General features: G+C 31.9%; 3 protein-coding genes across 4 annotated transcripts; 2 read left to right on the top strand and 1 right to left on the bottom strand.

Annotated features, from left to right (window-relative positions):
* The first annotated feature begins 16,985 nt into the window (after positions 1-16,985).
* LOC120768448 (zinc finger protein chinmo) lies at positions 16,986-34,595 on the top strand. The gene is given in 6 exon segments (XM_040095145.1): positions 16,986-17,166; positions 31,061-31,278; positions 31,341-32,089; positions 32,213-32,372; positions 32,444-32,684; positions 32,892-34,595. Coding segments are annotated over 6 exon segments (2,913 nt in total). The 5' UTR covers positions 16,986-17,048; the 3' UTR covers positions 34,319-34,595.
* Positions 34,596-53,419: 18,824 nt separating this feature from the next.
* Positions 53,420-56,226, top strand: LOC120769094 (uncharacterized protein DDB_G0285291). 2 transcript variants are annotated; one of them, XM_040095952.1, is made up of 4 exons: positions 53,420-53,529; positions 53,862-53,953; positions 54,457-54,555; positions 54,679-56,226. In XM_040095952.1, exons 1-4 carry the CDS (start codon positions 53,512-53,514, stop codon positions 55,553-55,555), a joined length of 1,086 nt encoding a protein of 361 aa, XP_039951886.1. In that variant the 5' UTR covers positions 53,420-53,511; the 3' UTR covers positions 55,556-56,226. The 2 variants fall into 2 exon arrangements, with proteins under 2 accessions (XP_039951886.1, XP_039951887.1); XM_040095953.1 differs by lacking the exon at positions 54,457-54,555.
* A 2,896-nt stretch (positions 56,227-59,122) lies between these two features.
* LOC120767261 lies at positions 59,123-60,064 on the bottom strand. The gene is made up of 2 exons (XM_040093129.1): positions 59,307-60,064; positions 59,123-59,231 (listed from the first exon to the last, which is right to left on the bottom strand). The coding sequence occupies exons 1-2, from the start codon at positions 60,062-60,064 to the stop codon at positions 59,123-59,125; spliced, it is 867 nt and encodes a 288-aa protein (XP_039949063.1).
* Between the last annotated feature and the right edge of the window lie 12,025 nt (positions 60,065-72,089).

The following is a 72,089-nucleotide window of genomic DNA, read 5'->3' as shown; positions in this document are numbered from 1 at the left end:
ACTTGTATCGCTTCAGTATTCATTGTCGCTAACAACGTCACTGTCAGCCAGCTGTTGTATACCGTTATTATATGTACTATTATTATTTTTTCTACCTATGTGAGGATGCTTTGTGTGCCCAGGTCCTCCAACAACCAGCAGAGCCAGCGCAATAACGCAACGTTCCAACGACTAAACAGCCATTCAACCGCTGCCATCAACGTTGGTTTCCGTATGTGTATGTCTCTGTGTTTGTTGGTAGCATTTGAATTTGTTTGATTTTTGCGTTTTCTAATTTATTTTTCTGCCATTTTTTTCTGCACTCGCTTGCAGTGTTATTGTTATAAATTTGTGTTTGTATGTATGCGTGTGTGTGCATATCTGCTTTTTAATTTTCGCTGACAACGCATAGCACGCTTTCATAGCTTCAGTAAAGTGAGTCTGGAGGGAAGGTTCAAATGCTGCATGGTCGTCCTGCCAGTTTATGGGTGGGGCGGCGCACAATTGCTGGCTAGCCTTAGCTGCACAAGCTGACATCCTGGCGGCACAGGTTGACATGTTTCTCGCCACATTGCTGCCTGTCGTACTGATAAGCACAAGTCAGAAGCAACACTACACAATGGTGTGACCGCGGTGTTTAACGGCAAAAGTGTGGTATAAATACCTGGAAAAATTCATCCGTCATAGTTGAACAATTCGCGTTTTTTATTTACATACATACATATGTATATGTACATATGTATGTGGATGCGTGTATGTGTGTATGCGGGTATGCGATTTTGTGCATAGATATGTGTGTAAGGGAACACAGGATACATAGTTTCTTGTTAAATAATTTTGAATAGCAGAATTTAATTTTTTATTTTCAATAATTTTCTTAAATTATTTTTTTTTTATTTTCAATTATTTTTAAAAAAAATTTTTTTTTTTATTTTCAAAATTTTTTTATTTTTTTTTTTAATTTTTTTTTAAAATAATTTTTTAAATTTAATTTTTTAAATTTTATTTTATTTTTAATTTTATTTTTTTTTTAATTTTTTTTTTTATAATTTTTAAATTTTTTTTTGTAATAATTTTTCAGTATTTTTTTATTGTTTGAAATATTTTTTTCGCAATATTTGATATAAAATTTTTAGTACGGTAAAAAAGCGCCGAAATATTACATTTGATTCCTGCGGCGTCTGAGGATGCCGATATCTATTTTATTTTACCGAAATTTCTTATTCTAGTCATATGTGTGTTGAATGATATTTCCTCCACATATTTTGTAATACTTTCAAATCATTTTCAAACTAGTCTATTGAGTTCATATTGACCGTTGTCTGGATCTCAACTTTCACCTTGGTTCATATGCAGCTCCTCTCGAGAGAAATTTCGTCTGTTTAGGCCTTGATTTGGAATTAATTTTATAAATATTCCAAAAAAAAGTATTTTTCTGTAAAAAAGTTATCACTTCAGAGGGTCTTCAAAAATTACACTAGTTTACAGTCATTTTGCCACTGGTTTTTGCTAATTTTTGGTTCTAAACCAATTTTCCAAACCCGTAGGATTTTTGTGTTGTAGTTCAGAAGTGTAAAGATCAAACTACCACCATTTACCACAATGAGAAAACGAGCTGTATGTGATGACAAATTTTTGATTTTAAATTCGTTATCCGTACACCTCAAATTCTTCACTGATTTCTTAGCACATCAAGTGTCAAATTTTTCTTTATCAATAATCTTATTTCTTCGAGTTTCATAAAAAAGTCGTGTGAAAATTTTAAGTCGAGCACTACAGCCATCGCGGAGCTTTCCTTGTCGTTGGTGAAAACAATCAGCCTGATATCCAATTGTCCGATTTTTCGGAATATATGTATGTACATACATATGTACATGAACACATTATGTGTATATAAAATGTTAAACAAACTTTTGAGAATAAAAAAAAAATAACATCTTACGCTACTTTAACCCTGATCGATTTATTTTTTTCTTTTTTTCCGATATCATAACCACAATTTGCAGCAAAACATCTGTGAAAATATTAATAACTTGTCACAACACACAACATAAACAAAGCAAAAGCTTTTTTTCAAACATTCAAGAGCAGCATAAATTCTTATTGACAATACTGCTTAAGTTATATAAGCCACCTGCCTTCTTGAAGTCGGCACCAGCCTCCTGATATCACATAATAAATACTACGGCATATTATATGCAAGCACAACACGCCCACACGCCATATGCATTGGCATACTACCATACATGTAGTATAGCACTAGCAGAGAGAGAGTGGGAATGTGGGAGCGCATTGCATCATTTGACAAATGTGCAAAACAACTGTTAGAAAGATTATAAATATATTTTGTGCATAACAAATGGTAACAAATGTGCTATTACAATAATAATAATCACAGATGTGCTGCAATAGCAGGCAACATTGATGGCACCCACATGCAACACATCAATTGCAGTCAGCTGCATGTATATGTGTGTGTGTCTGTGTATGCAAAAACAACTCATTTTGACAGCGCCTTGCGAAATTTGCGGTCATAATCACAGTGGGACATAACTAGTGAAGCGAAAAATGCTTGGTTTGAAAAACCCTGCGGCGCACAGCACCGTTGTGCGATGATACAACATCAAAGTGACATTACACAGAAAAATGACAGAGATTAGAAAGGAAAACAATGTGAAACCAAATAAAAATGTAAAAATAGCATTGCCAATTTTCAAAAAGTATTGGCAGAAGTGGAGAATGAGTGAAAGAATACGGCTGATTAGATGTGCAATTGCAACAACAATAATAATGCAAGGATATTACTTCAACAAAAATATTATTGTAGTAGCTTGAGTATGAGCAATCGCTGAACATTTGGACATTATGTGAATTATGAAAATTATGTGTGTGCTTGTGTATATACATATAGTTTAGTACATATGCATGTTGTTATGCGTTTGAGGAAAGTAGATGTATGTATGTATGTGTGTTTGCAAAAATGCAAGTGATATAAGCTTTGTGTGTTTTAGAAGGTATTATAGCGCGAAGCATAAGAAAAATGCGAATGTTAACGATTGCTCTGCCGAGAGTACGTTTGATGTGCGCTGTCATTGGCAGGAGGCTGCAGTTATTCTTTTTGTAGTCGTGGTACGAGTATTGTGTGCAGGTGGTGGGTGTGTCTTTGCAAGCATATGGCTTTGTGCATAATCAAGCCTTGCGGAAATGTCAGTTGGCATGCTTACAGTAACATATGTATGTTACAACAGATATTATTGCTGTTAAGTGGCGAAGTTGTGTGATAAACTTATAAATGTTGTTATTTAATCGTTATGCGGTTATTATGATAATGTTGCAACTATTACTGGAAGCAAGTTGCAGTAATATTTTTTTATGCTGACAGCAGAAACTCAATTATGCATATTGTATATATTTGACGGTAGCATCAGAAACTAAATTATACATATGTGTGTTGTATATGTGTATGTATATACATTTGTGTGGGTTTGAAAAGGTACTTAGAAGGCAAAACTTGCTCAAAAGCAGAGTTGCAAATAATGCATTAAAAAATAACTTAAAATTTGTGTTTACTTCCACAATCTCAAATACGAGATAAAAGATGCTTTTTCTAGATTAATAATAATATTTTTAGCATTTCGTAAACTATGAGCGATAGGCACAAATGATTTATGGGACGTAGTATGAAATATGCCAGGAAAGTTTTAGTTAATTGTTTTTTTTCGTAATGGCAAAAACTAACAAGATGCTCTCTGATCCTTTCTAAAACTTAAGCCAAGAATTTCGAGGTATAAATTTGATCTATCGCTAGTATGAGGTTTAGGACAAAAGCTCTAACCTAACCTAAAAAAAATTGACATGTTCAGATAGTAAAGCAAAAAAAAATTATGTTTCAAATTCCTAACATTTGAGACTATATTTCAACAAAAAAATTGTTTGTCAAGAAAGTATGCACCCCTTTATGTTACCACAGCCGAATACGTGATATAACCAACAAAAGTCTCTAAGAACTAACTAGAAAAATGTTCAACTGTGAAGAAAGAGCCACACAAATAAAACTTTGAAGCGATTAGACCATACCACGCATATAATTGCGGGTAATTATAAATGTTATTGTGAACAGAAGAGTCATGCTTCCAAACTATGCACAGAATACTCGTATACATACATATGTATATATGTATATGTATGTATGTATGTATGTATGTATTTACATACATACCTACTTATCTGCTACAAAATGCGTCGCTGTACGCGTGTGAAAAACAAATGCATAATCGTGTCTTTTTCTACCACCTCTTCGACTCTGCACTTCTCACCGCTAATTAAACTATAGAAACAACCAATTTTATTACATGCATACTTGCATACATACAGATAATGCGAGTAACTAATTTTCGGCCTAAATTTCTGAGACAACCTCAGTCAGTAGTCAGTCATCCGGTTGAGAATTCGTGTGTCAAAATGCATGTCATCTAAGACGTGCATTTGCTCGCTTCTATGGGTGTGTGTATTTTTTGTTGTTGCCATCTACATAGTTTGTGCATTGTTTTACCGTTGTTTCTCATGTGTACTTGTATATACATACATACATACATATATATACATATGTAGATAGTTCTTGTCACTGTAGTCAAGCATTGTTGGCTTCGCACTTCGCTGCACACGAGTTAAGGAATATTAAGCAGTTAAGCGCGTCGTTTTTGTTGTAAATAGTTGTATGTTTTCAGATTTTATTAATGATATCTATGTATATGCAATTTACAAGTCATTTTGGTTATAGTTGTGGTTTAAGTGAGGAGAGTGTAAAAGGTAGTGCAGTTGACGGCTTTGTAAGTATGTATGGTGTTCATATGCTTGAGTGTACCTTATATGGTACTTAGTTCTTGACTTGGTGGTGGCTAGTAATGTCTGTGCACTGAATTTACTTGCAAATGAAAATATACATACATATATGTACATACATATGTATATATTTAAATAATAAAATAATTTGGTGTCGCTGCATTTAAGACCGCATTCAAGAAGAGTTGGTTGAACTCTTGTCAGCAACATTTACATAGTATTATATGTATCTAAAAATCATCAAAAATAAAGAATTTGTATAAGATAAGTATTGAGTTAACCACCTTAAAGTATTATTCCCAATCAAAAAGAACAAAACTTCGGTGACTCTATAGATTTAATGATCAGCATGATGCGCTGAACCGATTTAGCCGTCTAGGTTTACGCGACCTAGTCCATGATTTTTTGAGATATCGATCTGAAATTTTGCATACGTTCTTTCCTCCTCAAGAAGCTATTTTCTTGTCGGAAGCGCGATTATCGGACAACTATAGCATATAGCTGCCATATGACCGATCAAAATCAAATTCTTGTATGGGAAACTTTTCCATTTGGCGAGATATCTTCACGAAACATTGACATTGGAAATTATTATCCAAGTTATCACTACAATCTTCAATGTAATTGTTGAGATCGCACCACAAGAGCACATAGCTGCCATATAAATTGGCCGAGCAATATCAAGTCTTTGTGCGGAAAACTTTTCCATTTGACGAGATATCTTCACGAAACTTGCACAGATTATTGCAAACAAATTGTTCCGATCGAATCACTATATCGCATAGCTGCCAACAAACTGAGCGCTTAATATCAAGCATGTATGGTAAACTTTTTCGTTTGACGAGATATCTTCACGAAATATGTCACAGATTATTGCCCAAGGCAACGCTACAATCTTCGAACAAATTGTGCCAATTGAACCGTTTAGAGTATATAGCTGGCATACAAGCTGATCAATTAAAACGAAGATACATACATATATTTTATACCCTTTTGTACTGTAAGAAACGCAGCTCTGAAGCGTGTTATTGCTTTGGTGCAGCCGAAAATAACATTTTTTCTTTTTTTATTATTTTTATTCTAGTTAGACTATCCCGCCGTGTCAGCTACTAAAAAATTGTTTATACAATTCTATAACTGAAAGACCATTCTATATCAACATATTTCTGTCCATAATGCAATTATCAAATCTAAAACGCCTAAAAGTGCGCTAAATTATTATAAAAAAACACATACAACATTGCAAACTTTTTAAGCTGTTTGAACAAACACTTGAGAATATGCACTGCAGGCTGTGTGCCATTAAAATTACTTTTTCAATAATCGAAAATTCAACAAAAGCCAACTAAATACTTAAGGAAGCCATAAAGATTTGCGCGCAGCCCAAAATGTTTGTGTTTGAGTTTGTATGTGTGTGTGTGTATGCGTTGCCTATTCGACTGGAAAACTTTTGCCAAACAAGACCAGCAACTACTTTTTGTATTTTCACTTTCTATATATAATATACATATATATACATATATACATATATACATATATACAATATATATGCCTATGTACATATACTTATATACAAATATATAAATGAGTTGACAGCATTTTCCAACAACGTGCAGGCGTAACAAATACGAGTATAAGCCGCCAGCGAAGCGGCCAGCAAACTGTTTAGAACTAAATTCTGCTCAAAATAAGTTTAACAACAACAACAACTCTAAGAAAACACAAGTACAAATTCGTTCTTAAAAGTTCACTTCCAACTGAAAACTTTGCGTTCACTTTCATTTATCTACAAGAAATTTAATGCAGCAGCAGCAGCAGCAAAAGCAAAGCAGCCGTAAAAGTTTGTATAGAAAAAAAGTTTGTAAATTTAACATCATGCCACAGCACTTTTCCGCGGACGCTACCTGCAGCTCCAACACTCACGCACACACATACACAATGCACGCATACAAACACACACCGAGTACGGCGTGGAGTATGAGGGGCCACGAGCATCCGGCAGGATATACAGCATCACTGCGTTAGCTAGGAAAAAAAACAGAAACAAACACAAAAACCCCTCGGCAGCGCTTTCGACTAGATGTCGCTACGTTTGCGCCACTTGTGCATTGTGGCTGAAAATTCTGTATCCCTGAATTGCAGTTGAAGGCATGTAAAGATTTTCGCTGGAAAGTGTATCTACTAACAACTTAGTAGTGTATAAGTGTATGTAGAGATGTGTGTGTGCGCGTGTTGCTGCTACCGCAACTCCCTAGACGCTGCATGCACGCGCTTGTCTTTTGTGGCGCTTAGTTGTGGTGACCACCCACTCCCCTACTCCCCCTCTCCCTCACCCGCTCTTTTGCGCTCTCCCCGCTACACTAGATGTCTCCCCAATCTCCTGACAGCCTGTCACTGTCACAGCGAAATTTTCGCTGCTGTCAATTTGCTGTTTCGCTGGCCACCGCCGCCGCCGCTGCGTGCAACGTGTAGTGAAAGTTAAACAGCAGCTGCAAGTGAAAATAGAAATAAAATATGTACGGCAAAATGTTTCTAAGAAATGTGTACGCTGTCAAGCAGTTGAAAAGTGTTTCGTTGAAGTTTTTCGCCCCCCATTTACTACCCGCTGCCACACCACACCCTCTGACGTGCCTCTCTGACGTGCCGCTGATGTGGAGAGGAGCGGCAAAACATACTTTTCATATATTCATACATAAAAATACATATTTACATACATCTGTATATATAATACTTTCTTAGAAATTTTGTTTGCCGCCGAAAGTGAAAGTTATTTCCTTTTCAAGGCTCTCGGTGGGTGGCGACACACTTGCGTTGCTATGCTTTTGCGGTTTTTGAGAAACCTTCTGCGTTTACATTCTTTTCTGTTCAGTTCGCCAGTCAATCCCTCCGCTCCGAACCGTTTGCAAGATGTTGCATAGCAACTTTCACACATACATATCTCTATAATATATATTTTTACTAACCTAGTCTTTCATATTTCTCTGGTAAGGGCACACATACACGCTCATATATATTTCGACATTTATACATACATACATATTTCCTAAGTGGCACAATTGTCGTGACAATGCATTCCCTGATGTGTTGTGCGCATAAAAATGCTCAAAAATGTGTGATAAGCGAAAAAAGCGAATGTCAGGAGAGGTGAGAATAAGAAATTGTGACAATTTCGTCGCCAATGCTGCGGCTGTAAGTGGCGCGTTGAAAGCGATAATGAACAGTTCTCAGTTTGAATTTATGATGCTTTAAAATATGCGCACCAATACACATAAGTACATATAAAAAAATTGTCAATTTAACACAAAATATTAGCACTTTTCACTTTTTTTGGCAAGTTTTAAGTGCACAAGCGAGAAAATACAAAACTTTAGAAACATATTATAACCTTCATAAAAAATATACTTAAATATATAAAAATATAGTTTAAAGGAATATAATATTGGCTTAATTTTTTTAATGAAAATATTTTAAACTACAATTTTTCTATAATTAAAAAAATTTAATTGAAATTTGTTCTTCAAAATAATAAAAATTTTTAAATAAATTAATTTAATTTAATTTTAACATTTAAATTATCAATTAATTTTTAGTTGTTTTAATTTTATAATTAAACTTTTTTATTTGTAAATTAAAGAGAATTTCACACAAAATTTCAATAAACATTTAATTTTTCTATAATTAAAAAAAATTTACTAATTGAAACCAAAAAATGTTTTTATAAAAATGGAATTTTTTTATTTATAAATTAAAGAAAATCTCACATAAAATGTTTGTAAAAATTTATAAAACTTTTTAATTAAAAAAAAATTATAATAAAATAAAAAATAAAAAAATTTATAATAAAAAAATAATTAAAATAATTTTATAATAAAAAACAATAAAAAAATTTCTGATTAAAAGATTTATTTTGAATTAAATTTTTTATTTAATTTTATAATTTTTTTATAATTGAAATTTTATAAAAATTAAAATTTTTGTATTTAAAAAAATTTATAAAACTTGGTAAAAATCTTGATTTTGACCATTTAGTGCCAAAAGCATTGCCTACATTTCGGATGATGTGGCATAACCGTTCTAAATATACGGATAAACCAATCAAAATAAAATGTTTAAAATGCATTGTTATGCCTTTTAATGATTAATTAATTTTTTAGCCAACAAATATTGCCTACATTTAGGATGACAGTTGTTAAAATAAACAAAAATGCATTTAGTTGATAAGAAATCAGCTTTGGCCAACCTTACAATAAAATTTTGCCTAATTTTAGGCGAAAATTCAATTAAAGAGCATAATTTTAAAAGAATCAGGCAAATATAATATAGATAAGAAATGTACACAGTGCAAATAATGTCACAAGGCATGTCCAAACCTTGCCTTTGCGGATCACAACAACATGATTCACATGCAACACAATTCTGTTCTTAATTAAATTACACACAGTATTCAGAGGGTTTCAACTTATTTTAGGCTGTCAGTTTATGATTTTATACTAAATTAATGATTTTATATGAAATTTATGATTTTATATTAAATTTAGAGTCGACTTACCGGTTAATTATTAATTATGCGAATTTTGCTGTCCTAATGTTTACGTCGCACTGAAAAAATTAAAATAAAATAAAGATTAAAATATTGCGATTATTAAATAAAGCAAGAAAAAATGCTAGTTAGTATAAAATACTTTTCAGAAATAAAAAAGTTTTCATACAAGAACTTGATTTTGATCGTTCGCTTTGTATGGCAGCTATATGTTATAGTCGTCCGATTTGAAAAATTTATTGGGAGATTGTACCGTTGCCTTGTACAATATTCTATGCCAAATTTTGTTAAAGTATTTTGTCGAATACAAAAGTTTTCCTTGTAAGAGCTTGATTTTGAGCGTTCGATTTGTATGGTCTCGTTAAATAAACAGCTTCTGGAGGGGGAAAAGAACGTGTTCTTAACTGGGTTATGTATATTATTTGTTTTAACAAAAAACAAAAAATAATGGTTTCACGTTACAGTCCCGAATAAACAAAAAATACAAGAGAAGTTATAATAATCATAAAGCTAAACTCTGAAGAAATTTATATTTACAAAAGCAAAAAATTAAAGAGGAATGCAAACAACAATTGTCATTGTAAGTCATGAAAAGCTTGCTGCGCACATCTCAGGAATTCAGGTGTGTTTGCTGTTCTTTCATATCCTTTATTTAGAATATAGAATGGTAATAGACTGAAAGCACCCTGTTGCAACTGGAAATTCCACGGCGTAGTTGTTGCTTTGCTGCTAGACAATAACAAAGAAAAGACAGTACAGGAATTACACAAAGAAGGAATAGAACTAAGTGATCTATATTACTATCCAAAGGTGCAAATACTTATATATAAGTATCTAGATATATGTATAGATATGTATAGGTATGTACATATGTGTGCCTGAAATAAAATAATAACAATAGTACAGCGTTGCAAAAATGAGGTTAAGCCTTTGAATTGGGGTGAGAAAATAGCAGATTTGACTCTTTTCGGGAAGTTTATGTGCAAATCAAAAGCAACAAAAAAAATATACGTATATAGATAAAATTACATAACAGCAGTAAAGATGCCTCGTTTATACGAGCAAAACTCGTTACATTTTTATTATATATTTAACCATATAAATATATGAGGAAGTGCATACAATTATTTGTGGCTGTGTGTATGCTTACGCACCCTATTTTAAAAGTCAAGACTTTATTTGACGTCATGAATATATTTTTAAATACGCAATAGGACTTTATTTTGTATTTAAATAGCATAGTTAAAAACTATTAAATTTACGGTAGAATTTTTTAAATTTGCTATTAAAACAAAGAAATATGGTAACTACGGTTGCAACCGAAGCTATAATACTCTTCACAGCTGCATTTCTTATAGCAAAAAGGGTATAAAAAGATCTTTATCTCGATTTTGGATAATCGGTTTGTATGGCAGCTATATGCTATAGTGGTCCGATCTGCACAATTTCTTCGGAGGTTGCAGGGTTGCCTTGGATAATATCATTATCCAAATTTCATGAAGATATCTTGTAAAATAAAATAATTTTCCATACATGGACTCGATTCAGATCGTTCGGTTTATATGGCAGCTATATGCTATAGTGGCCCGATCTAAACAATTTTTTCGGAGAATGTAGCGTTGCCTTGGATAATAATTTGTCCCAAATTTCATGAAGATATCTTGTAAAATAAAATAGTTTTCCATACAAAGATTTCAGTTGGATCGGTCAATTTGTATGACAGCTATACGCTATAGTGGACCGATCTGCACAATTTTTTCTGAGGTTGCAAGGTTGCCTTTGCTAATAATTTGACCGAAATTTCGTGAATATATCTTGTAAAATAAAATAGCTTTCCATACAAAGATTCAATTTTGATCGGTCAATTTGTATGGCAGCTATATGCTATAATGGTCCTATATCGGTAGTTCCGACAAATAAGCAAGTTCGGTGGAAGCAAAAGAAGTGTGTAAGATTTCAGATCAATATCTCAGAAACTAAGAAGCAAACACATTGATCATTTACAAATATATATTTTATAAGGTAACCGAGGTTTGTTTCCTCCTGAGCGTTCAAACTTCGTAAAAATTTCAGACCATAAATATACACTATTCTCTTAACTTAGGAATTTTTAGACTTATCCGGCTGATTTCTGTTCATTTTTTATGCATCCCATCCATTGTATGCACCCCCCTTGACCAATTAGACAACGCTTGCAAACAGTTGTAATTCTATCTTTGGCCGTTTTAAAATTTATTGCTGACAAATTGCACACAGCAAGCTAAGCAGCAATATATGCTTTACTCAACATAGAGACAGACGGATGCGCGCTTTTAATGCAGCCCCCAAAACATGGTGGGGGGCAACAAATACATACATATACTGAGAAATATGTATGTATTTGGCATTTCCGTGTGTAAAATTTATTAGCAACTAATCGAGCGCATTCGCTAGCAGCAACTATGCGTGAACGCAGCGGCAACATATTGAAACTGAAAACCCAAATAAAAGCGCTTCGACTGCCAAGCAGTAGAGATATTCGATTTAATTCCTGGAAACGCCTCGAGTTGAGCGCATAAAATAAGAAGAATGGAGCAACGCTGAGAAGCGCAGCGTGAGGATCTAAACAAAAAGCCGCCGCAACAAGCAAAACCCACCAGCAAAAGAAGACTCGAAGCAAATCAAAAATAAATAAGCGCAACATACATATGTATGTAGTATACAAACAAAAAATAGTTTCCGAAAAAGTGTGTCCGAACAGCAGTTGCATTCACAGCAGCAGCAGCAGCAGCAACACTGACGTTGGCACCGTAAGCCAACAACAACAACGCGTTGACTTTTAGGGCGAAAGAGAAACTGTTGTTGTTGTTTGTTGTATTAGCGCTATTGCCTAATGCTTTTGCTTTCATTTAGATTGCTTGCGATGCGCTTTAACCTTGACAATTTTTTGCAGCATCTCCAGTTTTTGTTTTTGTTTGTTGTTTGCTTTTGGTCCAATTCTTTTTGGGGCACGCACGCATCTTAGAGCGGCTTATGTTGCGATGCTCTATGCTCCATCGCGCCGCAATTCCAGGAAATTGCAGGTGACTCCATTCAAATGCTTTTTACTGTTGCTTTTATTGCCAGCATTGTTGCTTGTTGTTGTTGTTATTATGCCATGTTGCATACCTGTGCAAGCGAGCGGTTTCGTTGACGCTTGCGCTCTGTTGCGGCTGAAACTGAAGTTGAATTCAACCGTTTCGCCTTGAGGGGCGTGCGCAGGGGCGAGTGGCATGTTGCGGATGCGTTTCCGCGAATTTGTTCAATCATTAGAAAGCAAATTCTCAAATTCGTAATTCATCGCTTGCTGTGTGCCAAGTGAAGTCAGTCGAATGCGGTGTAGCGAATTGGAAGTTGTTGCAGTTTTTATGTTCAGTGTGCAAATGATAGGAATAAAGCAGAGAATTTCTACTTCAGTACAGGGTGATTTAGGGAAGATGCAATTTTTTTTATTTTTTTTATAAATAATTATAGTGACATTTCAAGAACATTACTGATATCATTTTTGATTTTTTTTATAATAAATTATTGCATTAAGAAATTGATGCATTAAGAATATGTTACTCGAGTGCATTTAAATAAAATTATCGAGTAATTTCTGTATAAATATAACAAATATATACATATGTATGTAAATACAATTCTTTCAAAAAAAATCGAGAAAAACGAAATTTTTTGAATTAATTTTTTTTAATTCATTTTTTTTAAATAATTTTTTTCTTAAGTTTTTTAAATCATTTTTTTAATTAATTTTTTTTAATTATTTTTTTTTAATTTTTGAATTATTTTTAATTATTATTTTTAGTTATTTTTAAATTAATTTTTTTAATTGCTTTTTTTATTAATTTTTTTCAAATTAATATTGTTTAAAAAAATTTTTAAACTAATTTTTTATTAATTATTTTTTTACTTAATTTTTTTCTTTAATTTATTTTATTTTTAATCATTTTCTGTGCTTTTCGTTTATAACTAGTTTAACCCCATAACCAGTTGAGCTGCTGTATTGATTAATAAATCTATTTCTTTACTCTTTTATTTATAATAATAATTTTGCCAATATTAGCATCAAGCTAGATGTCATCGCAACCATTTTAAACGTAAAATAAATTCAAAACCAAACAACGCGCAAACATAAATAATATTAGTCAAATGAAAAAAGCGCTAACAGAACTGCGCTCATGGTATCATTGCAATGCAAAGCGTAGCTAAAAGCTAAGCGAGAGTGCGCGCGAGTGAAGCATAAATTTATGAATTCACTTTAATTGTTTGCCAACGCCATTCCGCGTATAAATCATATAGAATAATTCAAATTTGCCGCCATTCATTGTTGTTTAACGAGTTTAAGTCAAATGCGCGGCGTTGAAATAAAATCTCGAATTTTATTATTTCAACACTTTGTCACGCCAGCCAATACAAATAACGCAATAGCTACAAGTGCATATGTGTGTGTAAACAAATATTTATGCATTTTCAGAATTTATTAAATAAACATGCAAATTGCGGTTATAGACGATATAGACAGACATACATACATATACATATGTATATGTGTATGTGTGTATGTACATATCTATGTCATATATGTACTCATGTGCATTAGCTCTTTCATTTTTCCCGGAATCCCAAGTCATCCGCACTGACCTCAGATTGCATTCACTCATAATAACATTAAGATGTTGATTTTGTTATTGTTTTTGTATTCGTAATTGTCAAATTCTGCATAAAATACAAATATCAAGCAATAAAACTATGCAGGGTCAGATTGAGAGCGAGAGAGAGTACAATTTATATGCGGCAAATGTTGTCTTTAATATTACTGGTTTGGTGACTCTAGTATTAAAATCTGGCAACTCACAAGTTTAAAGTAATTTTTGACATACGAGGGGTTTTCTGTTGTTTACAGTAACTTAAAATATTCATCCCATGACACTATGACAGAACAGACCTCTTTCCATAAGAGCGATTGCGATCTTAAGCCAATCCAAAATTATAGGTTATAGAAATCTCCAAAATAGACTTTAAATCATTATAGAAGAGATTTATTGGGTCTCAAATTCATAGAGCAAGTTTCATTCAAAACTTTTACAGAACCTTGAAGATGAAGTGACTCAGGTCACCAGTTGGAGATTATAGTTTTGTAAATACATACATATGTATGTATATACTTTCGGGGTGGTGTGTATTTAGTCCGACAGCAGCGAGGCAGTACTAGCGAACTGAGCTGAGTATCTATGCCCTTAAAGCTAGTCAAGGAAGGTCTATCTTCCCAGAAATAGCACCAAGTCACTTCGTCATCATACTCGTATTGGTGACGTTTCCTGTTGTAGCATTGGACCAATGGACCTCGCATGCACTTATCAGGAGCTTGTCAACGACTAGCTCCGGTGCGACTGCGAGACTTTTATAGCCTAGAGTAGAGCACAGATCTACTGAACTACTTGTCCTGAGCAAAGACACTTTATTCTCCATTGTCAAGCTTTTGTAAGGCTGAGGCTTGTTGTTGTTGTTATAGCGGCAAAAATCGCCAGAGTTGACAGTCCTTGGCCGGCTAAAAATCCAGGTCCGTTCCGGTTACGTAAATCCGACTATCATGGAAACGGAGTAAGGCTGAAGCTAAAACATCTCGGCATTGTATTCGGCGAGCCAAAAGACATAGCCGAAACTGGAATTAGTCGTCTCAACAAATCTGTGACAGGCTTTAAGCGCTATCCCTATGTTCCCTATCGAACTTTCAACCTAACCCTAACATAACCTATGTTCATATGTACAAATATACTGAAATAACTCGAAACTTTAGCTAATGTTTCTAATCATAGCATAATGCAGTCTCTAGTCTCAGTCTCTACAACTCCCATAGCAACCGGTTTCACCCGAATTTTAACCGACCAAGTACTGTCCTTTCGATGAAAAAATTGTCTTTAGAATATCGAAAAATATTGTATCAAAATTCATCACCTGCTACGTAGACCTAACTTCCCAAAAATAAATTTCAAAGTAAAACACTTTGGCGTCTGCGCATTCGATTTTTTGGAAAATGCACTTTTCTAATTGAATTACGCCTGCTAGGCAACTACACTAAGCACACTAAGCAGTCTATGCGTTTCACACAATGCTCATATGAAATGAATTTTATGCCTTCAATTTGCATTAATGATTTTCTACGTTTCATTTTCATTGCAGCTTTTCGCCGTGTGCGTTTGGAAAAAATACCCGAAGATAAATTGACGCGCCATTAAAACCACGTGTACGTGTGTGTGAGTGTGTGCGCAATAAAAACGCACGCCAAGCACAAAGAAAAAGGAAGGAAGTCAGCAAAGCGAGGAGGAGCATAGCGACTCAACCTTTGCTATTGCGCAGGCGCACAGCACACGTGTCGACGAATAAATTGCGTAGTACGTTCGCGTTTGTAGTTGAGGAGGAGCAGGAGCAGCAGCAGCGGCGCATTTTGGTGTAGCGCGCACGCCAGCCAGCACTACAAGCCAGTTAAATGCGAAGAACGCCCAAAAGCAGAAAATCAACAAAATTGGAAAATTCCCTTTGGCATTATCAGAAATTCTTCAGAGAACTTAAACAACGACGCATAGACTTTATGCAGCAAAAAAATTATCGAAATTTTCATTTTGGCAACATTTATTCGGATTGCTTTGTGGCAGTAAAACAACTACAACAACAACAAGAACGACAACAAAGCGCACGAAACGTAGCAACACGAAGGCAAGCTCAGGCGCAAACGCAGACGCAAAAGTATAATTTGAAGCAAAAGCAAGGGCAAGTGCAAGTGGCAGTGACAGTTGGCGGAGTTCACTTCTCGTACGAGCAACAAGCGCGCAGCTTACGCAATACGAGCCACGGTAGCGTAACGGCAACAACGACGAGTACGATAAGCGACGAAAGCGCTAGAATAGCATTAGCGAAGGGGAAAGGCTGCAGCAATTCAACGACGTTGAACAGTAGCTCAGTGACGGCAACGACGCCCGCGCCGACGACGACGCCGGGTGCGAGTAAAACGGATACGAATACAGTTACGTGGACAAACGCGACACGCAGGCGCGGAAATACGCCGTTAAAGCCTATGCCGTTACTGACTCACCTATTGCGCATGTCATTGAGTTTAGCCAACGCAGCGCAGCTGTTAAGGCAGGTCTGAAAGAGACGCAGTAAATTAAGCAAAGCAAAGAAGAAGAAGACGCATTTTTGCAAGCAACAACAAACACTGCGGAAAAGTGTTGAAAGAAATTATTTTTGGCAAGAAGCAAGAAAAAAGAAACAAACGGAGAAAAGCAAAGTCCTCAAAGTCAACAAAAACAACAAGCTCCGCATGCGCATGGCTTGAACCAACGCAGCGGCACACTTAACATTTTGGAAATAGTGTCGAAATTTGTGTGGCAATTAATTGCCGCTTTGGCTGCTGGACAACAATTAGCTCCTCATTTTCGGGCTAACAACACAAACATTTGGCTGTTTTTACAAATACACATATACATATACGTAGCTACGTTCTTAGCGTTAATTCACTTAGTTTTATTGTTTCGTACCGGTAACTTGCAACAACAACAACATTCGTGTTTCATTTTCAAGCGTTGTTAGTGCTTTACAAAGATTCTTCGACAAATTAAGCGTTTAATTTTTAATTAATTATATTAATCACTACTACTTAAATTAATACAAAATGGATCCACAACAACAATTTTGTTTAAAATGGAACAGTTACTCGTCCAATTTGGCCATAACATTCTCAAATTTATTCAAATCGGACGTATTGGCGGATGTGACGTTATCGTGTGATGGTGAGTGTGAAAAAAATGCTTTCAAATATATTTACATTTTTTAGGTTAGAATATTTTTCTAGTCACATTTATTTTTTTGGAGTTGAATATTTGAATTTATTAAAAAAAAAAATTATGTAAATATTTTTTTTATTTGAAATTAATTTTTAAAAAATGTCGCAAAATTTTTCGAAGGAAAATGTTATCGTTCAGGAAAATCTGTTTTTTTTTTTTTAAGATGACGCATTATTTTTAATCCGTAAAAAGTTTTACTAAAAGCTTTATTAGAAACTCTATACATGCTTAGGTTTTGACATTTTTCTGTAACCTTCTCAAAAAGTTTGGTTCTCATTTTTTTTGGCATAATCTCTTTATGTTTTCCTTGTAACTATAACTATTTTCGTTTCGCCAAATTTTGGGGCGAGGCGTATCGAACAAATAATTGGTATAAAGTTAAGAGAGTGGCTTAATCAAATGGAGATTTGAAAACAAGGAATTATATCATTTTAACATTGATAAACCGTAACTATTTCCATTTCGCCAAATTTTGGAGCGAGGCGAATCGAACACATAACTGGTATAAAGTAAATAGAGTGGCATAATCAAATGATAATAAGAAAGTAGGTGCTTATACGATTTTAACATTGATAAAACGTAACTTTTTTCGTTTCGCCAAAATGTTGGAGCGAGGCAAATCGAACACATAATAAGTAAAGAGAGTGGCATAATGAAATGGAGATATAAAAGCAAAATGTATAACTTTAAGAGTTAGAAATAACTAGTATATAGTAAGGAGATTGGCATAATTTAGTATAGAAATATTTTTACAAGTGAACACAGCTCAAAAATGGCGTGCTGACAAGGAAAGAATCGAAAACCCAGCTAAAAAATTTTAAGTCTTTTAAATTTCAAATTTATTTAAAAAATTATATATCTGCTTTTGATTATGCCGCTCTCTTTACTTTATATATGTATATTTTATCAGAAGGTTTTTAAAATAAATTTGCTGGTCCATTTTATATCCATTACTTATCCATTCTTATTCATTAAAAATATTGAATAAAATAGATACAAATGTACATAAGCATATAGTAAATACATATATGTATGTAAATATATCATTTCATTCATCACCAGTGTGACTCATTTTTCGTGGAGTTTATTATTCATTCACTTAAAAGCAAAATACAACTGAAAAAAACGCGAAGCAAGCAAACAAAACAAAACGCCGCCAAACATGCGAAAAAGAATCGCGAATAAGTGAACAAACCAAACAATCAAACAAGTGTACATAATTAAATATGTATCTGCAATAGTATATACATATGTACATACTGACGTTCTATATGTACATACATAAAATTCCCATTTTAAAATTTCAAAACAATCGGCATACACAATTCATGCTATCTACTATCTTCTCCTTGTTTCTGAAGCGACCATTAAAAGCAGTACACAACTAATAAATAAGCTTCAAAAGTACCACATTCCTTTACTTGTTCGGAGGAACAGTGACGGCACACACTCATACATAAATACGTACACATCCAATAAAAAAAGAAATCAAAGAAAAAATGTTGTAGATTTTGATTTGAGAAAATTGAGAATTAAAAAACAGGCGCTTCACAAGAAGCTTTATTAGAAGTATGTTACGATTTTTGTTGTATGGCTTTTGTATGGTTAAATATATATGAATGTATATCTAAATATGTATACTATTCGTTTTGTGTAGAGTTTTTTTAACATATAATCATTAATTCTACCTCTATGGTCATAGAAGTTGTCTCTAAAAATATTCAAATAATCAATAATCATATATTTTAATCTCAAAAAGTGTAAACATTTGCTTTAGTTGATTTTTATACTCTGAACAACGTCAGAGATTCTATAAAAACAGACATACTTGGGCTTATGTATTCCTCTCCGTCTGTATATACGGGTACTAGTCTGAAATTTCGCACATGTTCTTTTCTTTTTGAGAAACTGCTCATTTGTCGGAACCGCCAATATCGAACAATTATAATATATATGTAGCTGCCATACAAACTGATTGATCAAGTTCAAATCCTTGTATGGAACACTATTATATGTTACAAGATAACTTCACGAAATTTGTGTCAAGTTATTAACCAAGACGACGCAATAATCTCAGAAACAATTGTTGAGACAAGGCAAACCCATCTATCAAAATCAAGAAAATTATCTTTTTAGACTATAAGAAATGGAGCTGAAAAATTAAGGTTACCGTTTTTTCTTGTTTTCTTTACATAAATATTTAATTTTTATAATTAATAGTTTTTGATTTTTCTAATGTTTTTAATTACATATTTATTTTTATAATTAGATAGTTTTTGATTTTTCTAATGTTTTTAATTACATATTTAACGTATTAATTTTTTTAATTATTCAATTTTTTTTTTTAATTTTTTATTTTTGTTAATTTTTATCGTTGTGTCTTTAATTGTATTTTTTTTTTCAATAAAATTTTTTTTAATTATTTATCGTTGTTCTTGTTTTTTCCTTAACTTTTTTTTAAATAATTTTCTATTTTTTTAATATTTTAATTCTATAATTAAGTAATTTAACGCGTATTTTTCCATTAAACAAATTTTAGTTGCTAAATTAATTCTTTTAAAATATTTTCTTTTTTTTAAGTATTTTTTTCAATAAAAGTTGTTTTTTATTTACATATGTATGTAAAATTTTTTTTAACTTTTTAATTATTTTTTGTTAATTATTGAATTATTATTTGTTAATTATTTAACGTTGTTTCTTGTTTTTTTACAACAATCTTTTTTTTAATAACTTATTATTTTTTTTTAATTTTTTAATTTGCTAATTAAGCAATTTAACGTGTATTTTTTTCAATAAAAGAATTATAGTTATCAAATTAATACCTTTAAAATATTTTATTTTCTAAATTAAGTATTATTTCAATAACAAATATTTTTTTTTAATTATCTAAAAATTTGTTTAATTATGTAATATTTGTTTAATAATTTATTTTTATTTTTTAAATTATTTAATTAATTTTTTAATTTATTTTTTTATTTATTAATTACATGTTTTCGTAATATTTTGTTTAATTCGAGCAAAAAATTCAAAATTTAATGATTAAATTTACGAAAAATATTTTTGGAGAAAATTTAATCTATTTAAATTGTTTAAAAGTTGTTGTTTTAAATTTTGTGGTATATTTTTATTTTCAATGTTTTAAGAAATCAAAAGAAAATTATAAATATTAAATTAAATTTATTTCAAAAATATTTGAATAATTTTTGTCTTCGAATCAGCTACAAAAATTATATATTATAAACGCCCCAACTGCTCAATATTCAGTAAATGCCCGAACTCTCCATAAATTATTTTTCAAGCTACTATATCTCTCTATTTACTTCTTATTTAAGACCACATGTCTTTCACAACTTAAAGCTGCTTTATAAGAAAATCGTCACTTATACAAGTAAATACGCACAGACAGTGTTCCAATAAATTATTCCTACAGCACCTACATATGTATGTACTTACAGTACATATTTTATTTTTACTTCCTTCATCGATTTTCACATCACACATTGAAGATGTTACACGCTAGACGCTGTAACATTAACATACATAAGTTTGTACGATTATATTTACTTTTTAAATCCCGAGTCTTATGATACTTACTTAAGCGCCTGCTTATATGCTACGTTTATATTCGCTGCATACCGTTGTCTAACTAATAACTGAGTGAGGGCATACACATACACATAGTATAAGTATGGAAAGATTTTATATACAAAATAAAATATGTATGTGTATGTGTATGTATCACGTGCATAAGCGTTTATTTCATTTGTCGGGCTTACAATTTTATGAAGGTTATTAAATATACTCACACATACTACTTGATATTTGTGAGTTCGTGTGCGTGTGCATGTGCGCGACTGCTACACGAGCTGGCATACGAATAATAGAGATTGACGACACCAAGAAGTAACGTTGTCAAACATAAACAAACAATTTCGCAAATGTATGAGTATGTATGTATATGAATGAGTGTGTTTGTGTGTATGAAACACGTAGCTACTTAGCAGTAGATTTTTATGTATTTTTGTGTGTTTTTTTTTGTACTTTTTTTGTGTGATAGCAGATGATACAAATACAACACAGCAACATTGTAGGAATGTCGATGGCGTTGAAGCGAGCACCGGTGTACGCAAACGGTATAAATAAAATAAGCAATAACTAAATATTGTCTGAGGGAAGTTGTCTGAGGTCAGGTTAGCCCAACATTATTATTTGGATTTTTTTTATTGTTATTATTATTACTTTTTCGTTGTCTTTCTTTCATTATTGTTATGTTTGTATGTTTAGATGAGTGTGTGTGTAAATTTAACTTCGTTGGACGAATATTCATTGTGATATTTGTACTTATGTCTGCCGGTAGTATTTCCTTAAAAACATGTCTTATACTATATACATATGTATTTGTGGCTATAGTTTTTAGTATGTTATTGTAGTATGTTTTCGTACAAACATATCCTTAAGGTCTTTCAGCTCTTAAGCACTTAAATCGCTACATCAGTAAACACTTGTTAGTCAAATGAGGGGGAAAAGCTTAAAAAATGAACAAATGAATGATGAGTACTCACGTAAACATATATTTGTATGTAGCTAAGAGAGGTTACACTTAAAATAATATAGTAAATAATTCTAGTTTTTAACTCGCTAAAGCGGATTATTTCAAAAATGCATGGTGCCTAAGTGGATTTAATTTCTAGAATCTAGTCTAAAATGAATGTATTTTTAGTTGAAAAAAGTATATTTCTTGGTCACTCAAAGAAATTTTATTGAATTTAATAATAAGATTAAAGCAACAAATTGGAGCAAATATTAAAAATTATGAATAATAAATAGTAAACACATAAATAAATACTTCCAACAGCACTTTCTTCCTCATTAAAGCCGTTTACATTGTATTTCGCCTTCAGCAGCTGAAGGATAGCTTTAGTAAAATCGAAAAGAAATCCAAAAAACAACTCGAAAAATTTTCATACGTAAAATCGAAAAAAAAAATCAAAAAATAATTGTAATATGGCTTAGACTTAGAATATTTGAATTTTTAAATCAACCACAATGGACGAATAATACAAAAATAGCACCCATGACATTGCAGAAAGAAAAAAATTAAATATTGTAAAATCAGCTTGAGGGTATAAAGGGGTTGCGTCCATAATATTAATATATGTACACAGTATGTATGTATATATAATATGTATGTGTGTTTTAATATACAGTAAGCTTGCATGGATTATATATGTACTTAATCATGTGACACGAAATTGTGAACGAAATTGAAATGCCCCCCAAAGTAAATAAAGAGTAAAGTCAAAAATAAAAATCAAAATAAAGTTTCAGAACAAAGCTGTGTTATGGCAATATATGCGAGTTAAAGATATTCGTTATAAATTTTAAAATATTTTAGAAACTAAAAAAAAACTTCCCAAAGTGTAATATTCCTTTATAATTTTTAAGCACCAAACATTGAAATTATTTGAAATAACGAATTTAATTTTTATTTTAGTTTATTTATTTTTTTAATTGTTACTTATTTGAATTATGTAGTTTTATTTTTATTTAATTTTTTAACTATTGAATTTTTTTACTCGAATTCGAACTCGAATCACCATAATCCACAAACAAACTTCGAGTTTGAGAGATTTTGAGTTATGAAGGAAATTTGTATGAAATTTGACTTCTATTGCCAATTCGAGTTATGAAAGCTCTGTATTTTGTTTTCTTTTAATTTTTAATTTTCTTTTAATTATTAATTTTTTAATCATTTATTTTTGTTTATTTATTATTTAATTTTTAATATTTTATTTTTTATTTATTTAGTTTTCTTTTAATTATAATTTTTTTTAAATTATTTTGTTTGAGATCGGAAGATTTAATTTTTTTAATTTTATTTTTTTTTTTATTTATTTAATTTTCTTTTCATTATTAATCTTTTTAATTACATATTTATTTTTTTTAGTTATTAATTTTTCAATTATTATAAAATTTTAATATTACTTTTTTTAATTATTAAAGTTTGTTTTAATTATTTTTTTTTTAATTATTTGTTGTTATTTTTAGTTATTTTATTTTGTTTTATTATTTTAAAGTTTTTTATTAATTGAAATTTAAATCTTAATATTTAATGTATTTTTTATTATATAATAGCTTTTATTTTTTTAGATAAATAATTAGTTTTAATTATTGTATTTTATTATAGACAATTTTTTATAATTTTTAATAATATTATTATTATTATTATTATAATTTGTATTATTTAGTATTATTTATTTTTCCGATTGAAACTCAGTATAAAAGTCTTCTCTGAATAAGGTTACATACAAATACATATGTACATACTAACAATATACATACATATATAGAATGCATGTCCATTTAAATATCTTAATTGTAAAGGAAAAGCTTTTAATTTCCAAAATGTGAACATTTGTTGCGCCTAAGGCAACAGAAAGTTTGGTGGACACTTCATTAGGTTACATGCATTCATAAAGGAAAATATATAAATACAAGAGTAACATGTATATTTATATGTGACATATGCATACATGTGTATGTGTTTACGTGTATATTTTATATGAAGATTAAAAAGCTCAATGACTCACTGCTGGACATATAATGAATATTTTCAGAACTTAAAAGTGAAAATATTTACTTATAATTGCAATAACTAATTATAGGAGCATAGAAAACATATAAGAAGTTCGAATAAGTAAATTATTTCTAAACTAATAATCAAATTATCGAAATTTTAGAAACAATTTTAAAAATATATTTTTTTTTTACTATATTTTGGTAACGAACGGAACGAGTTCATGTACTCATATACATACATCCATCTAAATTAATTTGTATGTATATTTTCACAATAACTGTCTACACTGTTTTTAAGGCATTTACCATATTAGACTAAAATTAGCCAAAATAATCTAATCAGCATTTGGCGCCAGAATAATATGATAATATATCGGGAAGAGAATATATGCTACACACATATGTATATAAATATATATGTATGTAGATATACAAATCTAACCATATGGCATTTAGAAGCAGTCCCATACATACAACATATGTACATACATATGTACGTTTCAATGTGGGTATGTATGTATGTATATACACAGCGCAACAATAACATCATAAAAGTTATTTACGCTGATGGCGTTCCATTGGAGCGAAAAACTGTGTCAAACGATTAATTCTGCAAAAAACGAAAAAAAGGATTTCAGTACCGTTTTTTGCCAAAGACGGTAATAAAAACTGTAGTGAGATATGTATGCATGCAAGAAAACGCTTATGCATTCTTACGTACTTAATGACAATGCAATACAAAAATTAATTTAAAAACTTCTCTTGAAATATTGTGGTAGTATTTTTTAAATCAAAAATTTATAAAATCATTTTTTTTTTAATTTAAGGATTTTTTCTTTAATAAAATTTTTGGAAATTCGTTACAAAATATTAAATATTTTTTTGTTATGCAAATATTTATATTTAAAATTTTAAATAAAAAATCATTTTAGATTTTTAAATTAATTAAATTTTAAATAAAAAAATATTTTACGCAAAAAGTCATAAAGTGAGGTTAAAAATGTTGAAAATACGTAGTAAAGTAATAACATTTCTAAGGATTTTTTAATTAAAAAAAATTAAATATTACCTTTACATTTTTTTTAATTATTTTTATTTTTTATAAAAATGTTTTTTTATTGTTATTTTTTTCATTTAAATTAAACCATTAGCAGTTCGGTAATGCGAATTTTATTTTTTTTTAATATTGCGGTAGTATTTTTTAAATCGACAATTTATAAAAACATTTTTTTTTCAATTTTAAAGACTTTTTCTTTAATACACCTTTTGGAATTTTTTTTCATAAAATTTAAAAAATTTTTTTGTTATAAAAATATTTAAGAATTTTAAATTTAAAAAATCGCTTTAATCGATTTATATATTTCAAATTATTTTTCAAGTACTACTAGTTTAGAAATGTTTTGTAAATTATTTTTATAAAGTTATTTAAAAATTAATATTACAATTTTTGAAAATTATTTTTATAAAAATTTGCAAAACAATTTAAAACTAATAACACTTAAATAAATAAAAAATTAAAATTTTTTATAAAATTGTATTTATATTTTTTATATGAATTGTTTTTAAATAACAAATATTTTTTCATTAAGGGAACAAAAAAGCATAAAGGTTGATAATAAACAGAAATATTACTAGTTTTCAAATGTTTTGAAAATTATTTTTATAAAATTATTTAAAAATTATTTTTTTTTATTGTGCTTATTAAAATTTACAAAACATTTTAAAACTAATAATATTTATATTTTTAAAAATTAAAAAAATTAAATTTAATTTATTTTTTTAAGGGAATTAATTCCAAATAAAAAATATTTTTCTTTACTAGGTCAACAAAAAATCATTAAGATCAAATACAAATTTTTAAGAAAAATTAAATTTAAAAAACTTTTATTTACCTCAAAAGCAACATCGTAAAATTTGTAATTGAGCTATCAGAAAAATAATTGTCAATTAATTATAAATTGCACAAAAGTTAATGAAACACACAAAGCAACCCCTTTGCCTTTGGACAGGTGAAAAAAAAAATATGGCCGCAAAAAATTTGACATTGACGCCTTGTTTTCGTTACGATTGCTATCATTTCTTGGAAAAAATTATTTGCTTTTAATGTGTTGGTGTGATTTTTTAGCTTAAAATAAACGAATGCAATTTTCTCTTTTTGTTTTTGTTAATTTTTGTTTGTAGTTTTTCAAATGTAATGTCGAAGCAATTGCGATCAGACCGAGTAAAGTGAGGGCATGTATTAGATAAGAATAGTCAATAATTGTGAGAAACTCATAGGCAGACACAAAAAACGGAATATTTATCAAAAAAATGATAAGTGTTTGGCACACATATACTACTAAGACATATTTATTATATATGTATGTATGTATGTTTGTATATGCATTCATTTATATCAGCACAAGAGCCGTGATGTGATTAAACGGCTCTCGTGATTTGCCGGGCGCAAATTCACGATATTTATAGTGCCATATGCATATACAAACATATGTATATATGTATGTACCTATGATATACATATATACATACATACTATGTATATAGTCCAACAGACGCACTTGTTTATTCGGCACTTAAGTCCTGCTTGCTTGCTACCCCGTGTTTTTACTCTGCTATTTACTAACACAAAAAAAATTATCAAAAAATATGCAAAAAAAGGAAGACAAAAAATAGGCGAATTTGCCGCAGACTTTTTTCGTCGATTATCAAATTGACCCACTTATTGTTGTTGCATTTAATATGCGAAGGCTATAAATTGCTAAGACAGAAATACGCGAAATGCGGAAAATAAAAGAAATAAAAAAATAAAGAATAAAAAAAATATAATAATAGAACAAAAAAAAGAGAACCGGAGGAATTGAAAGAAAAATAATCATGGGAATAAAAAAATAAAAAAGAAACAATTTAACTATAACTATAAAATTAATATATAAACATAAAAAATTAAATACATAACTTTTAGTATATATGTACATATGTACATTAGTGTATTAAGCTGCTGGCCAAAAATATGTATGTGCATAGTATCTATGTATATGTATGTATAATGCGAATGAGAGGAGCTAATACGGAAGTGCGCATTTAGAAACCGCAAATGTTATGCAATCGATTTTGTATTAAATTCAGTGTGTAGATAACTCTATATAGTGCATATGCTATTTTTAGAAGGAGCTTGCAGTGAAGATCAACATAAATACTTTATTTGTGTAACTGCTCATAAAATTTTTCTATTTTGTGCTCACCAAATTGATAGTTGTTTAAAAATTATTAGTTTATAGTCTAAATTATTTTTATTTCTATATTTTTTTTAGTTTTATATTTTATCTTTATTTTTTTTTATAAATTATTCTACTTTATGTACTTTGTGCGGAAAACTTTTTTATTTGGCGAGATATCTTCATGATATTTGGCATAGATTATTATATGAGGAAATAATGTAATCTTTAAAGAAATTGTTCAGATCGGACAACTATAACATATAGCTGCCATACAAACTGCTAGTTCAAAATTAAATGCTTGTATGTAAAACGTTTTTATTGGACAAGATTTCTTCACGAAATTTGGCACAAATAATTATCCAAGGCAACACTACAATTTCCGAATATATATTTCGGATCGGACTACTATAGCATATAGCTGTCATATACATTGCCCACGCAAAAATAAATAAAGATCTGTTTATCTAATTTTATGCTATAAAAATGCACCTGTGAAGGGTGTTATACATAGGTTCGGTGCAGTTTTTTGTTATTTGAGAATAAAAATTATATATTTTTATATATTTATTATTTTATATACAAAGTCAACACTTTTATTCCGATTACTTCAACAATTTTTATGCAATAAAAATTACTTTCACCTTCAGTTATAAATACATATGTGTACATAAACATATATATATATATAATCATGTATGTATATACCGTTAAAATATGCGAGTACATCCACACAACCGTAAGATACACAAAATTCTATGTTGTCTGTATTTATATTTGTCTATCAAGGTGCTCAAGTGCATTGATAATACATTTTCCTAACTCATTGTTATTGTAGCAACATTTGTACATATGTATGTACATATACGAATAGACGCAAACATATAAAAATGGAAACGTTGCCATAATAAATATTGCAGCAGTCTCAAGAAACACGAAATGTAACATGTCACATTCATTTTCACCAGCCCCACACCCTTAACTCACCACAAGGTGGCGAGCGAAAATGTGTACAGCTGCTCAATCTTGAAGATTTTCCCAAAAGAGTGTAACAGAAAATTGAAAAGCTGCAAAAAAGCAAGGAAGACAAATTGCTGGTTATTTTTGTAGTATACATAACCGTTATTGTAAATGTGTATGTATGTATATGAAATATTTGTATGTGTGCACCCTTACAACGCACCAGCAAACGCCCCCACCTTGAGTAAGCATAACTTTTGCCATTTCGTGTCTGGCACTGCCTCCATTTAGTTGTGTACATACTTTTCTTCCTTTTGCCTTTTCCGCACCCCCCTTCTTTTCTGCTTAGTTGCGGTTGTTGTCACCAACATCAACGTCAACGTCAATATCTTTGCTCTTAAGTAAGAAGTTTTACCATGTAATGCTCAAGAACAGCTACAACAATGCCACGTAGCGCGGTCGTTGGCCGGGGGGGGGGGGGTTTAGTGTTCTAACCACCACTCTCCACTGTGCTGTTTTTCTTCATTTATCTGATGACACATTGGCCAACAAGTGTCCCATAAAGAAATCAAGTTCAGATAAATAATGTGTCATAGAGCATGTATAGATGGGGAATTGTTACAGTGCGTGGCAAAAGTATGCCAACAGCGTAGAATTTTATGGAAAAAAGTAGACAAAAGCAAAGAAGGAAATATATTTTCTTCTTAGTTACCAGAGATGGGTTCTGCGTAAATAAATTTAAGTTATTTGCCTCTTGAGCTGCCAGTATATACGCGAAGTAGTCGCTCAGTTTTTGAGATATCGATCTACAATTTTGCACACGTCCTTTTCTCCTAAAGAAGCGGTTTATTCACCGGAATGGCCGATATCGGACTACTATAGCATATAGCTGCCATACAAACTGACCGGTCAAAATTAAAATCTTGTAAGGAAAACTTTGTCATCTGGCGAGATACCTTCACGAAGAAGAAAATAATGTAATCCTCCAAGAAATTGTTCAAATCGGACTACTATAACTTATAGCTGTCATACAAACTAAACGACCAAATAAATTACATGTCCTTGTATTGAAAACTTTTTCATTTGACGAGATATCTTCATGAAATTTGGGTCAAGTTATTTTCCAAGCCATCGCTACAATCTCCGAAGAAATTGTTCACATGGGACTATTATAGCATATAGCTGTCATACAAACTGACCGATCAAAAACGAGTCTTCGTATGGAAAGCTATTATATTTTACAAGATATTTTTATAAAATTCGGGCCAAGTTAATATCCAAGACAACGTTACAATCTCCGAAGAAATTGTTCAGATCGAACTATAGCATTTAGGTGCCATACAAAGTGAACGTTCAAAATCAAGATAAGATACATACTTTCACACTCTTTTATGCCATAAAAATGCACCTGTGCCACTGAAGTTAGTGGTTTTCTTGTTATTTTATGCTGTATACCTTCACCTTACACTATATAATATACATTTAAATATATATACATATCATTTTATGGTTTGTTTATCTGCATTATACCCACTATTTCTTGGCAATGCCATACTAACATCTCCATAGTAGCACTATCTACAGTTACCAGCGCGTCTTGCTTATATACATAAGAGAATACATGTATGTGAAGCTACATTTGCCATCATTGCTTGCAATTTTCTTTACAAATACTTCTAAATACTTGTGTATATATGTATCTGGCAACATCTTGTTGGTAAACGGCGAGTAGCTGCCGTTGTTGTCTTGGTTGCAGCTGCTACTATTTCAATGTTATCACTTTTTTGTCTACTTCTATTGCTTCTTGTGTGTAGAAAATCGTCTAGCTTATCGCTGTCAGCATTATCAGCAACCACCCACTGCCAAGAGTCGCTTTTAACTTCTGGTTGTCTTTCTGTGCTGCTGCAGCTTTCTTCATGTGATCCCACTTTTACTTTACTCTTGACTTCTTCACGACCGAGGAAATCATTTGCAGTGTATTATATGCGTGTGTGTACCTATTTTATCCAACCTTATAATTTAACGCCCACTTTAATTCCCATGTATATACATTTATGTATATATTTATGTAAATGTAAGGATATGGATATAATTATATACACATTTTGATGCATGTACATATATACATATGTATGTATTGTATGTATACATAAAAATTTATATTTTAGAAATGCACGTACATACATATGTACATACTTGCATCGAATTGTCGGCATTTGTCTTGATTTTATGGGTTCAAGGTCTTTAGTTCAACGCTGTGTCGGGTTGGTTGCCCGTTTACCGCCTTTTACTTTCAATTGCTACATATTATATACATACTATATATTTTTTACGTATAAGTACATTCGAGCTGTAAACGACATTAAATGAGGTCGCTGTTGGCGTGAAGTTCGGTTGAATTCTCTTAGAATAGAAGAGTATGTCTAAATGTATGCATATGTATAAATAATATTTTTGTCATAAATCGGTTCATATGCATGTATGTATATACACATATACAATTGTTATGATCTGCCATATTTGACTGCAGCTCTTTGCCAAATATTTGTAGGTGTACCTGTAAAGTATGCTACTAATTTTTATTTGCTTATATATATATATAACCAACAATAAATACATATGTACTATATATACATATACATATGTATATTTAAATATCAACAAGTTGGCAATAAATCAAAAGCAAACAAAACATCATAAACCATTCTTATGGAAATCAATAAAAATAATATAGAAATGCTTTAAGCGCCTAAAGGTAGACTTTAAAATCATGCGATTCGGCAGCTTAAGTTGTACAATGGAAATTAATGCGAGAGAATTAGGTTTATAGACTATAAAGTAAAAAGTGAAGTAAAAGTTAAAGAGAAGAGAATCGAAGAGAGAGAAAGAGAGCGCGAAAACTCAGCTTGGCAAAATAAGGGAAGCGGAACTTAGCTGCGACTTTTATTTTTGAAAACTTTTTGAATTATTCACATTTACTAGTTAATCCAGACAACTTAATTATAACATTATGCTATAATTATTTAAAATATTAATTTCTTAAAGCATAACCCCCAAATAATTTATCGTTTTTATTCGAATTTCAGGTCGAGTATTCAAAGCACACAAATTAATATTGGCCGCCTGTTCGAAAAAATTCGCCGAACTGTTCGAAAGCACACCCACAAATGGACAATGCGTTGTCATATTGGAGGCTACGTCCTCCGACAATATGGCCGCACTGCTCGAATTTATGTACAAAGGTGAAGTGCATGTGTCGCAAGAGGCTCTAAACAGTTTCCTCAAATCTGCGGAGAATCTGCAGGTAAGCAAAAAAAAATTCTTTTTGAATGGGAACAAAACTTATAAAAATTGCTACGTTTGTAGGTGAAAGGACTGTCTACAGAAACTGGCCGCTTGGCCGCCCAGCAAGCTCAACAACACATCGATGCATCGCCACTCGACTCGCCCACCGGCCGACGCAGCATGCGCAATAGCCTAAGCGGTGCCGGCGGTCTCGGCAGTGCCGTAGGTGGTAATCCGCTCAGCAGTATAGGCGGTGGTATACCCAGCGGTGCCATTATCGGTGGCAATATGGCCGCTGCAATGGCTGCCAATGCGGAACGCATTAGCAACAGTGGTAATGGTAGCGGTGCCAGTGGTAACGGTTGTTCCGGTAGTAGCATTATCAGCGGTGGTGCACATTGTAATGCTACAGCCAGCGGTGCAGGTGCTGCTTGTGGTGGTGGTCCTAGTGCGAGCGCTGGCGGTCCAGCTGGTATGGGTAGCGGCTCAGGCGTTGCACACCATCTGAGTAGTTCGAGTGGTAATCTGAAACAGGAATGCGATTCACTGATGCAAAGTAGTACCGCTGCAGCGCTGGCCGCCGGTATACCACCTTACGTACCGCCCATCTATCGTCCAATGTCATTTGAACCGCCACGCAAACGTGTCCTCCGCAGTCCATATGCCGAGCACGAGGTGCGCGGTAGTGTGTTACGTGACGGCTCGAAGAATTCATCTTCGGAGTGTGCGAGCCCAATCAGCAAACCGCCCTACCATCGGCCATCGTCGAGTGCATCGTCGAATGCACCAACCGAGGCGGACACAATGCAATCGGAGCGCACTTCACCGAGGTGAGTGGGTGGGAAAAGTAGTTAGTAGAGGGAAGATGTACGCAAAGTGTGAAGTAGTAATATGGGATTGCGGATCCGTAAAAAGTTGAGTATTTAAGGTTATGTTTACGCTTCTCTTTGCAGCCGTTATGAGAATCACAGTCCGGGCGCCACAGCTGGTAATGGCAATATGCCGAGCAATTTGTCCGGCAGTCTAGAACGAACAGTGAAAACGGAACGAAACAATGGCAGCACACACGAGGCTAACGATGACGATCAAAGCGAGCACGACGAATCGATTGATGTGAGTGTGGCTGGCATGCTATAATTGGTATAACGGTTTAATGAGTTTGTTTGTTTAATTTAACACAACAGAATGGAGCCGAAGATCTGCGAGTGAAATTGGAGAATTCCAACTATTCGCCGCCACCGCCACAGCCACCTACCTCGAACGCATCGTCCACAACACCATCCGCCCTTTTGGAAAATCTAAAGAATGTCGAAGCCGGTTTGCCGAGCAATTTGGCAACCTCCATAGCGCCAGAGGATATGTTAAATGTTTGGAATGCGACGAAATTGAATAACAAAAACAGTGGCATGGTCAATACAGCGGACGGTAATAAAAATATAGAGACTTTTCTTATAAAAAACAACTAACCAAATATCAATTACCTTGATACTAACAACTTAAGTGCTGCGAAGCGAACTATTTGCATTCGCTACGAATTTGTATAGTATACTTTTACTCGTTTTCTAAATTTCTTCTTTTTCTGACAAATCAACTAATTTTTCTCTCGCTCCTTTCTCCCAAAACAAAATTTAGGTAAGAAGCTGAAGTGCCTGTATTGTGATCGCCTCTATGGCTATGAAACAAATCTACGCGCACACATCCGCCAACGTCATCAAGGCATCCGCGTCCATTGTCCCTTCTGTTCGCGCACCTTCACCCGCAACAACACCGTGCGCCGACACATTGCACGCGAACACAAACAGGAGATCGGCTTGAGCGCGGCCAGCAGCGGCATTGTGCCCGCTTCCGTCGTCGCTGCGGCTGCGGCGGCGACCGCGAATCACTCGCAATAGGATGCGGCCGCAACAGCGGCAGCAGCAGTAGTCATGAGTGCGCAGAAGGCAGCAGCAAAACAACGTAAACGAAAATCATTGAAAATGGCATTGGAAAAGTGCATGCAACGACGCGACGCGGCAGCTAGCAGTGGTGGCAGCGCTAGCACCGGCAGTGTCGTCGTCGTTGGCGGCAGCAACATCAACAACAAAAGCAGCAGTGGCAACATTGGCGATACGGCGCACAGCAGCAGCGCGCACGCCAGCGCCACTGCCGTCGGCGTTATAGCCAGCACATCAACACGTGCGGCTGAAGAACGTAAACAACAGCAGCAGCAACAACTCATACAGCAGCAAATCGAGTTGGAGCAGCGAAAACAGCAGCAACATCAGCAACGTAAGCAGCGTCAAGAGCGGCGACGTCATAGCACAGCGCGCGGACGCAGCGCTAGCGAAAGCAGTGCAGTCGTGGAGCAACACGAGGACGCGGAGGCAGCGACAGAGGAATCGGAAGAGCCAGGCGCCAAGCGTGAGAGACAAGAAACGTCGACAACTGTGGAAAGTACAACTGAGGGCGATACCTCATTTATGGATACGAGTGGCAGCAGTTGCGCCACAACCACTGCCACCGATACTTCCACCACAAGCACCAACAACGCTACCACCAACGAACAGCACAATAACACAGCCAGCACTATCGACTCATCGACTGGTGAGTTGGCTGACACCACTGTGGAGCGTTTGGCTACAACCAGCGAACTCGAAATCGATGCGGATGAGTTGCCAACGACCACAGGCGCCTTGGCGATGGCAACTGTAGTGACGCCCAACAAAGCTGATAGTGTAAAGGAAACTACAACCACCGACGCTGTTGCTACAGAAAATGTTGCTGATACGACACCAACCACAACCACAACAACAACAGCAACGCATGCTGCACACACTTCAGCCTCCAATGAGGCTGAGCAAAACCCACCGGTACAAATGGAAGCCGACGAAGCTGAAAAGAACGTCGTGCCCAGCATTAAGTCCGAAGCTGCTGCGGACGCTGGCGCGGCTGAAACGCAGGTAACCACAACTCAAACAACAACAACAGAAAAAGAAACTGAACACGCTGAAAATGTTGAAAATGCTAACGCCAATGCTAAACCAACCTCAACAACAACAACAACAAATGCTGCTGAATAAATGTTGTTGTTAAGTATAAGAGACAATGCCACAATATAGTTGGAGGGAGAGAGAGTATGAAGAAGAATTGAAGATTTTCGTTTACGCGCACTTAAAAGGCGAGCACGAAGCTTTTGCATTGAGGCAAAGTTTTTGCTGCTCGCATATAAGAAAGAAAGAAGAAGAAGAGGAAGTAAAACAGAGACTACTGTTGCAACCGCTGTTGCGCTCGGATGATGTATGTATATTAATTACAAAAAAAAGTTTATGATTAAAAAAGAGAAGAAGAAGAAAAACAAGAAGGAAATATGCAAAAACAATAATTATAATGAATTAATAATTAATTATTTTAACGAATTAATTATGATGATGTTGAAGTTTGTGTGTGTGTTCACACTGGACACACAACAAGCTGCTGTGAGTTAATTTAAATTTACATTTTAATGCAAAATGCAAGAAAACACAAGAAAGAATTCAAGTGAAGCCGAATTAAGCAAGTAATGCAAGGAATTAGCCTGAAGCCTTGCTTCGTTGCAGGCAAGTGATGAAAAGCCAGTAATTTTTTTTTTTGTTAATCTAACGCAAGCAAGCACACTGAAGAAGCACGAAAGCAAGCATTTATGTTTTTTCGTTTTTGTTGAATTTGTAAAAGAGAAAATATTTATTTAATGTAAAAAAATCATAAAAATCCGTCAAATTTTCACAAACGCATACGCTGAATTTTGCAATTGAATTTTTATGTTCACCGAAAGAAGCTATACTTGCAATAAATGCAACAACAATTGAATTTAGTTGTTAATTAGTGCAAGGGCGAAGTAAGTAGCCAAAAAAACAGTGAATTACATAATTACACACAAAATATCCGACTGAAAAATTGTTTTCAGGGTGCTACTTAATTAAATACAGTTAAATAGTGAATAGCGTGGTATGGAAAATCTAAAATCAAAATAGTTAGGAATATAGTGTTTTTGCAAGCATGTAGTATTTTACAAGAGTTGTCTTTTGCGAAAAATTTTTATTTACAACTTTTTTTTTTATCGTTTTTTTTTTTTGATTGGGTTTTAATTACTTAATTTATTTTATGCAAAGTTTTATAAATTAATTAATTTTTTTTTTCAAGCATTGAACATATTTTAAAATACATTGAATTATTAAAAAAATGAAATTATAAAATAAAAATAAACAATTTTTGAAATTATAAAAAAACATAATTATTTAAAATAAAAACAAAACAAATACATTTTTTGGATAATTTATTTTGTTCCAATAGTTCAGTTTTTTTAACAACTGAATTAATTTTTATAATTGATTTATTTTAATAATTGAATTTTTTTCTAATTACATTTTTTTGTAATTTCATTATTTTTTAGTTTTGATTTTTTTTATAATTTAAATTTTATTATAATTAAATTTTTTAATAATTTAATTTTTTTTAGTAATTCAATATTTTTTTATAGAACTATTTAATGAATTAATTTTTTTTAATAAATTTAATCGTTTACTTTTTTTATAATTACATGTTATTTAACTGCCTTATTTTCGAGTGGTACAATTGAATTTTGAATTTATTTATATAAACTAATTTTTTAGTAATTTATTTTTTTATAAATCAATATTTTTTTTTAATTATTTAATAGTTTGCTAACTACTAAAAATCATTGTTACCAGTGATATTTTTTAAATTGCAAATTTTAATAATTAAAAGTTTTTAGTAATTAATTTTTTTAAGTAAATTTTTGGAAGATTACTTTTTTTTAATTTCTTTATATTATTTTTTTATTAGATCGGAAGATTATTATTTTTTTACAATATAATTTTTTTAAGAACTTTAATTGTTTTTTTTTTTTGTTAATAATTAAAAATGTTTAAACATTTAAATTTTCAAGTAGTACTAATCAGTTTTGAGTGAATTTCTATAATTTGTTTTTAAAGTAATTAAGTTTTCTAAAAATTGCTAATTGAACATTTTATACATCAAAATTTTAACTATCTTTAAAAAAATGGTTTTTATTTTTAGTATTAATTTTTGTTTTATTTTTATTTTTAATATAATTTTGTATTTTTTTATTTATTCTTTCCATTTTAATATTTTTAAATTTTTTATAAATTACTAATTGAACATTTTATTCATTCAAATTTTATTCTTTTAAATTTTTTTTATTTATGTTATTTTAAATTTTTTTAATATATTTTTTATAAATTTTTCAAATCTTTTGTTTATGTTATTGTTTATTATTTTTTTAATATTTTTTTTTTAACATTATTTTCTTTCTATTATCCTTGAATTTTTTTTATTAGTTTATTTTTCTTTTTATAATTGAAATTTGCATGCTTGCAAAAATATTTATAACCAAATACATATTTATTTTTTCGACAGCCATGCACACAACATGAAACACAAAATTGCAAGAGAAAAACAAAAAAAACAATAATTTCAAAAGTATTAAATTATTAACTGGGTTGTTACAATAATTAGCAGCACAAGCCATAGACAAATTTAAAATTCAAAGTAATACAGCATTTTAATTAAAAAACAATAATGAAAGAAAAAAAAATAAAAAATTACGCCAAAAATTAATGCGGAAGTTTGAACGTTTTTGATTGGTGTTGATATATAGCAACAGTGATTATATATACCAAGGTGTATATAAATGTTTAAAATAGTTTTTCAGCATAGAAAATATGTTTACAGCATTTTCTCAACATAACCACAAAAAATTAATATTGAATGACGCTGAAATACAGCATAGCATATATACATATATAGGTTGTGTGCAGTTTATTTTCTGTAAATTTTTTTTATTGAATTCAAACACTTACACAGTCAACAGCAAAATGGCAATAGTCCAGCAAGACATAAGCAACAAATAGTACCTTATTTAAAGTAAAATCAAAGTGAAACTACAATTCTATAGCGATTTTTTACAAAGTAAGAGAACGCAACAGAAACCAATTGAAGTCAATAGAAGTTAAAATAAGTTAGCAAACAAACAATAAAAACAAAAAACAAAACAATAACTTGAAATAGGGAATACGAATACAAAAACACAAGAGTCCTAAAATTGCAAAGCCAAATAGTACAAGTTCAACAAATTTTCCCCACCAAAACACTTAATGCATGCTACAAGTGGCCGGTGCTTGGTGGACGAAAACAAAGAGAATTTTTTTCAACTAAAAAAGATGATAATTTTTAGTGTGTGAATTTCCAAAAGTGATGCCATTGCAAATTATTAATAAAGTAGTATTTCTTAAATATGTATATGAGGAAAAAAATAATAATTAAAAAAAAAGAAATTGATAAAAAATATTATTTGCTTTTGTGACTCAAAGAAGTGCTTTTGAAATGCGCACACATACATATGTATGTATGTGCAAACAACTTATTTACAATTAAACTATGTGTATGTGTAATAACCAGCAGCTTTGCTATATAATTTTCATAATATTTTTTTATTAACAATTGAAATGAGTAAAATTTGTTACATATACGTACATACTCACTTCCCACGCCACAAGTGTCATTAAATCATTAAACAAGAAGCAACATTGAATATTAACGCAATACAAAACCGCAAAGCAGAAATAGAAAACAAATAAATAGCGCAAAATATTTAAAAGTAATACAAAAAACAAGCGACTACTCCACGCAATAGCTTAGTAATGAGACGATTTGAAGAACTTATACAACTATAATGTGCTCAAATACAAACCTACATACACACATACATTCATACATATACATAAATGTCACAGGCGCTGTATGGTGCATTGAAGGCGTTTGCGCATGCGCTAAGTTTAGCTTAAACTGGCTTGCTGGTGTGAACACTTGCGAAGAGCTGCGAGTGATACGCGTAGCTGCCACCGTTTTGCTTACAATTACGCAAGCTACAAACGTTTTCACAGTTACCTACAGCTGCTGTGACCCATAGCAACCGCATGTACCTGCAATATTTTATGAAAAAGTTAAATGATACAAAAACAATGTTGAACATAAACCTTATTAGAAAAAAACTGATGTTAAAAAATAGCGTAAAATAATATTAAACCAACAGGTGTGGATAAGTGATGCAACGGGACTACAGGTGGTCGCTTAAAGTGTAAATTTGGACTTGAATTTAAGGATTGCGAGCCGAAATTCAACAAAATTCAAAATTTTGCAACTTTTTTCGCGCTCGGCGGCTTTTGATGCGTTTAAGCGCTCTAAAGTTATTTCAAAAACAAAAGCGCTTTCGAACAGGCGGCACACACTTGAAGTCAGCGACGCGCGGCTTATCCATGCACTTTTCATTTTCCTTAACATAACCTTAAAAAACGCTTTTGGCTTGCAAAATCACAAAAAAATTGTACCAAATTTTTTTTTAAATATTTTTTTTTTATCCAGCACTTTCGGAAGGCAAAATTCTCAAAATATTTTTTTTTTCTTAAAAACAAACCGCTTAGTTGAAGGTTAGGTTCTTATTAAAAAATAAAATAAAAAGTAAAATATTTTTAATTTTCTATTAATGGATTGGTAAATTGGGTGCCTATAAGTAAAAATAATAATAAATAAACTTTAAAAGAAGTAGTTAAATTTTTTATATAGTATACGCATAAATAATATATACATACATACATATATGACAAGCAAGGAGTGAAAGAATTTGATTAGAGCAAAACATACAAACAAATAAGTAAATAAACAGTTGAGCTAAATAGCAAAAACAATAACCCAAGAAAAAAATAGAAAATTGATAAATATGTAGTGGAAGAAAAACAAATTAAAATAAACCATTCAAAAACGTTCTGGACAACTTTTTGTAAAACATGTTTCAGAAAACATGCAATCGAAGAGGGAAAAAAGAACAAAATGCAAAAAAAAACAAAAACAAAAGCAAAAAACGAAAATTGCGAAACTGTTGGGTGGCTGAAAGCAGACCGCTGAAGTGAAAAACAGACGAATGAAGTTTTTCAATAATTGAGTCTGGAGTCTGGCTACAGCCCAGCAGTTGTCACAATTTTCGTTGTACTATTTTTGGTTCGAAACAAAATTTTTCGTTTAGGCACACCTTTGGAAAACATTTTTCTAGTACTGGTTTTCGTATAACGGGAACAATGAGCAGCGCGCAAGCCAACACAACAACAACAAGTGGACCGCGTTGGCGCTGCTGCAACAAAATTTCAAAATTCAAAATTCAAAAATTTCAAAAATTGCAATTTTGGCTGAAGTAAAAAAAGAAGAAATGCAAAAGAGAAAAAAGCAAAAAAAGGCAACAACAAGCAAACACAACAATAGCGTTGGAACTAAAAATAATACTTGCAACACATTTGGGTTTTTTACTGCAAGCAGGCGAAAAAAAATTTGTGTATGAAAAAAATGAAATGTAAATTGAAAACGAAACAGAAAAAGAAACAGAAAAAATTAAAAAGCAAACAGGATGCTATAAAATAAATTTTAAATAAAAAAAAGCACGCGAAGGTGAAAAGAAATATTTTAATGCAAACAAAAAGTTGTTTAATTAATTTATTCAAAGCGATAAAGCAATAAAATGCTTAAAAATGTAAATCTTTTATTAAGCTAATATACTATTGAAAATATTAAAATTAATTAATTTTAATTATTATGTCGGTATATTAAATTTATAAATACATATATTATAAATAGAGCAAACTTATTGAAAAACAAACAGCATACAATTTGAAGATAAAATTAAATTTAATTACAAAAACAAAAAAATTAAAAAAAAACATTTAAATAGCAAACAAAAATCATTAATTTAATTAAGCAAGCTAGCCTTCTATGTAAAATTTTTGAAAGCAAAACAGTGTGTGAGTGTAAATTAACGTAAACAAGTAAGCACATTATGATTCAAGGCAAAAAGCAAAACAAAAAAATTAGAAAAATTATTGCTTATTTAAAACTATTATTAAAATTTTGTAAAAAAAATCGTATACTTACAAACATTTGCTTAATAATGTAAGCGCAGCAAAAGTAAAATTTATAAAAAAATATTTTCCACAAAAAAAATATTACAAAAATACCAAACCAATGCAATATACACATACAAACCTACATATGCAATTAGTGGTGTGCATTTGTACGCCACGTAAGTGTGCAAATGCGAAAATAGCGCGCAATAGACTAATTTTACAACAACAAAACAAACTAAACAGGGTGATAACAACAACAACGTTGCAACAATAGACATTTTACCAAAAATGCATACAAACGAACTTTACAACAAACAATAGTTTTACAATAGCAAAACATAACTATAGCAACAACAATAAGCAGTCAGGATAAGAAAAATAATAGTAAATAGTTAAATTACAGTTGAGCAAAGCTAACACTTGTATATACTTTGAAAAAAAAACGCAGGAAACCGCAATTACACACAAACATATGTTTGCAGCTTAAAAAAAGCAGCACATTTTGTTTACTAATAATAATATTTTTTTCTTAATTTTTTTTTTTCATAATTAATAATTTTTTTTTTAATAGTTTGAGCTACTATAGTTTTTGCCAGTTGTAAAATTCACACCTCAAACCACCACCCCACGCACCCCAAATTTATATTCTGTGATGTTGCACTGCCGACGCTGACTGCGCATGCGCAGCGACGCGTGGCTTTGCATTAAAATAATTTTTTTTTTTACGTTTTTAACGACCACTTATTGCGTTTAGACAGAGCCGGTAAAGCGTTAATTTTCAACTTGATAAGTTGATTTTTATTTGAAATAAAATAACTGTAGTATAATTCATAGTTCCGAAAGAAAAAAGCGTAAAGTAAAACTTCAAGCACATTTGTGGTTGGTAATTTTCCGAAAATTTGTATAATAGGCAGTTAGGCATTAGCATACATAGTACACAAACAACACACACATACAGACATAGAAATATATAATATACACACAGCAACAGTTGTTAGAAAAACGAACGAAACAGTAGCCTCGCCCACCTCGAATCCATAGTCAGTTTAATTTAATTAATTTTAACAAATCAATAGCCAATGAATTTCTATATTTTATCATTGCAAAGCAATAGTTAGTAGGTTTTTTTGCGTTATTCAAAAAAATAATTTTTTTATTTTATTTTCAAATGAAAGAAAGACATGTTGATTATATTTTATATATTTTTTTAACTTTATATTATTTCGTTATTTATTTTTAATTTTTTTTTAAATTAATTTTTTGTTCCTTTTTATTTTTTTTATTTTCATATTTTTTTTTTATTAATTTTTAACATTTTCCAAAAAAAAAAAAATTTATTTTAAAAAAACTAAAACATTAATACTGATAGCTTTATTTTTTAATTTTTACTTACTTATGTATATTATGATTTTAATCTTTTTTTTTAATCACTGTTTGTTTTAAAAAAAAATTCTGTAGTAATGAAAAGTAGTTTTCTTTTTTTAAGTATACTTTTTTTCTTTAATTAAAATTTTATTTTATTTTTTAATATTATTTTAATTTAATTTTTTAATATTATTTTGTTTTTTTGAATTGCATTTTATTTTAATTTATTTTTTTTTGTTTTTCTTAAATTTTTAAAATTATTTTTTATTAATATATTTTTTTTATATGCTATAGTGTCTTTTTTTTAAACTACCATTCTTTTAATATACAGTTAAATGGTTTACACGTCTTTCTAGGCACAATTATAGTGTTTCGTCTTCAAATTTTGTTTCAAAAAAATAATTCAGATTTAAAATTTAAAAAAATAAATACGCCCACTTTGAAAACAATAATGAATTAAAAGCTTCTTTTGAATTAAAAACACACAGCGTTGCATTTCAACTGTTAGCAGACTACTTGTTTGCTTATAGGCCAATAAAAAAAAGCTATGCTTGCAATTGCTTAAATTTAAATTAATAAAAACATATTTTTTGTGTAAAATAATTTAATAATTTTTCTTTTAAATTTTATGCAAAACTAATTTCTTAATTTCATGAAAAATATATTCAAAACAAATATTTTTTGTAAATTATTAATTTTTTTTGTAAATTTTTTAATATTTTTATTAAATTTTTAATATTTTTTTAATTTTTAATATTTTTTTTTTAATTTTTGTAAAGTACACATTTTTAATTTTTTTTAATTTTTGTAATTTTTTTTAAATTTTTGTAATTTTTTTTTTAAAATTTTTCTAATTTTTTTTAATTTTTGTAATTTTTTTAAATTTATTATTTTTAATTTTTGTAATTTTTTTGTTATTATTTTTTTTCAATTTTTGTAAATTTTTTTTACAAATGTATTGTATAAATTTTTTCGGTAAAAAAATTTAAGCCACAACGGTTGTTATGCTAACAGTTTTGAGGCACCAAACTAATTTAATAGCTAGTTAGTTATTACTGTCGATTTGTTGCGACGTTTACGAAACTGCTTTTGATAACAAGAAATTCATAAACATTTAACCTCAAAACAAAATGTGACACTGTAATCCAACTCTCGCCAGTCACTCGCCAGCAGTTTGGCAAACGCGCCTGCCGTCCCAAGGAGTCTGAATTTCATTATTTTTAAGTACGACAGGCGTCTTGCTGCAAATTGTTGGCGATTGCGGCGCTAAACAAAAAATAATAACCACAAAAATAACAACAAATGTGCGTTTGATTTAGTAAACAACAAAAAACACATAAATTATTACAAATATGTATGTATATTTTTTGTTTTATTATGAAATATATTATTAAAGCAAAAAAATAAAAATAAAGAAATAACGAATTTACACATCAAATGTGTAAATTTTGTAAATTAATTTAATTAATATTTAGTTGTCACTTATCATAGATTTAAGTTTTAAATGCATAACACTTAGTTTTTTAAAAAAATGTTAGTGGATAACGTTGTACACTTAAAACTTAGTTGTATTTTGTAAAGTGATTCTAATTAGCATTACAACAGGAACTAAATACCTCAAATGTAGTTTTACGTTTACGGAACTTTCGTTAAACTTTTTTTTTTTTGTTTTATCGACAAAAATGCATACAATACGGCCGAACGAAGCGCGAACGCTTGGCGAAATTTATTTTTATGTATTAAGTTATTTTTGTTTTTGTTATTGCAAATTGCTATTATTACAAATATTATTATATTATATTATATAACTGTGCATATAGTATATAGTAAACCTTGTTTATGTGTTAAATATATGTATATACATACATATGTATATATGTGTATATAATTTTTCATTATTTTCTTGAAATTAAGTTTTTGCAAAACTTTAAAAGTTTATTATTTTACAAAAACAATTGCAACACAAACACATAAACACAAAAATAATGGAATAAACAGCGAAAGCGAGTATACTTGATTTGCGTTATTAAAACAGGGTTCCAATATAGACACAGTGTGGTGCAGAAAAATTGCATAGGGCGTGTGACGAAACCAAAAAGAAAAAAATGGAAATAAACATTGTATAAAAATAAAAATAAAAAATTCACCTACACTTTTGTAATATTTAAATGAAAAGTCCGCTAAAAAACTAAAACAAAAATAAAATTAAATAATTTAGCAAATAATCATTAACGAAACAGAACTGCGCAATAGTAACGTAACTACCTCAGCAGTAAGACTTCAGTTTAATGTATATTTTTACATACATGCATATGTACATGCGCTATATATAGTGTACTGTATACTTTTTCTGTGTAATTTTTAAGAAATGTTGTTTTTGAAAAAATAATTTTTTTTCTAGAAATAATTCCGTAATAATTGCTGTCACTTTTGAAGTCAGTTGATAATGAATTTTAATGTAAAAAATATTTGACGAAACTATTATATAATAGTATAGCAATTTTTGGAAATACATACATACATACATATTGTATATGCATTTATGTCCGTTACACGTGAAATATTAAAATTATAAACTGTAAAATCTAAAGTGTATGCAAAATAAGTACTAATAAATTTTGGAAAAATAAAACAATTTTGAATTTGTCGTAATAAATGTCCATAGTAATAGTGTTTTTTGTGGAAAATTTGACATTTAAAGAATGAAGCTAGTAATTGTACAGTTAGCAGTTAGAAAAGCAGACTGTATGCTACGCAATAGAGAACCGTTTAGCATAGACAAACATAGATACATATGTATGAAATATGTTCTCGTTGAGGCTAGAAATCACCGTGGTGTAAGCTGAAATTGAGTGTGAAAACCACTGTGGTGAATTTCGTGACAGTGTTGCATGTAAACTTCGTGACAGTATTGCATGTAACACCGCTCAAAAATATTATGCAACATTTACAACGCAATTGCGTAAGACAATGGACTTTAGGTGACTTATTACAGTTCAATATAGCAGTGCTCAAACTCACCATACCAGTGTACGACATTTATAACGCCAAAAACTGGACAGTGGACTTTAGATGACTTAATAAACTCACCATAGTAGTATAGAACATTTATAACAGAAACTGGATAGTGGACTTTAGAAGACTTATTAGAGCTCAAGATAGAAGTAACAAAATTCACCATAGCAGTACTAAAACTCACCACAGCAGTAGACAAAATTTAAAACGCAAAAAACTGGACAGTGAACCTCAGATGACTTATTCGAGCTCAACATGGAAGTAACAAAACTCACCATAGCATTACCAAAACTCACCATAACAATACTGAAATTCACCACATTACTATTACTACAAATTTCGTCATAAATCCCTTTCGAAGCACTCGTCACTCAAAACACAGCGAACTGAAACCTTAAAGCGAACTTCTTTTTATTAAACGTGCTACAAACAATACATATACAGATATACGCACACAAGCATACACACACACACACATTTATAACAACATAACCTGAAACTTTTGGACTTAACAAGAAATATTTACAAAAATCAAATACAAAAACCGACATAAGAACAAAAAACGAAAGCAAAGCAAAAGAAAAAGTGGACACATCTGGCGGTAGCATAACATTTAAGGCTTAACAGCAGCAACTACAAAAAACATAAAAAAAATTAAAACAACAATTTAAAATGTCAAGAATGACAACTTTTCGGCTAAGCATGTATATGTAAAAAAATTATTAAAAAATAAAATTAACTAACATTTATGAGTGAAAATATGTGTAATGAAAAAAAAAACAAAAACAATTTCTGGTTATACGAAAAAACTTTTAGGCATACGAAAAATAGCATATAAATAAACAAACTTTTCGAAGAAAATATAAATTTATACTACAAAAACAAAAAAACAACAACAGTGTTGTAAATTACATATTAAAAATTGAAGCAAAATAAAATTTAAATTAAAAAAATATAAGTAGAAAGAGAAATGGCAGAAAGCAAGTACGAAAATATTTCATGGAAAATTTATTTGTAAGCATAAACATTACACTTATGGCAAACTTATATGAAAAAAATTAAATATGCATTTGTGCATACATACATACACCAATTCTCGTATGTATGGGGCAAATGCAAAACTTTTGGATGTAAAAATTAAAACTAAAACCAAATTAATATATTTAAAATATGAACTTAAATTTATGGCAAAACAGTAGAAATACTTTGAAAATTAAAAGAAAATGTGAAAAATGTGTAAAAAAAATTTTTGGCTAAACATTAAAATTAAAAACAAAATTAAATTTAAACATGAGTTTTAAGACAAAATATGCTGGTAGATTAACAACTTTGTTGTAAGCATGAAATGTAAATGCAAAAATAAAAATAAAAAATGCTAATGCATAACAGCGTAAGATGAGAATGTCAAGCGAAGCAGCATGCAAAGCAGAGATGAGAAAACGCAGCAAAAATGTGTTTTTAGTTAGGTTTTTGTAAATATTCCACGCAAAATTTGTAAGCAGTACCCCGTTTTACCCCTAAGCCACTGTACACATAGACACACACACACATATGAGCATACTACAAATTACAAAAATTACAAAATTAAAATAAAAAATTAATTAATAAAAACAAATGTGTTTGGCAACACAAGAACGCTATGTTACCAATGTAAAATGTAAAAATTGTACTAAAACTTAAATTTTAATTTTAAATTTAAATTCACAAAACAAAAAAAAAATATTAAAAAAAAAAATAAAAAAAACTTAATAAACCAACTAATGCATGTGTATAACGAGTTGAGATGAAATGGAAACTTTGGAAATAAAGTGAAAAATGTAAACAAAAACACTGTAGTTTGGCGATACGAAATTCAATAGACGAACAGCTGATGAAAACGATGATATTGCTATATAAATTGACTTATAGCGGAAAGAAAGAATTATGTTTTTGTTGTTTTGCCATTTGTGGCAGCATAATGGCCAAGAGCGAGCTTTCTTAGAACAAAAAGAAAACATTTTTTTTTGTAACTACTGGCGGCATAATGATCAAGAGCGAGTTGGCATAGTGTATGAACTGCGGCAATGCTTTGTTTGTGAGTTTGTGAACTTAAATTCTTTTTTAGGAATTAAAACATTTTGACGGTTTGGTAAAAACATTTCAAAACCATAACCGTTGTTGCCAACACATGTGAACTCGCTCTCATTGCATAAATAGAAGCCGAGTTGAAGAGAGTGAAATGCGCATGCTAACTGTAAAAAAAATATGAAATTTGTTTTTTTAATTTCAGATTTCTATTTCAATAAAATTATAATTTCGATAATTTTAGAAGAAAATATAATTTTTTCTTTCATCCATATTGCCGAACATAAACCAAAAATGTAACGGTGTTATTTTTTTGCAATTAATATCCTTTAATAAATTTTGAAAAATGATTTCGATATTTAAAAATAAGAAAAAACGTTAACTTCGGCTGGCTTGAAGCTATTATACCCTACACAAATACCAAAGATCCCTTACAAGAACTTGATTGCGATCGCTCAGTTTGTATGGCAGATACTTGCTATAAGTGATCCGAGCTGGGCAATTTATTTGGATATTGCTTTATTTCATTAGACAATATCCCAGTCAAATTTGGTGAAGATATCTTCACAAATGCAAAAGTTTTCCATGCAAGCACTTAACTCCGATTGCTCAGTTTGTATGGTAGCTACATGCCATAGTAAACCGATATCGGCGATTTTGACAAATGAGCAGCTTTTTGAAGGGAAAAGCATGTGTGCAAATTTTCTGATCGATATCTCAAAAACTGAGGGACGAGTTTGCGTATATACAGACAGACGGACATGGCTAAATCGACTCAGTTCGTCTCGTTGATAACAAAGAATATCATTCACATATTACATTATTTCTTACAAAGTTTTGCTCATACATACATATATCTTTATTATGGACCGCCTAAAAGTATGCAGTGACATAATAATCGTCACGTGATGTGATCAAACTTCAAAATAGGGGTGACAACAATTCTTTATACAGAAATTATAACGGAATAAGAAAATACAGTCCGCGCCAGGTTTTTTTAAATCTTTTTCTAAAATTTTTAAGAATTTAATTTTTGAATCAATAATTTGTATTAGAATCCACTAATTTTCAAAATTTTAAAAATTAATTTAAAAAAACTCAAACAAAAATAAAAAAATGGAGCGCCACAAAGTATACTAAAATATTTTTGTTTTTACTTTTAAGGGTTCTCTATGCTTTATAAGGTATTCTTAGGCACATTAGTTTCAAATTTTAAAAAATAATTAAAAAACTCATTGCAAATATAGTAAAACCTCATTTTTTATTTTTTTAAGATTCTTAAAATTCCATATAGCTCTTTTAGACACATTAAGTATAAAAAGTACTCGAAAATATCATTTTTAATTTTTTATTACTTCTTACTAAAATTTAAAAAAAAAAAAATCAATTCAAAAACACAAAACAATAATTATAAAATCAAGGATTTCCGCATTTCCTGTCTTCAACTTTTAAATAATAATATATCATTAATAAAAACGACTAAAATTCAGTTTCGCGCACTTTAACAGTACATTTTAGAATTTAACTGTCAAATGTATATAAAAACACTATTCGAAAAAAAATTTAAAATAAAAATTTCGAAATCGAAACTTTTCATAAACAGTTCAGAACAGCAATGAGTGAAATACGCCAAATATTGTAATTGTGCTTAAAAACGTACAATATTGAGTGTTTTGAAAATTATTCAGTAAAAAATAAAAATAAAACTCCATATTTAAGTAATCAGTGTGTGTAAGTCAAGTGGTAAATATTAGTAAATAGTTTCCGAAATCAAGAAGAAGAAACAGAAACAAAGTAAGCATTATTATAATTAAAATAGTACAAAATAAGCTAATGAACAACGGTATTTGACTTTTTCGAAAACCTTTTTGTAGCATTTTTTGTATGTATTATTCAGACAGCGAAAGGTGAAGGACGGGGGGTGAAATTTTTAGTTTAGCGCTAAAGTCACACGGTAAAAAATTACGAGATGGAAAATAGATAGATCAGAAAGAAGGACCGCTAGAAAAAAAAACAAAAGAAATTAATAAAATTGAGGAAGAGAAAAACTATTAAACACAAAAACTTTTTGGAATATGATGAGTACAAAATTTCAGGTAATATTTGCTGATAGCAAAGAAAAAACGAAAAAAAGAAAAAAACAAAAATTAATTGAATAAAAAGCGGAGTGGCGAATTAAGTAAATTAAAAATATAAGTAAAATTTTGCGTAAGCGTATATAAAACAAAATTGTACAAATTTTTTCGGCTTAAAATAAAATAATGGAAATTTTTTTAAAGAAATTACAAAACAGTGTGGCATTAGTGTGACATTTTGAGTAAATTAATGTTAGAAAACCAAAAAACAGAAAAATTTAAAAAAAGTGAGGTTAAGTATAACGAAGTTGTGTAGAATTATTTCATTTCGGTTTAGTTTTTGTAGACTAGTTTTTCCAATGTTTATTTTCATTACTTTTCGATATTTTTTTGCAATTTTAGTAATATAACAACAACAAAGTTGCACTTGAGTTACACATGTCTGAAAGACAATTCTTAAATTGACGTTAAACGATTGTTCTGAACTGCAGCGAAGAAAACCAAAAGATAAAATAAAGAAAGAATTGCAAATAACGGGGTAGTACAGTGTAATAGAAGAAAAAAAAAGCACATTAATAAAAATTAATTTTTAAACAAAAAATGTAAGATACAGTATTTTTTATATAAAAGCAAATAACGAAATACACTATGTAAAAGAAAAGGAACTCAATAAACAAAAAAATAAGAGAAAGTTTGAGCTACAGCAATAATAATGCAAATAACGGAATAGCACAGTGTAAAAGAAAACGAACTCAATAAACAAAAAAAATTTACAGAGAAATTTAAGATACAAAAATAATTTATTAAACATTACAAAAAAAAATAAGATACAAAAATAATTTTTTGGATACAAAAAAAAATTAAGATTAAAAATATTGTTTTAGAAATTTTTTTTATTTGTAGAGTTATCTTTCTCTTTGAGATACAACAATAATTTTTTGTAATTTTTTTGTTCATAGATTTTCCTTTCTTTTACACTGTATCTTACATTTGTTTTGGTTAAAAATTGATATTGTGTTTATTGAGTTTTTTTCCATTAACATTTAAGGTACAACCATAAATTTTTTGTAAAAAATAAATAGCGCACTGTACATACAGACATATGTACATACATACATACATACGTACACAGTAGCAGTCTAATGGAATAATTTTACGTAATAAAACATAAACTCCACAAACTCAGGGCATTTAAGGAGACTCACAACAATACATTGCATTTACAGTGTAAAAAAATAATAATAAGTGAAGCACAAAAAACAATATAAAATTATAAAAACGCATTTGCTGCAAAAAAAATATATAGAAATTAATATTTGTATGTTTGTAGCTAAATTATAACACCTTGAATTTTTTTACGAAAATATATGTATATTTTTTTAATTTTTTTTATCCAAAATAAAAATTTATTTTATCTAAAATACTAAAAAAAAATATTTTTTTCTTGAGTTTTGTTTTTGTTTTTAAATTGTGTTTAAAAAAATATTTTTTTTCATCAGTTTTTTTTAGTTTTTAAATTGTGTTTAAAAAAATATTTTTTTTCATACTTTTGTTTTTAATTTAAAAAAAAAATTTTAGTAAAATTACACCTATAATTTACAATAACACTAAATTTTTTCATATTCTTCATTAATATTAAAATTAATTACTTTTTTTTACTCAAATTTAACACTCAATTGAAATCGGATTTTTTCAATAAAAAAAATACTATGTATGTATATGAAAAACACGCTTTTGTATACGATATGAAAAATACTCATACAAATATTGATTATATCGAAAAAAAACTGTAGCGAGATAAGTCAAAATACAATTTTTGAAAAATCGAAACAAAAACTGTAAAATTTGAAATTTTTACCGTGTAAAGTTTGACAAAATTTTTTCTAAAAATGCCCAGAAATAAGAAAAAATAAAACCCGTGTAACAACAACAATAACAAAAACGAGCATATTATAATAACAGTCAAGCATACGAATGCAAAACTCTCAGGAATTAAATGAGTAATTAGACATAAAAAACAGTTTTGGAAAACTTACTTGTAAAAATATCTTATAAAAAAATACAGCTCAAAAACATTTATTGGATTCGCGTGCAATACTACTCAAAATAATGAGTACTACGAGCAGTGGTGTGCGGGGCATTGGCCACGGTAAAAGTAAATGGAATAAATTTTGCGCCTAAAAGTATGCAGCATATAATACGATGTATAATTTTCAAAAAAGGGCATGAATTTTGCTTCACCAGTTACCAAAATAGAACAAAATACGTAATAGACTATAAAATGAATGGTGAAAAATACATTTGAATTAAAAATGCGAGGCAAATGAGAGGAACGGAAGAAAAAAAGGTTAAAGTGGAAGAAAAAGAAAACGAGTTAAAGAAATAAGAAGGAAACAAAATATCTTGCAAAAAGGTAGGGGAAACAGCCAGCGAGCTAGCATGTAAACGAAACGAGATATAATCACGAATATTTGGTATTATGTAAAAATAGATATGGGATAAAAAATATGAAGGAAGCTTAAAGAAGAAGATCAAAAGATGGGTATTAAAAAACTAAGAAACGTACAGTTGCTTGCGGAATGAATCCGAAACTTCAAAATAATAAACTAAAAGTGAAAGAGACGAACAGCAGTCAACATAAGGAAATAAAGAAACTGCCTGTTTTCGATTTGGCATTACGAAATGTGTCTGTAAATGTAGTCAATGTAATGAAAATAAATAAAATTAATTTTTTTCTAAAAATATTAGTAATTTTTGGTTAAAAATTCATTTCTAACCTAACTTTTAAACTACAAAATACACACAAACATAAAAACATATTTAATAGACACCTAACAACACACACACACAAGCAAAACAAATAATAGTCAAATGGAAAAACGGAAAGAGAAATATTAAAACTGTGATTGCACTATCTAAAGAAAAAAGTGAAAACATATGAAAATACGTTAAATAAATTATGAATTATATTACGTAATTAAAAATTTATTTACAATAAATTACATTATGCTTAATAAAAATATTGAAACACAAAGCAAGGAAGGAAGAAAATATGTAAATAAAGGAAAAATGGAAAAAATTAAAACAGCAAAATAAACGCTGGTATAAACGGCTTAAGAAGAAGAAAGCATTATAATTTGAAAATTAAAAAAAAAAATTAAAATATTGTGCAATATTTCACGTTTTTGTATTTAAAAAATATGATTATGACATTATTTAATTGAAAATAATAAAAAAAGAGTGTATACAATAACTGAGTATTGAAATATGTAGAAATTTTGCTATTTACGCAGAAAAATATTTACTGAAAAGTGTAAAGAGCGAAGCACGAAAAATAACCATTTAACTGCAAAAATATTTTCGGCTTTTGACAAAAAAATAATTTTATGAAATTATTTTTTGTAGCACTCATTTATTTGAACATTAAAGTCTGAAGTAATGTATAAAAAATTTATGAAAAAAAGAAAGGAAATAAGTATAAGTCTCAACTAATTTTTGTGGCTCGATCATAAGTACTTAAATTTACATTTATATTTACATTTTACAAATACGTACAGACATACATACGTAAGTATTCTTTAAAGGTAAAGGCATTTCATATTTCAAAATATGTAGTAAGTGCAGAGATACAAGCGAAAATATTAAAAACAGTCCATACATAAAATTCAAAGCTCTAAAGTATTTAGTTTTAATTCAAACTTTTAAACAGAAATAATTTTAGATTTACTTTAAAAACTTTAAAAAGAGAAATGTATACAAAACAATTAAAAAAATTGGTGTTTTAGTTGTTATTTTATAATTTAGAAATTCTGAGCAGCAGCGATTTAATTATTGCTTCGAAAAAAATACAAAAAATACGAAAAAACAAGTGTACGGAAATATATACTAAGTTATTAAAAAATGTCACACACATACACACAACACATTCGTATTATACATAAAAAGGTATTTATGAAATTATAATATACATACATACATACTTACAACCAAGCGAGGTGGCATTGAACAGTATGAAGATTAATGTATGATTAATGTAAAGGTAATGGAAAATAAATGAAAGTACTCACTTACTAGCAGTAATGGATGCAGAATTCAATAAAATTGTTGCTAAAAAATAAAAATATAAAAATGTTTTTCTATTTTACTTTTTGGAAAATTCTAGCTTATCCAACTTTTTTCAAGGTTTTTATGTACAAACAATATAAACTATTTTTAAAACCAGCGTTGGGCATCTCTATCTCCCTCTCTCTATCAAGTCAATACCCCATGAGCTCTAAGAAGATAATTCGGATTGGTATCCTATTAAACACACTCAACTCATTTTCAAAAAAACCCTAGAAACCCCTCAAAGTAATATGCACAACACTTTACAAATATGGCAACCATAAGTATCAACAAATCAGAGCTCGACTTGGCAGCACTGCATATACAGCTTATTGGCAAAAACTATTTGACATTTTATTAATTAAATAAAAAGTACTTAATAAAATGTAATAAACAAAATAAACAAAATTTGTATAAATATTTTTTGTTTACTAACAGAAAGTTTAAGACATATAATCGCATTAACTTAAAATTGTTGGAAATTATTTATTAAAGTACTGTTGCCCACAGCAACCCAACAGATGTCGCCCGATGCCAATTAGCTGAATAGCTTACGTGACTCCCTCGCAATTTGACGTTTGGTTTTTGCCAAATTTTGACAGCAGCAATTGCTTCATAAAAAAATTTTAAGCGAACGTTTTTGTTTTCACAAATAATACATAGAAATTAAGTTAAGGATACAACATGAATTCGGCGACGAAAGTGAGTAAAATAAAAAATTGTGCGGTTCTTTCCAGCGTTGTAGGTCGGCTTGAAAAAACAAATTTGTGGCGACTATTAATATAATGCCAATAATTAGGCGGCATAGCTTCCTTTGGTTGATTTTCGGCGCGCGTATTTTGCTCAAGAGTTAATAGATTCATTCGTGCCGAGGTGTGCAGAGATGTTTTCGTGGACGGACAGTATTTATTTCGGTTTTTGTTTTGAAGTGTGCTTCTAAACAATTGACCCTCGACGCCGCACCTCAACGCTGGGGACCCGTTAGTGGGTCGGTTATATCGTTTGGAGTATTAAAACTTGTAAATTACTTGCAGGTTGGCGAAATATTTACAGCCGCTGGCCAAGCTTTTAGTCGTTTGGGAGATTTAACAATGCAATTGCATCCAAATGCCGAATCGCCATCAGGGTAAGTATGTTGTTAAATAGGAAAAAATTATGTTTTGTATTTACTTGTAAAATTTCGTAGTAGTTTTATATAATTGTGGAAAGGAAAAAAATATTTAAGTGATGTGAATATATGTAAGCCACTTTAATATGCTCTATAGAAATTTTAATGCCAACTCTAGCTGAATAAATATGTATGTATGTACATAAGAAGAATATTCAATAAAATATTGAACAAAAATTTCGACTAGTTCACTGTGCCTTTTATTACAATTACGAAATTTGTTTTTCATTTTAAATAGTTCTTTGAAAATATCCGAAAGAATTAGTATAAATAAATTTACTTTATCAGAACTAATTTCCTGTCACCAATTATCGTCCAAGTAAAATTTCTATTCAAATAATTGTTTAAAAAAGTTAATTATGCTAATCTTCGCTTTGTTCTCTCGCTATATTCCATGTCCATCTTTAATTATCAACAAAAATATTCGCGCTCTTTTAATATAATTTCTACACCTCATGCAGCAAGTGGACCGAAGAGGAGATAAATATGCTACATTCATCCATACTACGTTTTTCGGATGATTTGAATAAAATAAGCTCAAGCATTAAAAATAGGACAGTGTAAGTTTTACAATACAAAATTTAAGTCATTTTGCAAAAACTTGTATCTTAGTAAGGATGTAGCGAGAGGGCATCAATAATCAGACTAAAAAATATCTAAAATGTGTCTTTATTCTTTAATAGTTCTCAAATACGACAAGCACTTAAGAAGAAGGCTTTCGAAGATGCCGGTATACCAGCCAAACAGGTGCCTGTGCAGCAAGTACAACATGTCATACAGACCGTGCAACAATTGCCAACACAACAAACGCATGTTGTAAAACAGCAAACAATACAATTGAATACAATACAGCAACAACACCAAAATGTGAATGTAATAACGCAACAACAACAGCAGCACCATCAACCACAACAAACCCAGTCTGGCACACCACAAACAGTGCATATACAACATGTTCAACGTATATTGCCGGTGCAGACAACACAGGTGGCACAGCAGCAACATCATCCTCAACCAACATTAACTGCGCCACAATCGCTACAGACATCACCCAAACAAATTATCATACAACAAACCAGCGCAGCAACACAAATCATACAACAACCACAGACTACCACAGTGACGTTGCAGCAATTCCAACAATTGCAACAGCAACAAAAAGCATTGTTGGCCGTATCAACAGGATCAACAATGGCTACTGTGACGGAGAATGTGGTTTTACAACCTGCTACGTCGACGCAAATGGCGCAGGTGGTGCAGTCCGTGCAGCAACAGTCAGCGCAGCAGCAAACAACGTCGCAACAAGCTTTAGCGGTGGCTAGTAGTGCTGCTGCCATAACTGCTGTGGCGCCTACGACAGTTATGGTGCCAGCTACAGGTGTTGTAAGTGGTGTGGCTGTAACGACTACCGCACCGCAAACTACAAGTTCTATAGCTTTGAAATCTGGTCCTGATGTGATGATGACACTGAATCGTATCAACACTCAGGAACACGAAGAAGAATGTCTACCCGCTGATGTGGTCAAATTGGATTTTGCCAATGAAGAGGTAACCGGATGAAATCTAGAGAATGCGGTGGCGAGTGATGTTGGTGTAGGTGGTGGTAGCGGCAATGGCGATAGCGTGGAATGCGTGACGGTCGAAGATGATGATTATTATTTTTTTAATTCAAAGAATTAAATAATTTACGTATAAATTGAGTATATTAATAGAAAAAGAAACTGTTTTATTGATTTATATTTTAATAGAAATTTAATTTATTGTAGTTCGTTATGCAGAATTCAATTGTTTGACCAAACATGAATTAAATTTAGTTTCATGTGCAACAGAGAATTATGCATAACTCAATATACAGTTGTATTTAAAAATAATTCTTTATAAAATTAACATCATCTATATTTAAGTTTAATGCAATCATTAGTAAGGCTTATACAAATTAGTGCCAAGTTTAGAAAAACTTTTCTAAAGATTGTAAATTGCACACCTACACTTTAAATATCTTTTTTTTGGTATCTCTTCGGCAGGCATTGTAATCACCCATGAGTATTGTTCATTTTTTCTATTATTTAATGGCGAAGGCTGGTGTGCGTTTGATATGTACAAATTGAACAAAGCTTAAAAAATCGTAACAAACATTTCTAGATCTATGTAAAAACTTTAATAAGAATAAAGTCTTAAAAATTGGCATTGTTGAAGGTACTACATTTTAAGCTATTTTACTTAAAATAAAAGTCATAATTTTGTATAAAATAAACATAAAATCTTTAAACTGATTATGTTTGAATAAATGGAAGATAATTTTTAATTAATATAAAATTGCAAGTAGCAATTTATATACAAATACAAAGGGTAATGTTTAACTACGCGTGCTCCTACAATATGCATTTTATAAGCTTATATTGTTTAAACTTACCAATTAAATATCAGTAATTCTCTATTGAGCCAGAATGATGTTATTTAATTGTATTATCTGTGGTTTTATTTATTTTATTTGCAATTGCACTTAATAATTTCTTGGTTGTATTTTTTCCATCAACTAATTGTATCACATTTCACTTCACTACTTTACACATAATTATTCAAAATTGTTAATTTGCTTAACAAACAATGAGAAACACTTTTATTGTACTTGTAATAATTTTGTGCTAGTTATTAAAGATAATAACATTTTTTCGGACTGCGGTTCAACTTCGTTGTCACATTGCAAATGGCGTTTCGTGAAATTTTTACTTGCTTTAATATAAGTGTATATAAAATATTTATAATTAATGTGTTTCATATAACGACTTATAGCTTAAAAATACGCGTTAAATGTGCACAATAGTAAAATATTTTTACAATTTTTATTAAATATTCAATTTCACACTTATCTTTCACAGTCGCAGCTTGCCCGTTACACTTCGCGATTACTACCGAACGACGTTGAATGACGCTTAAATAAGAATATTCGTTTTGAATATATTTATATGCTTTTTAATTGTTACGATACCATTTTGTATGTATTACACACTGCTAATTATATTTTAATTATTTTGTATTCTACTACTTATTGTGCGATTGCATTATTTTGTTGCATATGCTAGTTATTAAAGATTATAACATTTTTTTCGGACTGCAGCTCAACTTCGTTGTCACATTGCAAATGGCGGTTCGCGAAATTTTTGCTTATTTGCTTTCACTTATGTGCTTATATCAAATTTATAGTTTATATGATTCATATAACGACATATAGCTTAAAAATATGCGTTATAGGTACGCAATAGTAAAATATTTTCACAATTTTTATTAAATATTCAATTTCACACTTATCTTTCGCAGTCGCAGCTTGCCCGTTACACTTCGCGATTGCAACCGAACAACGTTGAATGGCGTTTAAATAAGCATATTCGTTTTGAATGTAATAATATAAGTCATGTTATTATTACGATGTCAATTTGGACATATATTTATTACACTTTGCTAATTATATTTTAGAGATTTAAATTTGTTTTTAAATTAAAAACAAGTATTTACCCACATAATAGGACAAAATTTAAGCAATTATAGGCACCAATGTACTTTGCCTTGAATTTATGCATGTCAAAACTTGCTCACTTACATATCACGATTACTACCGCACGATAACGAAAAGCGCTCAAAGTGTATTAATATCAAATTTTATTAATCAAATACACAGTTTTTGTATTTCATTACTCATTGCGCGATTGCACTATTTTGTTGCATCTGAAATTTAGCCTAAAAGTTAATTTTATTAAACACAAACTTTGCTCTGTTACTTCGCGTTGGTTAACGGCAACTGAACTCGTCGGCGAAAAAGGAACGGATACTGTCGAGAAAGCGTAAAAGCAAAAGAGGAAATAAGGTTGCGGTCTGTGATAAGAATTTGACGGCAGGCAATGAAAAAACTATTAATTGCGATTTTACGTTTTCATGTATTCCAATTTGTGTATGGTATTAATTTGTTAATTACTTTAACAAAAGTATATTGCATTTTATCGTATTTTTTGTATATATTTCGTATTGAATTTGTATAAAATATCACAAAGTAAATAAATTGAAATTGACGAAACAAATTTTAAAAATACAGACACCCTGTTTTGAAGTGATGGCGATGAAAATTGTGGCTAGTTTCTTATACACGCCGCAAGAACTACCGAATACGGGAAAATGATTGTTGTAAAGATAACACTTCATGCAAATTAGTGCTAACTCTAGTCTTTTAATAAGTACAATATCTGAATATTATGAACTCTGGCTTTGCAATTAATTTTTGAAAGTATTAACACACAAATTCACTATTTTATTTCGCGGCGATGAACGACCCGTCAGCTCGTCGAGGAAACAAAACGGAAACTGACGAGAATGCAAAACAACGAGAAGGAAGTAGGGTTGCACGCGCGAATATAAATATTTTGAAATTAAAGGCATTTTATATATTTAAAATTTAATATTTATAATAACACTGACAAATTGCTTGAATAGTATGAAGAAAAAGGATTAATTATATAAAAAATTTAATTGAAATAATTGACTATTAAAACATAATTTTATTTTTAATTTAATTAAAGTTTGATTCAAAGGAATGCCAATTTAATTCTAATGCAACACTGTTCCGTTTTCTTTTACTTATGTCGTTATCCGTTTTAATAACGAGTATATGCAGCATTTATTGAAAAGGGATTGTAAATATTGAATTGGCTTTTTAATTTTAACAAAATGTAAAGTTCTCATTTTGTCTTAAGCATTAATTATTTATTTTTTTAAGCGAGACTAGAAAGCTGGAAAATTGGTAGCTTCTTACACATTAAAAAGATGAGCTGATGGTGTGTACAGGGGTGAAAACCGCAATTTTTAAGAAATGTTATAGATCATACTATATACTTTTGTCCCCAACAAGCTGTTCATTTATCGGATCAAATCAAGTTCCTTGTAAAGGCTATTACAGCTTCCGTGCAGCCGAGTTAGCGTTTTGTTTTAAAGTGACAAGTGGTATTTTTAAGCTTTTAAGACAAATTTCAAACAATTTCTTTGGTGTTTTAGCTGCTTGTATTTTTTCGAATGAAAACTTATATTTAACATTGGATTATATAAACATTTGATTATATAAATAAAATATATATGTAACAATTAATGATATTCATAGTAGTAACGATATGGATCTGAATATTGACTAACACCGCCAGATGCCGTCGGTTGATTAGGTTTGTTCACCGGACGTATCAAGTACGTGCTGCGTCTGTTTTCATATTAGAAAATGAATATTAAAATAAATAGTATATAAAAAAACAATTTTATGTTTTCCAGCACTCACCGATTATGATCGCCTGCGTGTACCTGAAAACTGGACTCTTCTTGATGATCGTGTGAGAATAGTTTCTTTAACGCAATAATACCGGCAATTGTCAGCGCCACTTTGCTAATGACCAAAGCTTTTGTAGCGATCGCCGCCAAAGCCTTCAGACCAATGGGCCCGGCAATACCCATGGCTGTGAGTAATGCCGCAATTACATATTTCACATGACCGCCATCCTTATCCTTCTTCTTCTTATGGCCACCACCATTATCCCCACGTCCTTGACTCATATCCATTTTTAAAGCATGCGTACGCGTCAACTTATCAATTTTGGCCAGCAGTGCACGATCGATCGAACTCAATGAGCTGAGCGCTCGTCCGTCGGTTAGCGAGCTGATAATACTTTCTTTCTCGGTGCTATTCTGCTTCTCCAAAACAAGACCGTCCACAATTTTGATGGAGTCCTGCTCGAGTGCACGCGAAAGCGCATTCAGTGCCTTTTGTTTGAGACAACCGATGAAATCATTCTTCTCCTGACAATCTTCATAAACGCGTCGCGCTATCATAAATTCCGGTCCGAACCAACTGTTGGTGGTAGCGGCACGACCTTGACGTTTCGCAAATTGTGTGTGTTTGGCTTGCGTCTGTTGTGGCTGATTGTGATTACGGCGCTGTTGCGTCTGTTGGCGATGGTGGTGTCGTGCTGTTGCTGTGTCGAGTATTAAACTGATCGCGATCGCTATGAGTAGCCACTCGATTGTGTTGCTGAGCCGCATGTTGCCTTTATAATACTTTCAAGGAGCGGGGTGTAGTTTTGCCACGAGTATCCTTTCGTCCACCTGCTAATCCGTTTCACTAATCCACCTTGTTGGTGAAAAATCTAGCTCTGCTGCTGCGATTTAGCTCAGCTCCGCTCAATTTCAGCACAACGTCAAATTCTAAATGCAACTGCCGTTAACTTTCTGCACGCTGCTAGCTTTTATAAATTGCGTTTTGACGTCTCGACGCCTCCCAGCAGCATTCGAAGCACTCGCTCGTAAAGAGTTGGCGTGCCATCATGCCATTTGGTAGTGTTCGAAATCTACGCCAACATTGCAAGTGAACATGTTTTAAGATCGCCCTCATCACACTATTCATTGGCGCTTTTAATTGCGTTAAGTAAACAGCTATTTCACCACGAAGTTCTTCAGTTTCAGTAGCTGTTGGCTGCTCGGATGTTTTAATTTCATGTGTTGGTGCGAGTGCTTTTTCAAATTCACTGACATGTTTCTGTTATTCAACGGTGCAAACAAACACATTTTGTTTTCTTCAATGCTATTCAATAAAAAATAATCGCGTAAAAGTTTGTAAAATAATCTACGCAAATAAATAGAAATTAAAAGATCCACGGCTAATCATTTTTTCTTTGCTTTCTTCGGTGATTTGTGCGGTCTTCATACTTCAGTTGCTTGCACTTTTTCTCCGTCGCGTCGAAACTCATAAATTAAATACACTGCCGCACAGCTGAGTAACTTTAAAGAATATTCCTGATAACGAGTTGCAGAAATTTCATTTAAGATACTGGTAATAACTAACTTACTACCAGCAAACACATAACCCTAGTCAAAGAATGACAAAAGCGGATTTTTATGGAGTAATATAAGGTCAATCTAGAAGAACCCGTACAACAATTACCAGAAATCACTTGATCTAAGACAGAGGTCAAGGAGAGAAAGGAAGGTTTTTGAAGGTTTAATGGTACTCGACCTTCTTCTTCTTTACTAGCGTAGACACCGCTACGCGGTTATAGCTGAGTTAACAACAGCACGCCAGTCGTTTCTTCTTTACGCAAGGTGGCGAAAATTGGAAATTCCAAACAAAGCCAGATCTTCCTCCACCTGGTATTTCCAACGGAGTGGAGGTCTTCCTCTTCCTCGGCTTTCCTCGGCGGATACTGCGTCGAATACTTTCACAGCTGGAGTGTTGTCGTCCATACGTACGACATAACCTAGCCAGCGTAGCCGCTGGCTTTTAATTCGATGAACTTTGTCAATGTAGTCGTAGATCTCATCCAGTTCATCGTTCCGTCGAATGCGGTATTCGCCATGGCCAACGCGCAAAGGACCATAAATCTTCCGCAGTACTTTTCTCTCAAAAACTTGTAGCGTCGACTCATCAGATGTTGTCATCGTCCATGCCTCTGCACCATATAGCAGGACGGGAATAACAAGTGACTTATAGAGTTTGGTCTTTGTTCGTTGAAAGAGGACTTTACTTCTCAATCGCCTACTCAGCCCGAAGTAGCACCTGTTGGCAAGAGTTATACTGCGTTGGATTTCGAGGCTGACATTGTTACTGGTGTAGATGCAGGTTCCAAGAAAGACCTAATTTCCTACTTCAAAGTTATGACTGTCAACAGTGACGTGAGAGCCAAGTTGCGAGTGCGACGACTGATTGTTTGATCACAGGAGATTCGACCCATATGCTTCGCTTCCTTATCCAGTCTAACTCGACCTACTTTGACCAAAAATTACAAGACTGCGTACAAAAAACGGCAGCAACTAGTTTTTTCCGAACTAAAAAAGTTCAATCTAGAAGAATTCGATAAACTTTTGGAGGAAAACACAGAACTTGGTCGAAAGAAATACAAAAAATATTTTTTTCTGAATTCTTCGAGGAATGGTTTAAGTATGATTCGGAGCGGTGTTAGGAGGTGTCAAAGCGTAAAAAATCCGACTTTTTGCGTCGATATGTAACAATGGATGAAACATTTCACCCCGAAGACTAGTCGACAGTCATCCGAGGGTCGCCATAATCAGTGTATCCTTTGCATTTTTTTTGCCAAAAAAAAATTGTTTTGCTATGGCAAGCCGTGGACTTTTCATTGACCTGTTATTTATGAAAGGTGTTTAAAAATATATATATATTTTTTAATTTTATTTTATATAATTTTTCATTAAAATCGCTGATTTGGTTTAAAATATACAGCAACTTAAGTTTTTGATACGGGGTTGGACTCATTCAGTTGACCGGCAGTGTATTCAGTATATAAACAATGTTTTCATAAAAATCGACACGCTTGCACTTGTAGCACAATTTTCCAATTAATCAAAGTTAGTTGAACTTAATTAATTAGCCACAAATCTTCGATTGCGTTTGATGTCTACTCTTACGAAAGTAATATTTATTTATTTGTGAGAAAAGTAGCTATGGTCGACACATAGGGTGCGCCAACTTTTTTCAAATACGGCGGCGAGAACTGATAAGGAGCATTCATCAGCTTCTTTGTAGGATATGGACGAAAACATGCTCGGAGATTGCGCTCTGTCCAATCCACAAAGCAGGAGAGCCCACAATCTGTGCCAACTACCATGGGATAAGCCCCCTCAACATCGAACATAAGGTTCTATCGAGCGTATTGTGTGAAAGATTAAAGAGACACGCACCACCTCTTCATCGATTTCAAAGCTGCTTTTGACAACACTAAAAGGGGCTGTCTTTATGCCGCGGTGTCTGAATTTGGTCTTTCCGCAAAACTATTATGGCTGTGTAAACTGACGTTGAGTAATACCAAAAGCTCTATCAGGATCGAGAAGGACCTATTCGAGCCGTTCGATACCAAACAAGGTTTCCGGCAAGGCGACTCCATTTCCTGCGACTTCTTCAATCTGCTCTTGAAAAAAATAATTCGAGCTGCAGATCTAAATAGAAAAGGAACCATCTTCTATAAGAGTGTACAGCTGCTGGCGAACGCCGATGATATTGATATTCTTGGGATAAGGAAGCGAAGCAAATGGGTTTAATAGTGAACGAGGGCAACATCAGCGTGTCATCAAACCAACAGTCGTCGCATTCGCGACTAGGCTTCCACGTCACTGTTGAAAGTGTTAAATTCAAAGTCGTAGATAATTTCGTCTATCTTGGAACTAGTAGAGGCATGGACGATGACAATATCTGATGAGTGGACCATACGAGTTTTCGTGAGAAAGGTTCTGCGGAAGATTTATGGATATGCGAATATCGCATTCGATGGAACGATGAGCTGTATGAGATATACGACGGCATTGACATAATTCAGCGGATTTAAAGACAGCGGCTACGTTGGCTAGGTCATGTCGTCGGAATGGACGAAAAAATTCCAGCTCTAAAAGTATTCAACTCAGTACCCGCCGGGGAAGCAGAGGAAGAGGAAGACCTGCACTCCTTTGGAAAGATCAGGTGGAGAATGACCTGGCTTCACTGGGAATCTCCAATTGCCTACGCTAATGAAGAAGAAGAATATTTTAAGTTAATTTGTTGATATTCCGCTCTCATATCTATTTTTTTTACTGTTTGTTGCTAAAGAATCAAATCTCACATACAAACCCTGATATTGTAAATACCCCGAAATCATATATCAGTGATAAATGCTGAATTGCACATTTGGTCCACTAGTCCAGTAGGTGAAATTGAATTAAAAACCGTTATAATTTTGTTTTCATATACATAACGTATATATCCATACATATACTATATAAAGTCAAGTGTTGCTATACCAAAAATAACATCAGCTCGCAGCACTAGCTTAGATCGTATTTGATCGCATGAATCTCTCCGTGCAATGAGCTTGAAGTGCTTGCGTGCGCTTGAAATACTTTTGCGCATGCGCTTGACTGGCGTTTAAAGAAATTTTCTTTGCGTGTCAAATTAATTGTTGTAAACAGGCTAGTGGCATTTTGCATGTAAAGTGTGTACTTCATAAATGTAATATATAAAATATTGCAGGTATTAGTCCGAGTGTTAAGAGTGTTAAAGACACTTTCAACTAAAATGTTTGTTGAACATAAACTTTTATTGAAGACATGTTCAGTACTTTCATACAAAGTAGTGAAAATGAAGTGAATTGAAAGGTAAACAAGCAGGAAAGTATGAATCTTAAGGCGATTGACCATCACATACTCGTATGTAAAAGGTTCAAGTACTTGTAAGCCAACCCCGGACGGATCTTGATTGTTTGGTGTTGTCTGCCTTGAGGTGATTGTTATTAGAATTTGGCTAGAATGGAATTGGAAACCATCGAGTAAGTGTCAAACCCTAGGTTGTGGTGATCACCTTAATAATAAAGGTTTAGATCGACATATCGACATCTCGAATCGAGAGACTAGCTCTATACACGAACTAGCCTCACAGTTATTGAGTTGTCGATTTGAAATTTTGACGAACGGACGGATGAACATGGCTAAATTAAGTCAGCAAGTTACGCTTATCATTTACAGGTATATGGTTCAACGTCTTCTTCTGGTTGTTACAAACTTCATGAGACTAATACCAGGGTATAAAATTTCCTCACACTTTAATTTAATTAGCGAAAATTTTCAACCACTTTTTTCGGCCATTAACAAATAAGCTGTCAGCACTTAATGAACCACATTTTAAAACATCTTCATAAAAATAACGCTAAGCTCACAATAACGGTGATTGATGCGTTAAGTTTAATGGATAAGCGCCGAAATGCAGCCACTACACCAAGGAGGCCTGCCAGTAAGCACATTATTAGCTTTTGCACTTCTGCCACACGCTGACCTTTTCATAGAACAATTTGTCGCATTAATTCAATAGACGAACAGGTCGCCAGGGCAACAGCCGAGCCACTACCCAGCCGCGCTGCGGATTATTATTAATAAAGCCACCACCAGACAACAACAGCCAAGAGTCTTGCGGCCAGAGTTGGCTCGCTGCGGTGGCGTATTTTTGAAAATTGACATATTGCGCTAGTAAGCGATACTTGCAACACCCCAACACCAGATACCGTTACTCGCCGTCAAATGCTGCCATATGTGGCGCAAACAAAGCCGCAAGCAAGCAGGCAGAGGCGCAAAAGAATAACCGGATAATGACACCCACTAAATTGCCGCGCACAGCAGGTTGGTTTGTCGCTGCGTTCAATCTCTGGTACAATGCCTGGCAGGACCTGGCAGCGCTTCCAGTGTAGTTATCTGCCAAACAAAGCAATTTTTATTGTTTGTATGTGTGTGCGTATGTGTAAGAAATGGTTTATTAAGCGCATTTTTGATTGATTTTTTTCTGTTACCACCAGATTTGCTACTTTTTTCTATCAGTCCCACCCCTCATCTCATGAAACTTTGCTTCCTTTGTGCCGCTGAAAGCATTCTGGCTGGTGTGACTCTATTGTTGTGTGTCCACTCTATTCTTTTTAATTTACTAACATTTTTGGTAAAGTTTATTGGTTTTGTTGTTGCTGTTGTTGTTGTTGTTCACACAGCCATTACTCATATAACAATGAATCAAAGCATTGCTTGTTGCATTTTCACGCAGATTGCTTTCATTATCAGATTAAACGGTTAAATTATGTACAGGGTGTCAATGTAACGGGATTATATTGATTTTACTAAATGCTTACTTACATATGTATGCATACATATTACATATGCATGTACATATGTGTGCTTTTACTTTTATGTTTTGTAACCAGCTTTCCGCAGTTCGAACAAAATAATTTGATGAATTAGCAAATAAAGTCCATATGAAATGTTCTTCAGCAGTTTATTTACGCTTCCTGAATATTTGATTGATTTAATGCGCTTATTATTATATATGAATGTATGTACGTATATTTTTGAAGTGTGAAACTAATGCTTTTCAATACTTGACACGTGCTAAGCTTTCTTGAATTATTGTCTAATTGTGATTTTACGTTAATTTCTTCAACGAATATTCATGCATATGTTAATTCTTAAAGAAATTAAAGAAAAATCAAAAAATTTAAAAAAACGTTAACTCCAGCTGCTTCGCAGCTCAAATACTCTTCGTAGGGATATTTTTTATAGCATTGAAGGGTAAACAAATTTCTTTATTTTGATATTGAACGATCAGTTTGTATGGCAGCTATGTATATGCTATACTGGATTTGATCAAATTATCGTAGATTGTAGTGCTGCCTCGGATTCGTAATTCCTGCCAAATTTCGTGAAGATATCATCAAATTGATCAGCTCAGCTGGAGCAGCTCGTAGTGAATGATTCCTCTCCAATCCCACCAAACACTCGGCATAAACTTTCGAGGGGTCAATCCTGGCTTGCCATCTGTTGAGCTTCATCACGCTTGAACCACGATATTTTTCGCACATTATTGTCGTATTTGATCCACTTTTCGTCTCCTGTTATCATTCGCTTCACAAATGGTTCGATTTCATTTCGTTTCATCAAAGAATCGCAAATGTTAATTCGGTGCATTAAATTTTTTACAGACATTTCATGTGGTACCCAAACATCGAGCTTCGTTTTGTGGCCAGCAGCCCGAATTTAATTTCCTTTGGTTAAATGAAGCTTAAGATCTCACCTTTCCAACATTATATGCTATGACACAATGTGTTTGGTAGCACTTGAGATATGCGATTGCAACGACATCTATTGACAAAATACGAAAATACTTTTTCGACTACCCTATAGTAAGACTTTATTCATAATTTCAAAATTCTTAATTTATGCTTCAAAATCTATGTCGTCTCCCTCAAAGCAGTTCCGCTATATTTGGCGAAAAACTTAAAAAGAACGACGGTGCGTTATCGTGGTGCAAAAACCAAGAGTTGTCGGTCCATAATTCTGGCCTCGTTTTACGAATAGCCACGCCAAAATGACGCATAACACTCAAATGTTATTTCTTGTTGACAGTTTGGCTGATCGGAAAGAAATCGGAGTGCACTACGCCTCTCTAATCGAAGAAAAGTGTCGATATAAACTTGATTTTTAACTGTTTTAACGTGGTTTTTTTGGCTTCGGCTCACCTTCGTCACAATATCCGTCCGACCGATCGCCTGTTTCCGGGTCGTAAGCATATATCCAATACCCATCGCCAGTAATAATACGTTTCATGACATCCTAGTCGGAAAGCATGGTTTCACATATGTTAACGCGACGCTGTTTTTCGAAGAAATTGAGTGATTTAGAGCCAATTGTGCTTTCACATTTCTTGGGTGTAAATGATCATTCAAAATGGTTTTCACTGATATTTCCGATATTCAAGCGATGTCAGTAAGACCTATGACTGTTACTCGTCGATTCTCCAGCACCAATTTCTTTATTTTATTGACGTCTGATGATCAACAAGTTGATGATGGCTGTCCAGAATGTGGTTTGTCGTCAACGCGTTCTCGACCCTCTATGAATAAATTGTACCGATTAAAAACACTTGCTCGCGCCAATTACCACGGAAGGCCTTTTCCAACATTCTGAACGTTTCGGCATTAGAAATGCTATTCCGCACACAAAATTTAGTGGAACTTCTTGTTGAATAATTTCCCTCATCGTAAAAGTCGCCGAGGGAAAAAGTCTTACTATTTTTTACCTACAGCTATATCTTATAATGGTTCCGAGTAATGAGTAGCTTCCTCAAAAGAAGGAACGTGTGCAATTTTATTTACCCTTTAAAGAGTCAATTACCCGTTCGTTTATATTTTATGGGATTAATGAGTCCTTTGTAATCATTATGTACATGACTTGTAAACATTATAAGGTCAATGACCCTTTCGTTAACATTTCATGAGATCAATGATTGTTTACATTCAGCCAAGTCCAAAACCATTGCTTTTTTTGGGGCCTATAACCTTTTTGATATCAATGAAGCTTTTTTAAATTTTTGCCGAGGTCAATAACTCGTTTGATTACAATTAGCCAAATCAAGCAACCTTTTTTACATTTATGATAATTATCCCTTTGTAAATTGTTCAGATCGGACTACTACAGTATACACTATAGTTGTCATAGAATTAACCGATCAAAAAAGGCTGCGTACAGAAACATCTTTTATTTCACAAGATGTCCTTATACAATTTGTCATAGTCCAAGGCAACGCAACCATCTTCGAACAAATTGTGCAGATCAGCCACAGAGCTATGTATATGCTATAGTTTTCCGATATCACCGGTTAGGACAACTGAGCAGCTTCTTTGTGAGAAAAAAATGTGAGTAAAATTTAAATTGACAGTTTTTTACGAGTTTTCAACTCATCTCGTAATCCTGATCTCTATATCTATCCCGATTAGCAGCAACATGTTGTTAGAGTATAAAAATACACATGCTATCCAAATACATAAACGAGTATGTAAGTGTGTCAAGCATTTCTTTAAATGTGTATGATACCGTCAACGTCCTAACCACAAAGCTTTCTCCAATCAATGACAACACACTTCATCAAACAATCAATCAATAATAAAATTGTTTTGGTCATTATCTACTTGAGCGTTAACATTTTAGCCAATTCTATTTGAATACAATGAATTGCAGGTAATAAGAGCAAAACTAATTCGGGATTGTATATAAATTAGGATGTTATATACATATATACATATGTAAGTCTGTAAATTATTAAGAGGTGGTTCCATAAATAAGGGAAATGAAAATATGAAAATTTTATGAAAACATTTTCAGTGGGTCACAAATATCCGGGGTAAAGCTAAGCGCGCACCCTGAATTTGTCGCATGATAAGGCTGTCTGGTATTCATTGTTTTTATTATTTACTTTGTGGCAAAAAAATTTATTTTGCTAAGTTAGTAGGACTGTCCTTAATTACTACCAAATATGAGCGCGATCTGTCAACCGGTTTTTTATTGCTTTAGTCCATACACCTCAGTAGTGCGACTTTTACAATGGACAAAAATATGGAACAAAGAATTGGTCTCAAATTTGGTATTTATAACCAAAAACACAAGACTTCAAAGACGGTCGAGAGATATTTGAAGAAATGCCTCGTTCTGGACGACCTTTGACCTCTTCAACTGAAGAAAATATCAAAAAGGTCTTGGATATGGTGCTTGAAAATCTTTAGGAAAGTATTAAAGAGATGGCAATCAACATATCCCGCGAGTCCGTTCGAATGATTTTGGTGGATATTTTGGGTATGAAACGTTTTTTGCTCGACTCGTCCTGATAAAGTTGAATTTTTCAAATAGAGTACCGTAAACTGGTCTCTTTGGACATGCTTGATCGTGCCAAATCCGATCCCACATTCATGGAAAGCATTATATCTGTCGATGAGACATGGGTTTATGAGTTTGAGATGTAAACAAGTCAACAATCACTGGAATGGGGTTAAAAAACGAGCCGGAACCAAAAACTACCACGCCAAAGCCGCTCAAAAATCAAGATGATGCTCATTGTTTTTTTTCATATTCGTGGTTTGGTGCATTATGAATTTGTGTGGGAGGAGCAGACGGTCAATAAGAAGTTCTATTTGGCCGTACTGAGGCGTTTGCGTGAAAGTATCCGTCGAAAACGGTTGGAATTTCGGAAGAAAAATTCATGAACACCATACACACCATCGCATCGAGCCACGATTGTGACCGAATTTAAAGATAAAAACGCAATGAATACCATCGATCAACTACCATATTCACCAGATTTGGCACAGTGTGGAATCGTGGAACCCATTTTAAGTCGATCGAAGAGATAAAACGAAATTCGCTGTAGCAGCTGAAGGCCATCGCAAAAACTATTTCGGAAAATTGTTTCGAGAACTAGAAAAATCGTTGGCATAAGTGTATTTCATCTAATGTGGATTTCATTGACGGCGACAAAATATGTATATATTGATTAATAAATAAATATTTTGGAATTTATTTACAATTTCCGGATACTTTTTGGTCACAATTTATACATCATCAATATTTCTTAACATTAGCATAACCATACTTTGACTTTTCAATCTGAGCTAATACAAACAATTTTTATTGAGACATGTTGATTAAAGCTTTTGGAAGCCCTCACACATATACATATATGTTTGTATATATATACAAAGTTATAAAGAGATAAATTAAGAAAAATATTTCTAACAGTAAAACATTACCAATACAACATTTATAACTGCCAAAGCGAGTTGATAAAACTAATGAAAGAAAATAACAATTTTCCAATTAAGCGCACAAAAATTTGCGCAGATGATGAAGCATTAAAGCAAAACATGTCTCTTTGAGTATATACTTACATACATACATACATGTTTATTTTTATATAAAGGGTGTTTTGGTGGAGGCGTAGAGCTTTCACCACAAATAAACACTTGGAAAAAGTAATGAAACGGCAATATTTGGTTTGGAGGAACTATTTATGGTATTGGTAGATTGATTGGCGACATGGCCAACTAAAACGGTTTTCGGAATATAAAACTAGTGTGTCAATTGTTTTTTTTTTTTGTTTGTATGTTAAGTTTTCAATATATTCTGTCTTAGATGGTTGGTTGCTTGGTTGGTGGGTTGAAAAGAGAGGCGCGTGAAAACAGACCGCATGCGGTCCCACACAGACCATCATTAAGCCCATTGTGCTGCCGGGTGGTAATCAAATTAAGTCTTATCCACTAACTCAGTGGATTTGCTAAAAAACAAATTTTTTCCTATTCCAGCTGTCCAAAAGTCCCTTAAGTTGGAACATTGAGAGCTGTGGAATATACTGCCTCAACCAGCTGAAAGTCGTGCGTTCGCCTATATAATGTTGCAACGGTTTATCATACTCCGCACATGCTCTGGATTCCGCCGAAATCCCTTTCCAAGTCTGAAAGTGGGATCTCAAGGCTTTGTGAGAATCCCTACAAAATTACCACTATCCTTTTTGCCTAGAAGAAAACGGTTTTTGGTCTGTCTACAATCAACTTTGTGGTAGGAGCTAAATGGTTTAGGGCACCTTAGTGGAATTGTGTTGACAGCTGCTCCCGAGTAGGCCAGCTTGTCTGCTTTTTCATTTCTTTCTTTTCTTATTAGACTGGGCACTCAAATGATATTAACCGAGTTACGTACTGGGGGTATCTTATTAATATTGACGATGTGGATAGCCTTAATTGCCGCAGAAGCCAATTTGGAAGCTTAAGTTATACTCACGACTTCGGCCTGAAAGACAGAACTGTAGGCGTTTAGTTTGAAGTTTGAGCTGGCTGACGTAGTTGTCATTCTGACCGTAAACTCTAACAAGCAGGCCTTTTTGATCTGTTTTAGGGGTTTAATACAGCACTTTTTCGATATATTGTCTTCCACCATACTACCACACCTTATGTTCTTGTGGGACGGATGACATTTCTTCTTTTTTTCGTTACTGGCGTAGAAGCCGCTTGCGTGGTTATAACCGAGTTGACAACATCGCGCCAGTCGCCAGATGGTAAGTGCAGTCAGAATTTTCCAACGTAGTGGAGGTCTTCCTCTTTTTCTGATTCAACAGGCGGGTATTGAATCGAAAACCTTCTAAGCTGAAGTGTTTTCTTCCATCCGGACAACATGACCTAGCCAGCGCAGCCGCTGTGCCTTGATTCGCTGAACTATGGCAATGTATATCTCGAACAGCTCATCGTTCCATCGATGTTCAGATGTTTTCATCGCCCATGCCTCTGCACTTTATAGCAGGACGAGAGTGATGAGGAACTTGCAGAGTTTGGTTTTTGTTCATCGAGAGAGGACTTTACTTTTCAATTGCCTCCTCAGTCCAAAATAGCGCATGTTGGCAAGAGTGATTCTGCGTTGGATTTCAAGACTAACGGATGGAGACTAGTGCAGTGCTAAAAGACTATGTGGCCATGGATATAAACCACCAATGTTTCCTTCAATAACAGATTTATTAGCTATCCCTCTAAGTAATTCAAAACCTCTAAAAGAACACCCTATAACTAGTAAGTAGCAGTGGTGCAAATGCAGGTGTTTATCTATGAGTGCTTTGACTGGGAACGCTATAACGGACAATAGTTACTTATGTATACATACAAGCTTACACATTCACCTTCTCGTTGTTGTTGTTGGAAAACCGAAAAGACAACGAAATGCGCAAAATTTCTATCATCGATGGCAA

This window comes from Bactrocera tryoni, chromosome 2, assembly GCF_016617805.1.
Source record: "Bactrocera tryoni isolate S06 chromosome 2, CSIRO_BtryS06_freeze2, whole genome shotgun sequence".
Taxonomy (NCBI): domain Eukaryota; kingdom Metazoa; phylum Arthropoda; class Insecta; order Diptera; family Tephritidae; genus Bactrocera; species Bactrocera tryoni.
The sequence above is the reverse complement of the archived record's forward strand: the minus strand, read 5'-3'. Positions and strand labels throughout refer to the sequence as shown.

Excerpts from the sequence above, each read along its gene's own strand:
- LOC120767261 (XM_040093129.1), bottom strand. The coding sequence starts at position 60,064 with ATGCGGCTCAGCAACACAATCGAGTGGCTACTCATAGCGATCGCGATC. Across the intron at positions 59,232-59,306 it reads CACGCAGGCGATCATAATCG|ACGCAGCACGTACTTGATAC; the intron begins GTGAGTGCTGGA and ends ATATGAAAACAG.
- LOC120769094 (XM_040095952.1), top strand. Across the intron at positions 53,954-54,456 it reads AATGCCGAATCGCCATCAGG|CAAGTGGACCGAAGAGGAGA; the intron begins GTAAGTATGTTG and ends CACCTCATGCAG. Across the intron at positions 54,556-54,678 it reads AGCATTAAAAATAGGACAGT|TTCTCAAATACGACAAGCAC; the intron begins GTAAGTTTTACA and ends ATTCTTTAATAG.